Raw genomic sequence first — 72,089 nt, 5'->3', positions numbered from 1 at the left:
AAAGCGTGTGGAATGCAGGTCAAAGGGCAAGTTCATTCTGAGGGTGGGGTCCCCACTTGCTCGGCATGAACCGTGAAATGAGTGCCTGAGTACGCACTTCGTTCAGTCGGGGCGCTCGGCAAGACTGTTCTTCCTAGGCCGCTTAATTGATTATATGATTGAGATTAATATTTTTTTTGTAAACTGTAGAACGTGTTTACAAGTTATATGATCGGAATGAATGCATCTATTATTCGTGAAACATGTGTTTACTGCTGTGAATATTTTGATTATTGTTATACTCTGTGAGATTTTCTTGTTGAGCCTCAGCTCACAGGTGCTCTATGGTGCAGGTAAGGGAAATGAATAGTTGGACCAGCCATGAGTTGGAGGGCTTCAGGGACATTGTGTACATATGTGGCACGCTCAACCACCTCAGCCGAGATTTTGCCGCCTAGGCCAGCCCCTTGTACTTATTTTGTTTATGTATCAGTTTATAAAGTCATTTTGGGATCCTGTGTACAGAGTTATACCTTTTTAATAAAATGATTACTATTTGACCAAAAAATTTAATACCTAATCCTTGAGTTATTTTAATTACTCATTTTTAAGTCTAAATGACTCGTTTAGCGAGTTAAACACTATTTTAAAATACACAGTGTGATGGTGTTGGATTAGTAGGGTGTTACACTAACCCTAACAGATAGAATAATGACGATAAAAAGTAGACAAGGGATCAAGAACTTACAAGAGTTGATGAATCACTATAAAATCTTGAAAACAACGACTGGAAGTGATCGATTCAAGAAATTCAGTGTTTTGGGTTTCGTTTTCATCTAGCACACTGGAGAAATGAAAGGAAAAGGTGTTCTGACCATTTGCCAACATTTTATACTCCATTGACCCAATGGGCCTTCCACTGCTTAATAGACAAAGCTGAAGAGTCATATTTCTTACAAGCGCAACAGTTGGAAATTTAACAAGGCCCAAGAGTCATGCGACCAGTAAGCCGGTGAGGACAAGTCATGTGACCAAATATCAGGCATATGTCACCAAGGCAAGCCAACCTTATATACTCACATAAAGGTTGACTTAGGGGAAAAATTTATACCTAATTTTTGGATTTAATGGCGTGGTAGATGACATGGACCAAATATGCTAAGGAGACCATTCATGAAGCTCAAATTGGAAAATTGCCCATGAGGTCGCCTAAAGCTGGAACATTGGTGTTATTTTTCCCGATCGACTTATTCGAGCAGTGTTGATATCGTTTGAACTTTATGTTTCCACATCATACAGTTGAATTTTAGGGATAACAATTCTACATTACATTTTCTAATAATATATAATATTGTTTAATGATTTATAAGCTACATAAACAATATATTTTTATTTTATTAATTAAAAATATTTCTTCATTAAAAATTGATTATCTTATTTTTCTTATTTATTTAATTTTTTCACTTACTTTTTTTCAATCATTTTGTATTTATTGCAATTATTATTAGTAATACCTTGATTGTATTTATGATTTTTTTATTGTGTTCAATTATTTCCCTCTCTTCTTCACTTTTATGTATAATTTATTTTTGTAAATTCTATAATATATCTTGGAAAAAGTATAAAGTGTTATATCGAAATTATACATTTTAATTAGTGTAGGAGTCTTTAACTTTTTGTGGTATATATTTTTATATAATTTAAATTTGTAAATTCTATATTAAAAAAATGATAATATATATAGTATAACAAAAGGGTATATACATTATATCACATAATTTTAAATAAGTCATTGTTGACCCAGATTTTGGACAACTGACACGGAGTCAAATGCGTTGAAAAGAATCGAATGACAAAAATAATAAGAACACGACGTTTTATAGTGGTTCGGCCCCAGGATCTGGTAATAACCTACGTCCACTTAGATTGTTATTGATGTGAGAATCAAAGGAGTGATCAAAGAACTAGGGTTCAATGAGTTTCACTAACCTCTGAAGAACAATACAATATTTCGGGTAGAATTACTCTAATCTCCAATAATTCGAAAGCCAAAAGTCCCTTCCTTGAGCTATCTTCCTCTATTTATAGGTTCAAGGGGGATTACACGAGATTGTTACAGATATTCTCTCCTGAATAATCAGATACTCAGGAGATTGTGTGAGTTAATTTCGGGATTTACAAAGATTTTTTATTGTAACATTATGTTGTATGCGAAACCATTGACCAGACTGATCGCAGGAAAGACTGGGCCGCCTCCTGCTTATAATGTACCTTCTGGTCGATACACTAGCAGAGTTCCTCTAGATGTCAGCCACGTGTCCAGGGATCACTTGCCATGTCATCAATGCCAATTTTTTGGATAACATCTGCCCCCCAAGTTTATTTATTACGAGCAATAAATAAACTTTTGAGCGAACGACCCTTCGGTGACCCCGCCATACGTGTCAGAACCCTTCGTGTGTTCTTGGAAAAAACAACCTACTCCTGTCTAATCATGACTTTTCGGTTCCCCAGTAATAATTCGACGGCTATCCCGCTTCCCCATACTTCGAAAAAGGGAAACTGATGATTACACCTTTTTAATGCCACAAACAAACTTATATAACATCTCTGAAGTTTTCTTTTTCTTTTTAGGCACGCTATTACTCATTTCAGAAACCCTAAAACCAGAGCTTCCATCTTCTCCTGGAGACCGCTCTTCTGTGCTTTCAAGACTCGGCCAGAGAGTTCCTCGATTTCCGAAGACCTTTTACCAATCTCCACGATCTTCTTTCTGGTAAGTTTTTGAATCCTTATGCTTCATATTTTCGTAATCCATGCTTCTGTATGTTAACTATTTGAGGTCATCTTCTTCTGGTTTGAGATGTTTGTCAATAGAATGTCTTGTAGGCGAAAAGGTTACGAGTTAGTTTGATAGTTGGGATCATACTTTTAGGACGTAAAACCGAAGTAAAAATTCGATTTTTAGGCCAGCCGAAAAATAGATTTTTCCCGCCCTAAGGGGAGTTGAAAAAGCTTTTATGAAAAAACTTTTTGCTTTCACCCTTTGATCCATTTCTCAAACTGTTCATGTGGAAAAATTTAACTTTTTGTTAGAATGCTGCTATATAACAGCTTGGCTTTTATACTCGACCAGCGTTATTCTAAAAAGCCTTTAAAAATTCTCTATCCTCACCTCCCCATTCTTCTGTTTGCAGACTTTGATGCCAGATTTGTGGGGAGGTGAACGGCCCATCAACGACGATCTTCTCACCCAGCTGCTCGAAGGCGAAGAACAACCGACCGACCGAATCCACGAGATTCCTTTTTCACGATCTTCCTCCCCACCTCGTCCTTCTCCTCCTTAAATGGCTCGTTCCAAATCCTTAGGCAAGAAAAGACCTAAATCCGACGATAGTCCAAACCCTCCTGCCCAGCCTGATTCACAGGCCAGGGTTCCTTCGACCAGTGGCCTAGAAAATCCTGCTCCTGACCCTAACATCCAAACTAGAGCCCGCCCTCGCCATCAGAATCTGCCTGATGTCGAGTGGTATTTCTCCTCGACCAGCCTAGTGACTCCTAGGATGCTTGCTAACTACCTTAGGAAGTATCCTCTCACAGGGGTTACTCTCAAAATTCCTGCTGCAGACCAAAGAGCTAACCTCCCCGGAGGTGTATATAGTTCTTGGTCTCGGTACCACATAGAGGCGGGGGCTATCCTCCCTCTTTATCCTTTTTATCAGGGGGTGGCCAATTATTTCGATGTCGCCCCCTTCCAAATTACTCCAAATGGATATAGAATGTTGGCCGCACTCTATATCCGGTACAAACTTAAAAAATGGCCAGAACCTACCCCCCATGAGGTCAATTATCTCTTCGACCTCAAGTCCAACCCTCAACAGTATGGGACGGGCTGATATTGACCCCAAAAAAGAAACGGTAGGTGCAGCTAGTCCGTGAACAGCTAACCATCGCACAGTAAAAATTGGATAGGTTCTATCTATAGTCATTTGTGCCTCCTAAAAAGATCTACTAAATTCATCGAGTTGTTCCAAAGAATCAAAGCGGCCCGTTATTAATGGAATTCCTTGTCGGCTCTCTGTAAAATACTCGTTTGGACGGGGACTTCCAAATACATCGTAAGCTAAACCCGTGCTTCTTCCATCTTTGTCACCAGGAGACAAACCGGACGTTCCTGAGTGACACCACGCACATATCCAACGTGGGGCAGTACAACAAGGAGTACTTCCTTACGCCAGACATAACCAGCAACAACTTGGCCTTCGCTCGAGGAGGTAAGTGCTGCTTTTACTGGTCGGTACTTTCCATTAGCGAATTTCCCTTCATTTTTCTTAAAGTACATTTTGTCTTTCAGGCCCATGGTTACGTCCGACCCCAACACCAGACATGGTGTTGAGGTCCAATGCACTGGCCAGGATGACAGACGCAGAAAAAAGTGTCAAGTCCCTGGTCACTGATGAAAATCTGAGGCTAGCTGGCCTCCTGGCTCCTCGCCATGAAACAAGAGGACCCGTGGTAGCCGATGCCACTGACGAGGGGGTTCCCGAGCAGCAACCTCCTGCGTTCCCTCCAAGAAGGAGGCCGACGGGGGTTACAATCAGGGAACCCACGGGCAATCCTTCTGCAGAAGAGCCTTCTGCTCCCCAAGGCAAGGGGAAACAAAAGGCAAAAGAGCCGATTGTGGACTTGGGGGAATCCTCCGATGAAAACGGTACAGTAATTTTGCTTTTAAGTAGCTTGCCAATTCCCTGTCACTTGTTTGACGGGGAGGGCAACTTTACATATACTCCAAATCTAGGGCCAGACTTCTTCATGCCAGATAGTGAGTGTATGACTAATAGAGTCAATAGTGTAGCGACCAGTAGTTGTAGCTCGGGTATTAACTTTGTGACCTCTTTTCTGTTTGATAAAGAGATTTTATCTGCTTTTATCTTATCATTTTCCTGTGTTTACTCGTATGCAGATATGGCCACTCCCAACGTCTTCAACTTATACCAAGCTGAGGAGGAAGTAGAAGTTCCTCTGGTTCGGAGAAAGTCGTCTAGGAGACACAATGGCGAAACAAGCCAAGGGCCTCCTGCTAAGAAGGGTCGAACAGAAGATCCTCCCAAGGACACGCCAACTGGGCAAACTTTTACTCAGCCTTCGGCTCCTGCTGAAAAGGAAACTCTGCCTGCGACGACGACCCCTCAACCTGCAGCTGCCAAGGAACAGACCCAGCGGGATGAAGCTCTCGAGGCCAAACTCTCGAGCCGCGCTCTGTGAGCGGCCAAGGACCGCCTTGCACACATCGTGAAGTACGATCGTTGTAAGGATGCGATGGCTGAGGCAGAGAAAATGGGGGTCGACCAAATTCTGAACAGGGCCCTTAATGAAATGGCCAGCGTAAGTGCTTCTTATTTCTTTGGCCTTAATCTTTTATTCTTTGCAACAGGTTCTAACTTTTATCCTTTGTCTACAGGCCTTGCTGACCGCAACTGCTGCTAGTACCCGTGCCCAAGCTACCATCAACCAGGCTCGGGCACAGGCCATCGAGAGGTACCAGGTGAAAGCAGCCGAGGACCTTTCGGCTACAGAGGCCAGGCATGCGAAGGAGTTGGAGGCGGTCGTTCAGCAGAGGGATGCTGCAGTGACAAAGCTATCGGAGGCTGAGGCTTCGAAGGCAGCTATAAGGAAGCAGAGGGAGGAGTATCAGGAATCCAGCTGAGTCCAATATCGCGAATGCAAGAGACTGGGCGAGGAGCTCAAGTCCAAGGACGAGGCCATCACTACTCTTGAGAGCCAAGTAGAGCAGCTGAAGCTTGACAACTCCAAGAATCTGGAAAGGTATAAGAACGCGACGCTCCGGTGTTTTTACAACTTCTGGAAAAACAATCAGGGCGCCAACTTCGGTTATCTTTCAGAAGATGTTAGGAATGCTGAGCTGGCCCACTGCACTGCTCAACTGGCTGAAGAGGAGGCAAGAGCAAGGATCCCTACTTCCCCAAGCATCGCTGGCGCAGAGGAAGAAGGAGTCGCCGAGGATGCGACCAACCAGAACGCTGATAAAGACCCTCCTGCTCCTAATGTCTCTTGAGCTTTTATTATTATTTTTTTTCTTTTGATTACACGATCCATGGGTCGTGATGTAAAGACAATATCTTTTTTGAATTTGCTGCATGGGCAGCAAACTTTTCCTTTTATTTGAACAGTTACATCCAAGTAGTGATGCTTGCGGTGTAAAAGATTGCTTTATAATGTTATAATATTTTCATCTACTATAACATCTGTCCGCATGACCGAACTTAGCATAGTACTTTGGCTTGATTTAACAAAATATAAATTTTGAAAAATACTCTAAGTACCTTAGCATGCTTTCACTCATTTTGTTCATGTGTTTACATACCTCATGGTACACTTTGCTATCGATGTGCCTTATATGCCCCCCAAGTGATCGAGGAGCTTTAGGTCCTTGGTCACTTGCCTTGACCATGACCTGTTCGAACATTTCTGCTCGGGTGAAAAAGTAATACTTGTAATATAGCAAAACAACATACGTAATGAACAAATACTTGTAAATATAAATTTACAAAGGTTGGCAAGAATGACTGGCTGCGCACAGTCCCTTATAATCTCGTATTAAAAATGGACTAAACATGTCTTTACGAGAGATTCTAAAATAGAATCTTTCATGTACGAGCGATCAGCCATACAACGTGGCTAACCCTCTATGCAAAACTTGTAAAAAGTAAAATTTAATACAAGCCAGTCCTTTAAAAAGGACTGTTCACTGATAATACTTGCACAGGTGTTCTCCATTCCAATAACGTGGAACGAGATCTCCGTGTAGGCGTGCAAGTTTGTAGGTGCCCGGATGAAGGACTTCTTCAATCTGGTAAGGTCCTTCCCAATTAGGTCCGAGTACTCCAGCAGTGGGGTCGCGGGTATTTAAGAAAACTCATCGTAGCACCAAGTCACCGACGTTGAATTTTCTTTCTTTAACTTTGGAGTTAAAGTACCGGGCGACTTTTTGCTGGTACGCAGCAACTCGGAGTTGGGCCTTCTCCCGTATCTCGTCAATTGAATCTAGGGACTCCATCATTAGTTGGCTGTTCTGGTCCTGGTCGTATGTTAGGCGGCGATGTGAGGGGGGATCTAATTCGACAGGTAACATAGCCTCATATCCGTAAGCTAAGGAAAATGGGGTATGACCTGTCGTTGTTCGGTGAGACGTTCTATACGACCAGAGGACTTCAGGCAGCTGCTCCGGCCATACTCCTTTAGTATCTTCAAGCCTCTTCTTCAGGGTATCTTTAAGAGTTTTATTCACGGCTTCGAGCTGCCCGTTTGCTTGGGGATGCACAACTAAAGAAAAGCTTTTAATAATTCCATGCCTTTCGCAGAAGTCGGTGAATAAGTCGCTGTCAAACTGGGTTCCGTTGTCTAAAACGATCTTTCGAGGCAAACCATACCGGCAAACAATGTTCTTGATGACAAAGTCAAGAACTTTCTTGGTCGTTATGGTAGCGAGTGGTTCAGCTTCGGCCCATTTGGTGAAGTAATCAACTGCCACGACTGCGTACTTTACTCCGCCTTTTCCCGTTGGCAGGGATCCAATCAAATCTATCCCCCAAATCGCAAAAGGCCACGGACTCTGCATCTGTTTTAATTCATTTGGAGCTGCTCGTGGAATCTTGGAGAACCTTTGACATTTATCGCATCTTCGTACAAATTCCATCAAATCCTCGTTCATAGTTGGCCAGAAGTAGCCTTGCCTTAGAATTTTCTTTGCCAAACTTTGCCCCCCAGCGTGATCCCCGCAGAAGCCTTCATGCACCTCTTTCATGAGTTCCTTAGCTTTTTCAGGTGTAACACATCTGAGTAGCGGCATTGAATACCCTCTTCGGTACATAACACCATCGACCAGTATGTATCTAGCAACCTGTCTTTGTAGAGTTTTGGCTTTATTTCTATCTGTTGGTAGTACACCGTTCATCAAATATTCCAAGTAAGGTGCCATCCATGTATCCTCCATTCGAATCTCCAAATTGGTCTCACCGCTTGTATGCTTGGCTCACTCAGTCTTTCTACTGGCACAATGTTCAAAGTGTCAGCATCCTTCGCGCTCACGAGTTTGGCTAAGGCGTCTACGTTTGAATTCTGATCCCATGGTATTTGCTGGAGGGTGTACTCTGTGAATTGGGCTAGCAGGTCTTTTGTTTTATTCAAGTAGGCCACCATTTTTAAGCCTCGCGCTTGATATTCTCCCAGAAGTTGATTCACCACCAGCTGTGAATCACTGTAAATATCAAGCGTCTTTATGCTCATGTCTTTCGCCATTCTCAATCCAGCGAGGCGTGCTTCGTATTCGGCTTCATTATTTGACGCGGTGAAGTCGAACCTAATGGCGCAGTGAAATCGATGCCCTTCCGGCGTTATCAATATCACTCCCGCCCCTGCGTGGGATTCGTTGGACGACCCATCCGTGAATAACTTCCACGAAGGAGCTTTCTCTTGAGGCTCAAGCGCACTAGGCTGTTCGCTCTATTCGCTGTCTGGGAGTTCAGTGAACTCTGCAATAAGATTGGCCAAGACTTGTCCTTTTACTGCTGCTCGCGATGAATAAGTAATATCGAACTGCCCTAGTTCGACTGCCCATTTTAGCAACCGTCCAGCCGCCTCTGATTTTTGGAGGACTTGCCGAAGGGGCTGGTCAGTTAAAACTGTGATAGGATGGGCTTGAAAGTAAAGGCGCAGCTTCCTAGAGGCCAGGATTAAGCAGTATGCTAACCTCTCAATTGGTGGATATCTCAGTTCTGCTCCAATCAGTCTTTTGCTTACATAGTAGACCGCTTTTTGTATGCCTTCTTCCTTTCGCACTAGTACCGCGCTAGCAGCAACTTCAGTAATCGCCAGGTAAATAAACAAAGTTTCTCCTTCGATTGGCTTTGATAAGATGGGAGGTTGTTCCATATGGGCTTTTAAGGCCTGGAATGCCTGCTCGCAGTCTCCTGTCCATTCAAATTTCTTATTGCCTCTGAGCAGATTGAAAAAAGGGACACACTTGTCTGTTGACTTTGAAATAAATCTTCTTAGGGCTGCAATTCTCCCGGTTAAACTTTGTACATCTTTGATTCTTTCTGGCGATTTCATGTCGATCAGGGCCTTTATTTTGTCGGGGTTGGCCTCGATTCCTCTTGAATTTACAATGAACCCCAAAAACTTCCCTGATCCAACTCCGAAGGAACATTTGAGGGGATTTAGCTTCATTTGGTATTCGTTCAATACATTAAAGCATTCTTATAAATCCTTCACATGTCCTTCTGCCTTCTTAGACTTTACCAGCATGTCGTCCACGTATACCTCCATGTTTACTCCGATCAGCTCCTTAAACATGTGGTTGACTAGCCGTTGGTAAGTCGCACCTGCGTTTTTCAGTCCGAAGGGCATTACTTTATAACAGTATAAGCCCGTATCGGTCCGAAAGCTGGTGTGATCCTCATCAGGGGGATGCATGCTGATCTGGTTGTAGCCCGAATATGCATCCATGAATGAGAGGATCTCGTGTCCTGCAGTAGCATCGACCAGCTGGTCGATTCTCGGGAGCGGGAAACAATCCTTTGGGCAGGCTTTATTGAGGTCTGTAAAATCCACGCAGGTTCTCCATTTGCCGTTAGGCTTGGGAACTAGCACTGGATTGGAGACCCACGATGGATAAAATGCCACCCTGGTGAACCCATTCTCCTTTAATCTTTCAACTTCTTCTTTCAAGACTCTCGATCTATCCTTATCGAGCAGCCTTCCTTTTTGTTGCACGGGTGGAAAAGTCTTATCTATATTTAGGACATGGCTGATAACTGCAGGGTCTATCCCAGCCATGTCTTTGTGCGACCAGGCAAAAACCTCCTGGTTCTTCGGCAAAAATTCCACCAGCGCGTGTTTCGTGGTGGGCTCAAGGTTTTTCCCGACCCTTAGAACTCTGGTCGGGTCTTTTTCGTCGAGTTGGACCTCTTCCAGGTCCTCAACGGGTCCAACGTTCTCTTCAAAATCCCCAAAGCGAGGATCTAAGTCTCTATCCTCACTTTGGGCAACACCCTATTTGGTGACTTCATCACCGGATTGGGCTTGTGTATCAACCGCCATCTGCAACCTATCTGAGGTAGTGCCCTTTGGCGTTCCCTTTCTCGCCTTTCCCTTTCTCGCCTTTGTGATCGAGGCGTTATAGCACTCCCTGGCTTCCCTCTGGTTCCCCAACACGCGTCCTACCCCTGCGTCCGTTGGGAACTTCATGGCTAAGTGCCACATAGAGATGACAGCCCGTAGATCAACCAGTATAGGCCTCCCAAAGACGGCATTGTACGTCGAAGGACAATCGACTACCACAAAAGTAGCGACTAATGTCCTGGTAGCAGGCGCTGTACCTGTCGTCACTGGTAGTCTGATCAATCCGGCGGGGGCGAGTCCTTCTCCAGAGAAGCCGTATATCATTTGGTTGCAAGGCTCCAGGTCCTTAACGGACAACTTCATACGTTCCAGCGAAGACTTATACAGGATATTCACCGAACTTCCTGTATCGACCAGCACTCTCTTTACCATCATGTTAGCCATCTGGATATCCACGACCAGCGGATCGGAATGTGGGAATCGGACGTGTTGGGCATCGCCATCAGAGAAGGTTATTTCGCCCTCTTCTGATCGAGCCTTTTTTGGCACGCGGTCCTCCACAGTCATCATCTCGATGTCCTGGTCGTGGCGCAGGGTCCGAGCATATCGTTCCCTGGCCTTTCTGCTATTTCCCGCGAGGTGCGGGCCTTCACAAATGGTCAATAATGTGCCAGTCACGGGGGCAGGCTGTAAGGGTGGCGAGCGTTGGCTCGTGGGTGCCTGCTCATTGCTACCCGGAGCTTCTCGTTGGGAATTTCCCGAGGCCCGTACGTATCTTCTCAAGTGTCCTTGTCTAATAAGGAACTCGATTTTGTCTTTCAGCTGGTTGCATTCGTTGGTGTCATGTCCATAGTCGTTATGATAATGACAGAACATGGTGGTGTCTCTCTTCAAAATATCCTTTCGAATGAGGCCAGGATTTTTATAAGGCACACTAGAACTTGTGGCCTGATAAACCTCTCCCCGAGACTCGACGAGGGCAGTGTAGTTAGTGAACCAAGGTTCGTAACGGTTACCCTTGGCTCGTTTATTGTCGGAGGTGGAAGGCTCATTGTGCGGCCGTTTTCCACCATTCTTGCCATTGCCGCTGCCATTTCCATTGCCTTTGCTGTTGCCGTTAGGTTTGCACCCATTGGCGGCTTTGGCGGGCTCGGCAACCTTCTTATCCTTGCCTGAGGGCTTTCCATCGTCGGCAATGGCATCTTCGAGCTTGATGTAACGATCAGCCGGTCCAAGAATTCCTGGGTAGTTCTAACTCCATCCTTGCGGAGACTCTTCCAGAGGGGGGAACGGCGCTTAACTCCTGCGGTTATGGCCATCATTTTTCCTTCGTCCCCCACTGTTTTTGCTCCAGCTGCTGCTCGCATAAAACGCTGGATGTAATCCTTCAGCAAATCTCCATCCTGCTGGCAAATTTCAACCAGTTGGTTTGCTTCGGTCGGATGCACATGACCTGCATAGAACTGTCCGTAGAACTCCCTTATGAACATTTCCCAGGAAACTATGCTTGCGGGAGGGAACTTAAAAAACCACTCCTGCGCGGCCTCAGAAAGTGTTGCAGGGAAGATCCTGCACCGAGCGTCTTCGGACACTTTCTGAATATCCATCTGTATCTCAAACTTATTAACGTGAGATACCGGGTCACCATACCCATCAAAATTCGGTAGCGTAGGCATTTTAAACTTGCTAGGAGTCTCTGCCATAGCTATCCTCTCGACGAAAGGAGTGCCTTTCCTCCTATTGTGGTCGATGTAAGATGTTCTTCCCCCGACCAGCTGTTGCACCGCCTAGTTGAGGGCATCTATCTGGGCCTGTACAGCGACAGGAATCGCTGTGGCCTCTGTTGCTGGGGGGACATTCTCGCCATGCTGCTCACGGCAATCATTGAGTACGTCTCGCAAACCCTCATCTCTTCTCCGTTGCTCGCTACCCCCGAGCCGGTTGAAGACATTATTCTGCCTGAGCTGCCCCCCAGCATCCCGTCCATTGGGTTGGTCATCTCGGGGTATCTGGCTCTCGCCTCTACCTCTTTCTTCATTCCTCTGACCAGCGTTTCCTTTGCCTGAGTCAGCCTCATTATATCCATGGCCATCTCTGAACCTCGATTGGCTATGGTGGGATCGACTGTTCCCTCGATTTCCATCCCTGGCTGAAACGTCCCAAGCGTTAGAGGGTGGCCTGCGCTGGTCGTTGTGTCCCCGTGCATTATCATGTCGTGGGGGACCCCGGACCGCAGAGCCTAACTCTGAGTTCCTCCTGTTACCAGGCGGATACTGACCTCTGTTCGGTAGATTTGGCTCATCGCCCCTACGGCGTCTAGGACTGCGAGGCTGATGCTCGGTCCTATTCTGCCTCTACTGCGGGGGATTACCATGACCAGCTTGGGATGGTGGCTGTGCCTCAGGGTCCAGTGGGACATCGTCGTGAGGCACCTAAGGCTGCTCGGACCTTTGTGGACTTGAGGGCTGGATTGGTGGGCTAGGATTAGGACCTCTTTGGGGTGGCCCATTTGCTGGTTGATCAGGCTGCGAGGCAGGTGCAGCCTTATTCCTAGCCAACTGCAAGGCTGCTTCGAGGGCTGCCATGGCTTCGCTCTGGCGACGGTCCATCTCCGCCTGCCTTTCGCTTAGCTCCGCGTGCTGCCGTTCAATCTCCTGCTGCTGCCGCGCCACGATTTCAGCAGCACTTTCTTGGCTGGCTCTCAGATTGGCCAGCTCTTCATGCAACGCCCCCAGAGTACTTTTCAGCGTCGCATCATCCATTTCTTCCTCCTCAAAGTCTAAATGTGGCTCATCCTCAGCCACGCTTGCAGGAGGAGGAGGAGGTGGTGGGTTTGACGGTGCAGCGGCGGCCGCCTGTCTAGTTTTCCTTGCAGTTTTCGCCATTGATTTTTTCAACGGTGATATGTCAAGCTCTCAATGAAAGCACCAGAATGTTGACCCAGATTTTGGACAACTGACACGGAGTCAAAATATTCTTGATGTGAATGAATGCGTTGAAAAGAATCGAATGACAAAAATAATAAGAACACGACGTTTTATAGTGGTTCGGCCCCAGGATCTGGTAATAACCTACATCCACTTAGATTGTTATTGATGTGAGAATCAAAGGAGTGATCAAAGAACTAGGGTTCAATGAGTTTCACTAACCTCTGAAGAACAATACAATATTTCGGGTAGAATTACTCTAATCTCCAATAATTCGAAAGCCAAAAGTCCCTTCCTTGAGCTATCTTCCTCTATTTATAGGTTCAAGGGGGATTACACGAGATTGTTACAGATATTCTCTCCTGAATAATCGGATACTCAGGGGATTGTGTGAGTTAATTTCGGGATTTACAAAGATTTTTATTGTAACATTATGTTGTATGCGGAACCATCGACCAGACTAGTCGCAGGAAAGACTGGGCCGCCTCCTGCTTATAATGTACCTTCTGGTCGATACACTAGCAGAGTTCCTCCAGATGTCAGCCACGTGTCCAGGGATCACTTGCCACGTCATCAATGCCAATTTTTTGGATAACAGTCATGTTCTCGATCTTTGGAGAGACATATAAGAGATTATATAGTGTGAGTGATATTGAGTTTGTTAAATATATATATATAAAGAAGTTTTGACAGGTCAATAAGTTTAAGATAATTGTTATCCCCAAAATTTCAGTTCAATGACGTGGCAATCAGAAGTGACAAATGGCAATGCATGGTCAGTAAATGGCACATTAATGGTCAATAAATGTATTGACTCTTTGGAGTTGTGATAAAGTGATCTGACCGACCTGATAGAATTTATGTCCGACCGATAAAGATTTTTGACTGACCAGTTAGGAGTTTGGCCGACCAGTCAGTCGTTTTGACCGACCAGTCATCTGTTTTGGCCGACCAGTCATTTATTTTGCCCGACCAGTAAAGTGTTTTGCTAGACCAGAGATGTGTCATGCTAGACCAGAGGTGTGCTAGAGGAGTGCTTTGCCTATACCGACCAGAGGTGTGCTAGAGGTATGCTTTGCCGACGAGAGGTGCTTGCCTGTGTTCTCAGTAACAGCTTCAACCCGAATCATTCTCAACTACCGCGGGAATCTCTCAGATATCCCAGAATAATAGCTATATTATTGTAATTTAAATTCATTTATATTTTATTAATTAAAGTCTGTTGAGAACCAAGGACCCGGTCAAAGGAATATATCTGATGTACGATCCATGAGCCTATAAATAGAGGGCTCATGGCATCATTTATGGGGATCAGATCTTTTTAGACTGAGAAAAACTCTCTAGTTTTGAAACTTTGGGATTGTTACTTGAGGCATTTTCTAAGAGCTTAGAGAGATAAAGCTTGTATTCTCTAGAGAGAGAAACTCTGTATTTTTCTACTTACACTTAAGAGACTCAGTTGGCTCAAGTTTATCTGATCTTAAGTGTAGGATCTATATATCACAACTCCAAGTGGATTAGGCTATTACCAATAAATTGGGGCTGAATCACTATAAAAGTATCAGTGTCGTATTTTCTCTTGAAGGTTTATTGTAGTTTTGACGTCTACTCGTCGTTGGCCAAAATCGTGGTCAACAATAATCAAGAAAATTAAGACCATATATTATTGATTTATTTTCGTTGTGTTGCGATTTATTTTTTTGTGCTAATCGAATAAGATAAAAGAGAGAAAAAAATTTGATACTACATATTGTTCCTCATATTATTCATCAAAAGATTTTAAAAAAAATTATTAGGCATGAAATTTAATAGAATTTTATTATTTCATCATTATTAAAAAAACATAAATTTCTCTAAAATATAATTTGAAATTTATATAAAGACCGCGCAAAGTGCGAGCGTATTTTCTAGTATAGATCTTATTTTCAAAGTGAAAAGTTTATGATAGTTAACATCAATTTTTTTTCAATATTTCTTTTAAAAAAAAATTGGTATTAATTATGATTATTAAAACATGGGGATATTTGTGGTGAAAGTACCCAATTTATTATGTTTGTAGCACTTAAATACCCAAGTTATTTTTTTAGCAGCGAAAGTTCTTTCCTTCCATGTTTTGGTGCAGTTTAGTACAACCGTCAATTCTCACCGTTAAGTTCGATTGTAACATGTAGGCAAAAGTACCCAATTAAATGGATATTTGCGGCGAAAGTACCTAATTAAATGGATATTTGTGGTGAAAGTACCCAATTTATGAGATATTTGCGGTGAAAGTACCAAAGTTATAAGTAAATTTCACCCCATGGTGGCAAACTTAACGACGAGACAAAGAGATGCACTAAACTGCACCAAAACATGGACGAAAGATACTTTCACCGCCAAAAAAATAACTTAGCACTAGTACAAAAAATGCATGGGAGGTCGGTTTAAAACCGACCTATAAACGTTCATAGGTCGGTTCAGAACCGACCTCCCATGCAATGTCAAAACATGGTAGGTCGATTGACGGCTAACCGACCTATGGTGTAACACACGGTAGGTCGGTTCGATAACTGACTATTGGTGTAACACACCTTAGGTCGGTTGTACAACCGACCTATATTGTAACACATGGTAGGTCGGTTATAACCGACCTATGATGTTTTGTATCATAAGTAGGTTGTACAACCGAGTTGTGGTATTATTATTATTTTATATACATATTATATGCATATTTATCCCGTAATAAATCTTGTTTTTATACAAAAACGTCCAGAACATTGTTAATTACAATAATATGACTAAACTTGAACTAATTATCCAAAATAATAAGTCTCATGCATATTTCAATTAGTTACCCAAAATATGAATATACTTATCATGTAGTATTTAAAAACTCCATGACGTATTGTGCCCATTTTTCACGTACGTCATTGATATATTCCTTTGTGTAAGAGTTCTTCCCGCCACACTAAAACAAAAATTATTGCATTATGAGAATATTGAGATAATGTTAGAACTTTAATAATAAATATTATATTAACTTACATTACTAGTTCGTCATTTCATTGGAGCCTCATTCATGACAAAGTCTTTTATCATCCTTATAACATAGAATCCACATTGAACTGATTTTACTGGCTGAAGAGGACACTTAACACTTATCCACACAACTTTCTTAGTTTTCGCATTATTTGTGCGCAAACATTGAAAGACACTATGCAATATAAATACATAAACATTTAGATACAGTTAAGTTTTAAATAAATTCAAGAGTATAAAGTTAATAGGTTGGATTATTACCTAGAAATGAGGGATTTAATTTCTTCTGGTGGGAAATTGCCAAGGGAATTCAAATAATAGCATAATTGATTATCATAATCAATTATTACAAGCCTCCAATGCTCGCTAAGACAAACACAAAAATTAAGTTATTGAAATAATATATAATCACAATAACTTAATGACAAAAGTACAAAACTTACCTCAAATGGTATGGCAGTAACCACATTTGACCCGGATTTGAATCTATGATGTGATTTGATACCCATTCAACTTGTTCCTCTTTAGTAGAGCCAATATTTGATAGGCAAAGTGGCTCAACGAAATGAAAAAAGTGATTTATCTCTCTTTTGACCAATTGAAAGTATAGAAACCTACATAAAAAATATAATAACCTTGTTAAATTCATAAAATAAGTGTTTACAAACTTTTATCTATTTTAAATCTTTCATACCTGATATATAATGATATACATGATGCTCCAATCATCTCTAATAAGCCAAAGTGGACTATGTCTTCTTGTGAAATATATAAAATGTGTTGATGGCCTAATATCCCAAAATCCATTTGAACTTTGATCATGCTCCACATACTTTACCGTAGTTAATAGACACTTGAGAGAGCGAGGAACCCTGACATTAGGAATATTGAAGAGCATCGGGGCACTATTTTTACTTAACACTCTATCATTTTGAGTAGGAAGTCGCTGGGAAGGATGAGGCTTCTCTTGTGTCACTGGGGCAATATGTATTGGTGAAGTAGTCCTTTTTTGCTTCTTTGTCTTCTTAGGTGGCTTCAACATGAAAGTAAATGGCATTAGTCTAAAAATGGATTTAAATGCTATACATAATTGTAACTCTATATCTTACCGAATTTAAATTGTAAGGATGATCAAACGAGATGGCCACTCAACATAGCTGCCAAAAGCATGACGTACTAAAACTAGCTCTTCCCCCAACTGTAAAAATTAGTTTAGCATCGCCATTGCAACACTCATCTACCATCACATGGTAGTTACCTTCTCTTAAGTCTACACGATGAACTTTTCCCGTTGTTGCAATTATTCGTCAAATAGCAACAACAACACCACTTTCTGCCAATAATTTAGACTTCTGATTAACCTGGAATCTCAAGATGAGGAAAAAATAATAGTTATGTCATAATACATATTTTCTTCAATAATAATATGAATAGTCGAAAAATAAATTACCTTTGAAGAAATCAAAGGCTCATTTACCACCTCCATCGGCATAGGGGTCTCGCATGTTGGAGAAACTATCATAGGTGAATCCACTCCACTTGTTTTTAATGATGAAATTTGTGCTGCTAATTTAGTGAACTTGGCCAAAAATAACTCGCGTTCTCGTTCTCGTTCTTCTCTTTCTCATTTTTGTCTTGCTTCAAATTGTTCAGCTTAATTACTTAGTTTTTGCTCAAAGGATTGCTCTAGCTTTTTAAAGTCCGCTAAGTATTGTTGTGAATGGTGGGGTTGATATTCAAACTGTTTTTGTTGAAGTCCACTAAAACCATTTATTGGCTTTAGAATGTAGTCTCTTTGAGAAACACCTCGACTTTGGCCTCTTACTTGACCAGGATGCTCAACTTTTCCTAATACTTGTTTCAATATATCGCTCGTCCCAAATTCTACAAGTGTCCCCTCTTTTCTCTTTTCTAGGAGGTCATCCTGCAATCAATGATTTTATAAATTTAACATTGAAATATAAATTAGGATAAAAAGAATCTTATATCATAATAGTATATAAAGTACAATGTTATCCCCTCTTCTGATATGCTATATCATTTAGGAGGCACGTCTAAAGCAGTAGGATTTGCTTCCGATAACGTTGGGTTGTCAATGAAAGGAGATATGAATCTTCTAGTCAAATATGTTTTGAATGCCCTCCACTTGACGCATAGTGAACTCATCATTTCCTTTTCATACCCTCGTGAAGATGAAAGGCTAACTACAAAGTTTAAATATACAAGTTAGTATAATTAATAACATACGTGTTTAAAAGTTTTAATTCAGTCTAAGAATCTTACATTTACATCTTTCCAAACGTTATCTAAAGTGGAAGCAGGAACATCATGCCAATTATCATGTTTAATTGGCACCATTGACTTTTCTTGCATTCCCAAATAACATTGTAATACTCTCTCTAGAGTTCCAATTGATTGCCCTCTCCTATTAAACCTTAAATGCATCTTAGTCCCTTTGATTTTGTCAGTAACTATTTTAGTCAATCGCACTACCCCTTTAGTCTGCCTAATTTTCTTATTCTTTGTTATAAGATCTTCAATACTTGCAGCCTCTTGTAAATCGATGTCGTCTCCTTCATTATCTTCAAATTCCTCTTCAAGAAACTCTTCTAGATGGTCCATGATCCTATTAAAAAGAAAAGTATAAAGATTAGTCTGTAAAATAAAATAAAAAAGATGACTATTTTAAATGTAAAATACCAACTTACAATGCACATATAACTCATTCAACTAACAACTTACAGTACAAATATAACTCACAACTTACAATGCAAGTATAACTAATTCAAATAATAACTTACAATCCAAATTTCTTCACAATCTTGCCGAACATATGGTCCAACTATTGATTTGATTCCCTCAAATTCATTGATATCTCCAATTTCCTTCTCAAAAAGTTTGAAGTTTGCCAATCTTGTAATCTTCATCATCATCATTTATGAAATTAGGTTGCGATGCAAGTAAAATTGACCATCTTGAATCCAATGGATCGTGAATGTAGAAAACTTGTTTTGCTTGACTTGCTAATGTACATGATTCTTCTTTATGGCCTATTCTATTGAGATCGACTAAAGTACATCCTAACTCATCTGATGTAACATACATGCCATCTACCCAATTGCATTTGAACATTCCTATCCTAAAATCACGATAATCAAGCTCCCATATTTCTTCAATAACTCCATAAAATTTCATATCTCCATAAAATGGTTTCTTATCACGGGCTAAAGCAAATTGAAGAGTTTGAGCAACAATACATACACCGCTATTTTGTGCCACTCTAACATTATCACGATATTTTGTACTAAACCTATAACTATTGACCACAAATCCATCATGCTTAATTGCCATTGTAGTGGTACCTATTGAAATCCATCTCAAGGTTTCAGATACTTTGTGAGACTCCTCACTCAATTCAGATTGAATCTGCAAATACAAAATAACTTAAATATTATGAAATAGTTTTCATTTACAACTAAAAATATCTTCAATAAAGTAATAAGAATAAACTACCCTATCACGAAACAAATATGAAAAGTTCAATGGTGAAAATCGTGGATCCACTTTCTTGATTTATTTCGATGTTCGCAATGAAGATATTCCAAGTGCTCTCTGAAATTAAGAATATTGTTATTATGATAATGAATCATGGATTATATCCTTTCACGTGACATTAATACTTACTTAATATAAGGTTGCACCTCAATTGTAAGCTCAAGAACATTTCGGTGAGCAACATCCAAGTCTTCTTTCCTTATTAAGGTAAGCCTTCCATTGTTAATGCCTCTTCCAATAACGTCTTCACTATATTCTTTCTGGGTATACCAATCACTTCTGCAGCCACAATGTACTCGGAGCAAAATTCAACTGCTTCTTCTGCTATGTAAGCTTCAACTATACAACTCTCTAGATGATTTCGATATCTAACATAACCTTTGTAAACTTTCATCAATCTTTCAAAAGGATACATCCAACGAAAACATACAAGCCCACATAGTTTTACTTCTCTAACAAGATGCATTGCCAAGTGAACCATGATATCAAAAAAAAGATGGTGGAAAATATTGTTCAAATAAGCACAAGGTCTTGGCAATTTCTATTTCAATCGTCTCCAACTTAGATACATCAACAACCTTATAGCATATGGCATTAAAAAACAAACGCATTCGTATTATAGCATTTCTAACATGTTGATCTAGTGATCCACAAATAGTAATTGGAAGTAATTGTTGTATCAATACATGACAATCATGAGATTTTAGACCGATTAGTCTACAATCTTTCAGAGATACTAAATTACGAATGTTTGATGAATATCCATCTGGAACCTTTACATTTGCCAAAGTTTGACAAAGTTTACGTTTCTCGTCTTTCTTTAGTGTGTAACAAGAAGGAGGTAAATATGTTCTGCTTTCACCTGTTTTAGGTGCCAAATCTTTTTTTGATTCAGACATTAGCACAAGGTCTTGATGAGCAGCGATACTGTCTTTAGTTTTTCCAGGAATATTAAGTAAAGTTCCGATCAAATTATCACATATGTTTTTCTCAATGTGCATGACATCAAGATTGTGCCTTACTAACAAATGTCTCTAATACTCCAATTGAAAGGAATTTGACTTCTTCTTCCAGCATGAATTATTCTTTGAATCTTCTGCTGATTGGCCTTTCTTAGTGTGCTTTCATTTGGTGTTTGTTTTGCATTTGCCTTTCTTTTTCCCCTTTGTCTCTACACTTTCATCGACCTTTTCTATAGGCTTACCAAACTTATTTTCCATCAAACGAATCTCTTCATAGACAGCTTCACCAAACATTGGTGTAGGTGCTTCATGCAACTCTTGCTCACCATTAAATGCTAATTTTTGCTTCCGATAATAATGTTTTTCTAGAAGAAACCTTCTATGACCCATATAACACTTCCTACAATGTTCTATTCTTATGGCGCTTGTTTGTTCACCGCATATCGGACATCCTTTGTATCCTTTCACAAAACATCCAGATAAATTTCCATAAGCAGGAAAATCATTGACTGTCCATAAGAGTACGCCTCTAAGTATAAAATTTTCTTTTTTAAAAGAATCATAACAATCAACTTCACTCCACAACACCTTCAAGTCATCTATCAAAGGTGCTAAATAGATATCTATGTCATTTCCAGGTTGCTTGGGGCCTAATATCAACAAAGTTAACATTGTGAATCTTCTCTTCATACACAACCAAGGAGGAAGATTGTAAATGCATAATATCACTGGCCAACAGCTGTAAGATGAGGTCATATTGCTAAATGGATTGATGCCATCAGCTGAAAGACCAAGTTGAACATTTCTAGGATCATCTCTGATTTGAGGCCTAGTTCATCCACTTTTTTCCAAGCAAGGGAATCAGCTCGATGGCCCAATTTGTCATCTTTGATCCTTCCATCCTCATGCCATCGCAGATTTTTGGCATGGTCAGAGTTACGAAACAAATGTATAAACCTAGGTATTGGTGGAAAATACCATAATACTTTTGTTGGAATCCATTGCTTATATTCTTTGTCATTCTTTTTTTTTTTCCATCTAGATGTTTTACATACGGGACACTCAGTTGCACTCTCAAATTGATTTCGATATAAAATACAATCATTTGGACAAGTGTGAATCTTCTCATACTCCATTCCCAATGTGCACAGTATATATATATATATATATTTTTCTTCATAAAGTGAGGACGGTATTTCATTGTCTTCTGGTAGAATTTCTTTGACTAACTTTAATAACTTTGTGAAACTTACGTCACGCCAACCACTACCAGCTTTCAAGTTGTATAGTTTTACTACAACAACTAATTTTGATAAAGTTGACCCCAAGAATATTGGTTTCTCTGCAACTTCTAAGATCCTCAAAAATTCTTCGAGCTTATCAACGAAACGTTCATCTGCATCTTTCACCATCTCTATAGGGTCATCAAATATTTCATCAAACTGGTTTCCTTCATAGTGAACACTCTTAGTAGAATTAGCTTCTTATCTGTGCCAAATCCACTTGACATATGTTTGGTCCATTCCGTTAAAGTATAGATGATTCTTTATCTCCATTATGCCAATTTTTTCAAATTTGAACCTTTTGTACAGGGACAGTGAACACTCCTAGGATCTATTGCATTTTCTAAGGCTAACTTAATAAAACCCTTAACTCCCTCTTCATAGTCTTTGGAAAGCCTGTCCTTTGATATCCAACTCTTGTCCATTCTATAGAAAAAAATTCGACAGAGGTTGGTAAAAAATCGGAGTAAAATTTTGACAAAGTTTCTCCTATATTACTAACCTAACCATCTGTGGATGTAATCAAACCAACTAAAGAAGCACATCACAAATTCAATAAAAGAAAATAACACATCATTCTAGATAAAATAAGACAGCAATTTCCTATAATAGTAAAATAATCATTCGTGAACAACAAATCAGACAATTCAAACAACACACAATAAGTTTCTTTCTTATATCTCAGTAGCACACAAACAAATTTCCCAGAACCTACTTCACTAAAACACAAGTTTTCAACCTTCTGTTTTCACTACAAAACACAATATTAATATCATAAATTACTTCACTACGGATGAATATGTAAGATATTCAAACTCCTCTAATATTTGTATAATAATATGAAGAAGAAAAAGAAAAACATACGTACCTCGTGCAATGAATAATACTCAAAACAAATTAATTGACTTTGTCGCGCTTCATATACTTCGACCCACAATCCTAAAACATATAAGATAATTTAACAAATATAATTACTAAGTAAAGCATACTAAAATAAAGCAAACTAAACTCCTAAATCTTATTTTTTTAGTTTGAATCCAAACAAGCAAAAAAAATGAGATTATTAATTTAGATTTTTTTTCCTTGTGAAAATCAAAGTTCCAAATATATAGTTCCACTTTTTTGAAAGTTCAAAGTATTCTCCTAGCCTAAGTTTATGAGAAAATGAGAAAATTTATCAAAGTTCAACTGTTCAATAATGTAAAAACAATATGAGACCAACTACGTATTCTCCTATGATTATTAATTAATGACTCTATCTTAGACTACTCTACCTCAGACCAGAGCCTAAGTTTATGAGGAAATAAAATTTAAAAGTGGGACTAATTGATTACTTTGAAAGATAAAAAATAATAACTCATAAATCCACATGTAATATGGCATCCAACAGAATATGTTTTAAGGATACAATGTAATTATGAAATCACTAGTAAAAGGATAAAATACAACCTATACAAATTCCAAAATCATCAATTGAATTCCAAGATTATATTTGATGTCACGCGTCAAGATGAAAAATTCAAGTAGGAAACAAATTGACATAACATATGAGGCTTATCCTAATAGTTAAGCACCACGTGTGCTAAGATAAAAAAAAACAATAGGAAACAAATTGATGTATAACAGTAATAGTATTTATAAGGGTGGAAATTGTTTTTACTAGTTTGTGAATGAGTTGACTCGAGCATTGGAAAATTGGGCTAATAAAAATAGAATATTCTAATGCAATCTCCGAAAGACAATTTGAAACGGAGCATAAACAAATATATGTAATCTCACATGTATATCAAATATTAGTTATCATTGGTATCTTCAAAGCAACATGAGTGTTTATTTAGAGAGTTTAACACATGATAATCCCTTGCATTTGAATCAAGGAATCACCAAGTGATAAAAATGTGTGCAATTACACGTGAAAGTTATATTAAATTACCATTATTTGCTAAGGTATTAGTCAACATATCATGTTATAAGTACAAACTATCAATTATATATTGTTAGTACGATTCTGAATCACCAAATGATCTATAGATCTATTCTATTTGTGTATTTTAAAAGAAAAAAAATGAAACAACCATGGTTTATTAAAAAAAATATTTTCCATAATAATATTCATTCTACAACATACTGAACAACTTTGCAAAATTATTATGAGTCTAGTATTTTGTTACACATTTTAGCAAACAATTGGAAGGCATTCATTCTTGTTGTAATGTAGAACACAATAACATCTAAAAAGTTCAAAACAAAACACATACCAATAGCCAAAAACAAATAATAGCATCTGGAACCAACAAATAAGGGTAAAAAAACAAAAAGTAAAAAATGAATGCATTGTTCAACGGTGAACTCAATGACACCACTGTAAATTTGTTTCTTCCAAACGTTTTTATGTCTCTCTGGATATTTTCATTTGACTTTAGCAGAAATAATCCAAATACCTATCAAATAAAGTATAACAAATTAGTAACAAAACCCCACTTTAAGCTGCTGCAAATATATATATATGAAACAACGTAAAATCATTAAAAACAAACCCAACATCTAGAAAAAGTAGAAACTCGTACCTAAAAAAACTGCATGAAAAATAAAAAGGAAAATTATATTTATAAAATTCAATACCTTAAAACTACACGATATTGAAGTTTTTATGTTGTGAAGCCTCACAACATGGTGAAGAAGAGGAACAAGTGAAAAGTTAGGTCATGGAGCTTTGGGATACTGTAGCTAGAATGCCCTATGCGCCTTTTCTTCTTTTTTTAATCACATTTTTTAATAATGTCCAAATTCAGTGGTATAAATGTAGTTTCTTTGTTGTAGTGTAGATATGTAGGGATTGTAGAAATAAATTTTAATTTTATTCATTTATTTATTAAAATTAAAAAAATCTAATGTAAAATTTTTTTTTTTAAATATAATTTAATGTAAATATTAATAAATTATAAAAATACACATTTATTTTACACACAAATAAATTATATATATTTATTATTAAAATAATTTTATTTGAAATAATTATTAAAATAATTTATATATGTTAAAATATATAATTAAGTAAATAATATGATAGGTCGGTGTCCAATTGACTTACTAAGTAGCATGGGAGGTCGGTTGTACAACTGACCTACCATGTCATTTAGAAAATTAATATTGAAAATAGAGATATAATTTTCTTAAGTTTTTTTTTAATTATTCGAATTGTATATATTATATACGTTTTATTAAATTCTTTTCATTTTTATTAAATATAAACATAAAATATATATTTTTTATACTTATATTTATTCATATATTTATTAAACTTAAAAAAATTACAATGTAATATTTTTTTTAAAAGGATTACAATATAATATCTATTATCCCCAAAAATTGGAGATCGATGATGTGGCAATAAAAATAACAAGTGGCAAGGAATGATGGGGTGATCTGGCTTAGCAGTAGCCCAATACATCAGTGAAGAGTTTGGACTGCTTGAGAGATGTCATGACCAAGCCAAGTGCACCCGAGGAGAGTACTTGGGCTAGGGTGTGCCTGGTCGGACTTTGGTCCGAGGAGCACTCCAAGGAGGTTTGGTCGGACCTTGGCCCGAGGAGTAGCCCCAAGAGGTCCGGTCGGACCTTGGTCCGAGGAGAGCCCAATGGTGTGGTCGGACTTTGGTCCAAGAAGTAGTCCAAGATGTGGTCGAACTCTGGTCCGAAGAGAGGAGAGTGCCATGTTAGAGTAGAGATATGGCATGCTAGAGGAGAGTGCCATGTTAGAGGAGAGATATGGCATGCTAGAGGAGAGTGCCATGTTAGGCGAGAGGAGTGCATGTCCTACCAGCATGCACATGTCCTGCCACCATGCACATGTCCGACCAGCAAGTGCATGTCCTACCAGCAAGTGTATGTCCTACCAGCACTTGCATATGTCCAGCATGCATGTGTCTGACCAGCACTTGCATGAGTGGTCAGTAGGAGATATGGGTCGACCAGATAGAGGAGGACTAAGTCAAGATTCCCATAAACAGCTTCAACAAGAACCGGTCTTGGCACGCGCGGGAATCTCTCATTCTTCCCACAAATTGGGGGTTTTTGTTACATTTTGAATGTTTTTGTAATTTAAATGTAATAAATATAATAAAATATCCCGATTCTAGGGGATATCAGATGTATGATCCTAAGCCTATAAATATATGGCTTATGGGATTAGAAAAGGGTCTTCTCCTTCTTTTTACACTTTTTGGGAAATTTTGGGTCTGAGTTTTCTAGAGAGAGAAAGTGCTTGTATCTAGAAAAATTCTTGTATTCTTGTAATCTGTACTAAAGAAACTCAGTTGGCTCAGTTCATCTAATCTTGAGTACAGATCTATAAATCACAACTCTAAGTGGATTAAGCTATTACCAACATATTGGGGATGAACCACTATAAAAATTATTGTGTTATTTACTTTCTATTCAAAAATTGTCTGTGTCGTTTTATTTCTCTTGAAGGTTTGTCGTTTTTGACGTTCTCACGTCGTTGGCCAAAAACGCGGTCAACAATATCATATTTAAAAAAATACAATATAAGGTAATTAATAAATAATAATTAGTATGCTTTAAAAAAACATATTAAGGAAATAGCATGGTAGGTCGGTTCTAAAACCAATCTACTAAGTTGCATAATAGGTCGGTTCTACAACCAACCTGCCATGTCATTTAGAAAATTAATATTGAAATATAGATCTTATTAATTTTTCTTAACATTTTTTTATTATTCTAATTGTAAATATTATATACATTTTATTAAATTATTTTCATTTTTATTAAATATAAACATAAAATATATATATTTTTTAAACTTATTTTTATTCATATATTTATTAAACTTAAAAAAAAGATTACAATGTATTATATTTTTTTTTTGTAAGGATTACAATGTAATATTATATTTTTTAAAAGTTACAATACAAGGTAATTAATAAATAATAATTAGTATATTGTAAAAAAAAATCATATCAAGAAAATAGCATGGTAGGTTGGTTCTACAATGATCTACCATGTCATATAGAAAATTAATATTGAAATATAGATCGCATTAATTTTTCTTAAGTTTTTTTTTTCAAATTGTAAATAATATTATATACCTTTTATTAAATTCTTTTCATTTTAATTAAATATAAACATAATATATATATTAAACTTATTTTTATTCATATATTTATTAAACATGTATTTTTTTAAAATATTGATAAGGTAATAATAAATAATTAATATACTTTACAAATATTATAAAGTAAATAGCATGGTAGGTCAGTTCTATGTATACCGACCTACCATGCTTATCTTTGACTTACATGGAAGATCGGTTCTGTGTACACTGACCTAGCATGTCTTCGACAAGCATGGTAGGTCGGTTCTTTAAAAACCGACCTGACCTGCTTCTCTTTTACTAACATGATAGGTCGGTTCCCTGAGTACCGACTTATGAACATATGTTAAGTCGGTTTCTGCAGAACCGACTTACCATAACCGATGTCTGATGTCCAGATTGTAGTAGTGTAGGAACTTAAGTGCTACAAACACAATAATTTATGTGCTATCGCTGCAAATATCCTTAAAACATATTGTGTGTTTTTTTTTCTAATATTAAAGTTTTATTATCTAATTTTTTGAGGGTATTTCTATCTCATGTTTATCGGAACAATAATAAATAAGTTTATTGATTAGCTAAGCATGTTCTTAAACTAGATGATGAGTTTATTTGGAAGGAAGAAATCAATGCAATAATAATAAAGCGACTTGTGATTTAACTAAGCATCCCTTTATGTTAGATAGTGAGCTTATATGAACGGAAGAAATTCCTCATCAATCTGTAATGGTTTCTCTTTGCAATCATAATTATAATTAAAAAAAGGGAATTTACTCATTTAGTACCCTATATTTTTGCAAAGTATCATTTTGGTACCCTCTGTTTTCAATAATGCTCATATGGTACCCTGTATTTTAAAATTATACATATTTGATACCCTAGACTCAGATTTGATAGATAAAATTTTGTCAATATGATCAAACTGTCATCAGTTATATGTAATTAAGTAATTAAATTTAAATTTGGAACTTACATAATTGACAACAGTTTGATTAAATTGGTAAAATTTTATTAATTAAATTTGAATTTAAGGTACCAAATATGTATGATTTTAAAATACAGGGTACCATATGAACATTATTGAAAATAGAAGGTACCAAAATGATACTTTGCAAAAACACAGGGTACCAAATGGTTACCTACCCTTAAAAAAAAAAAAGGGATTTGTCATGACATCGTGCAGAACCTTTTAGACGAAACTCTACTTAATATGAAAATGTTGTTTTGGTCCCTTTTGTTTTAACTAAGCATATTTGATTATTGTGTCTTTTGTTTTATAAAATCTACTAAAACTAACTTTCTACTTGATTTTGATTGAATTTTTTTTTTCTTTTTCAGTAGGACATTTTTATGATTGATTATTTTTAAGTTATATAATATTTTTAAAAGTCTCTTATGACACTTTTTATAAGATTTTTATTATTATTATTATTTTATTTTTACTTTTAAAATATATATATTAAACTTTTACATAATATTAATCGTCATAAAACAAAAGTAAAAATGTTTTATTAATAAATTTTTTCTAGAGTGACCCTTTTTCTGGTTTTCATTATTATTATTTTACTTTTAGTTTCAAAAATTAAATTATAATAAATTATATATAATAAAACAAGGATAGAAATATATTTTGCCATTTTTTATTATAATTAATAAAATTTTAGTTATATGTTAATTATCATTTATTCATTTTTATCCACTTTTTATTTATTTAGTTATTATATTTTAATTTAATATTAAAAATAACATTGTAATAAATTAATTAAATTATATCAATTGTAATAAAATAAGAACAAAAACGTCATATTTAAAACAAATTTGACTAAAATCAATGCATAGTTAATTTAGATGTATTTTATAAAACAGAGGATCATCATTAGAATTTTTTAAAATAGAGAGTTAAGTTTGATATTTAGCTAAAACATGTAGTGATCCGAATTTTATTTTTATTTTATTATTTTCATTGTTTTATTTTAATTGTTTGATTATTAGAAAATATTTGAATTATTGTTTGGTGTGAATTAGGATTTAATTGATTATTTGGAATGATTGTGTAATGTTTGTTTTATTATTAGTGTTATATTTTTTTATTTGGTGTGATAATATTATGTGATTAGAATATGTTGCATTATTTTTATTTGTGTATGTGTCGAGTGTGTAGTGTGTGTGAATGAGATTTGTTTTATTTTATTTAAATTAAGAAAAGAAATAGAAAGAAAATTTGGTTGTCAACTATTTGGTAATATGATGACAAATACTTACAATTTTAGTTATGTTCACATTGAGATAGGGTATAGGTGAGGTGTAAGGAAAGGAAAGTGTGGGATTTAGGCTTATTTGGTGGGACAGGATTTGAGCATTCACACTTGGTTTTTTTTCTTAGGGTTAGGTCACTAAGATATTATAAATAGAAGAAAATGTGAGTCATGGAGACCAATTTTGTAATGCCCTGGTAAGACCAAGACCGTCACACTGCGTACATTAAATAGTGCTTAACTCGCTAAATGAGTCCTTAGGTTGTAAACGTGCATCTAGGTATTATTAACAGGCCAGTGTGAAAATCTCGGTCAAAATGAATAGATATATTTTATTAAAAACATTAAACTGTACATGGGGTCCCATAAAAGTGTTTACAAAGTTATTTACAATCCAAAATGGCCATTACAGTATAAAAATTACAACCCACCGACCTCAGCGGAAAAAATAGGGTTAAACCCTAGTTCCCCTGAGAAACACCTTGGTCGTGGTGGTCAAGCGGCCGCATATGTACTGTAACGCCCTGGATAGCCAAGACCGCTACACTGTGTATTTATAAAGGTTCAGGACTTGCTAATCAAATCATTTAATTAAAGACGTGTTACTGAAACCATCAACGAGCTAGGGTTAAAATGTTTTGGTCTCTAAAAACATATTTTATATAATTAAACATTTTACACATTGGATCCCAAAAGAAACACCGTTTAAAAGTCGGTTTACAAAGCTAACAGTGTACAGACAACCGCTAGCCATCCTAAAGGAAAAACAGATGTTTATGGTTCTCCTGTCCCTGTCTCCTCTCAACCGTGGCGGCTGAGCAGCTGTTCATGTACATTCTGCTCCCAGAGCTCTCTAAGTCAGGGCTGATCAAGCTTGCCCTTGCCTTTACCTACACCACGAAGCACCCGTGAGCCAAGGCCCAGCAAGAAAACATAACATCATATAACGAGCAATGAATAACACTTTAAGCATGATCATATACTTAACATATCACATTAATCACATAGCACGTAGATACAATCAAAGATTCAGCCAATGAACACTCAACTATATAGTACGACTAATTCACCAACCAATAACAATAATCAAATCACATATTATACAGGGTCGACACCTTAGGTCGCACCCTCGATTTACCCCACTGACTCCGGCCTGCTTAAACCAAGCTCAGTGCATAATAAGCTGTCCTCAGCTACCAGTGGCTGAGCCGCGCCCAGTGCGCTAATGTAAACCTCGGCACTCTTAGGCCCTTGAAACCCATGCCGTGGCCCACCCCTAAAACAGAGGCTAGGCTTCTTTGAAAACAGACACGCACAACGGCCCTGCCCTATGGCCCCGCGGCGCTTCCCCACTGCAGAGCCTCCTTGGCTCTTCTTCGCTTCGCAGGGCCGCGACACTCTAGAACAGAGTCATGGCCCAGCCCTTCGTGCCTAGAAAATCCACCATTCCTAACATCCTAACCTTGCTCAAAACCACCCCAAAGCACCCTAATTCCAAAACCCATTAATCACAAGACTTCTAACATGATTCTAGCAACATAATCCAACAAAACCCTAGCTTTAAAACTCATTAAAATCTCATTTCAATTTCTGAAACTCACATACTCAAGACCACAAGAACCAGTCATGCAAACTCAGAATTTGAACTCTAAATTACGAATTGAAGGTTACATTCTTTGATGAACCACTTCCTTAACAATTTCTGAGCTAAAACCCAAGCTTTCAAGCCTCAATTCTGCCCTTCAACACCAAAGTTCATAAACACTTCAAAACCCATCTATAACCTAAAATTTTAATCACTATGCTCCAAGCTTATGGCTTACCTTAGTTCCTGACTGAATCCTTAGCTGAACACTGAACTAATCCTTCCAAACTCCAGCCCAATCCATTGAATTCCCAACTAAAATCCTCAAGTTCTAGCAGTTTTCTTGAGAGAATTAAGAGAAGGAAGAAAGGAGCAAAAAGGGTCGGTTTGGGTTTTTGTTCTACTGTTTTCTATTTTACTTACTCTATCCTTATTTGATTAAGTCAATCCCGAGGCTCGGGGTACCGGAAACGTCCCCGAGGGCAAAATGGTAAATTTCCCCAATATTCCCGCCTAAGCTTCCTAACCTCAAATATATCTCCAATTATTTATTTCCATAACCTACCCAAATAATCATCTAATACCTGAAAATACCCCTTGACTTGCTCCAAGTCAAGTATTAAGCCCCGTTGTGACTTTCCCGCTAACTAGCTTCCTAGGATCGCCTCAAGTCGCATGCTGCAAATTTACCCACATAATAATGTGGTTCTCACAAATATAATATGTAATCACATTCACATTCATATAACCATACAAGCATGCTTATCATATAATCACGCGTTAAATTAATAAATTCACACATAAACCAATTATGCCCTCCCGACACACTAATCAAGGCCCTTAAGTCTTATTAGCGATTTTGGTCGTTACATGTACACATCGCCACCTAAGCTCAGCAAGAGAAACTTATTACTGCATGTATACAAATAATATTAAATGATTATGGGTCTTATAGCCCTAATCATATGGTGACTAATAAGTCTTTCTCCGGTAGATGACTAATAAGTCTTTATGGGGCCCTGCGCCCTAAGCCATGTGACGTTTCAGTCACCTAAGCCTTTTTTTGGCCCTGACTCTGAGTTTCTAGCTTTAGACTAGCCAAGCACTTTAGTTTTCTTCGACCAATAGGTCGGTCAAGCATTTATTGCTCATATTGATTAGATCTAATCATTTCTTCCTGCGTTAAATACGCTAATGTCGTTCTTTACTCATAAGCCAATACCATACGACCAGCTCTCAGTACTATTTTTGATCATGACTGATAAGTCAGAGCTTCGTGGCTAGTACTAAACACCATTGTCGTTTTTGACTAATAAGTCAGTGCCATGCACAAGTAAGCAAAGCTGCCAGACATTTACAATGCAATCAATGTCCATGTATAGAGCACTCAACATGCCTCATCAATAACCATGCATGTCACATACTGGGTGCAGTTTTCTTACCTCTGGTTCGAGCATGAAATAATGAAAGAACGACCCTTGAGAACGATCTGTCCTTAGGCCCCTTAGCGATCACCTAATCATAACCAAATATGAAATTTTATCAATAAAATAAGTAATAAAAAGGTTCATGGACTAAAACCATGCTCTCGGGACCTCGAATCTTACTAAAACAGTTAGTAGATTCGAACCCAAGCCAAAAAAATCGAAAACCCGTGCTTAAAACTCGCTAAAACTCATCCTGGCACAAAAGGGACAGGCGAGCCATGACCTGCCCCCAAGGGTCGTGACACACCCCCAAGATAGAGAGCCCCCTTTTTGGGGTGCCAAGGGCGGGCCGCGACTTGACCCCACGAACCCAGCTCCCCTGCATTTTCTCCAATCTAAACTCAGCCAAATCTTATTCAAACCAATCCCAATATCACAATTAATTATCACCACAACATTACCACCATTCAAACAACAAAACCCAAGCCTAGAAACACTTAAAACATCAACAAATATCCACTTCTAAGATCAAAATCTCAATCTTAAACATAACCTTAAAAACAGAGCAAACACCTTAAAAATTCAAGCTGAAAACCTTACCTCAATCCCAGAATTGAACCCCTTCAGTTGTTGAACACGACCCTAAACTTTCAATCCTTAATTCCTCAAGTTAATCCTCTAGCATAGCTTTAAAACTCCAGATCGAGAAAGAGAGAGAGAGAGATGAGAATAGAGAACTTTGTTTTTGCCTTAACCTTCTGCAGCCATCCCACTTAAGTCTATTTAATAGCCAAAATGATAGAAATGCCTCTAAGACATATTAATCCTTCAAAGCCACCCCAAGGGTATAACTGTCATTTCTCACCTATCCCGTTAATCATAATTAACGTCCTCCAATTTTCGTTACTCCCAAAATCCTCAAATAATTATTAAATCATATCCCATTACCCTCTCATTCTCGGTAATGTACTAAGCATCAAATTACCCCCAGGCTCACCCTGAGCCCGGTAATTAACCTCGTTATGACCAAACCACTAACTTGCATCCTACGATCTTCTCATGTCGAATAGCTCAAATATATCCACATAATAATGTGGTCTCACCCATAACTCACAAACATGCACATAAATATACAAATATGCTCTCAATGGCCAAAATTATGAAAATGGCCTTCTAATAAGAAGTGGGCCCACATGCATGCAATTATCATCATATAATAATACAATTCACATAATCATGCATATAATCACATAATTGCATATTAAATCAATTATGGACATCATGGCCCCTTAATCTAGGCATTAAGCCACGTTAGGAAATTTGGGACGTTACAAATTTGGTGGCTATCGAAGCTTTTGGAGAAAGAGGGAGAGGAGAGCACAAAAAATAGAAAGAAAAAGAGAGAGAAAGAGAGAAAGAAGGATAAGAGGGAGGTGTTCCAAGATCACTAGGTATGTGTTCTTGTCTTGATTTTGGTTTTGGTTTTTGATCCTCTTAAGATTAGATTCCTTCTTCTAATTTCTAAGAAAATTGTTTCTCTTTTTCTTTGGTGGTATATTTTGAAATCCCTAGGTGCCTAAGAATTGATTTGCCTTATGTTCTAGAATACTACCAAGGAGGTAATGGGATTTTCTACCCTAATGTTAGTTTGATTCTGGTTTATGGTCATGGATTAGTATTTGATGTATTAAAAAAAATATGTCTAAGTCTAATCATATGGTTTGATGAATATATGTATGGTGATGATCTCTTGATTAGAAGCATAATTAGGTTTAATTAAAAAATTTGGAAACAAGAATACATACTTATGTAGGCTTCGGCCTAGCATCATGGTATGATTTAAATTATTTTCTTTTGAGTTTTGATCTCATGTTTCTTGATTAAGGAATATGGTGTAAGATTTTAACATAAAGAATATGAGCATGATAAAATATGATGTATAAATATTGTTATGTATTGTAGAAAAAGCATGCTAGTATGGTGTTGTTGTGTGTCTCGAGAATATATGCGGACGCATGTTTAAAGGAAACACGATTTAGTTGCATTTCTTTATGTTGATAGTGTTTTCGAACAAGACTTTGTTTTTGGGGTTTCATATTTTTAAATAAACTAATACTTTGATGCATGATAATTTTATTATTTAGAATGCATGAAAATGTAGAAAAATGTTAGATTTAATAATTTAACATGAACATGGACATTTTTAAATAAAATATTACTTGCTGATTTTAGGATTATATTTTATGGTAAATTATCAATGGTTTAAAGGAGCATATTTTATGTCCTAAAAATTCACATTTTATAATATACATAAGTAAAAGGTGATTTTTACATTTTAATAATGCATTTTTCTTCAATAAAATACATGAAGATTTTTATGGTTTAAAAATTGAGAAAAAAGATTTTTAAAAGATGCTTAGAAATGAGTTCAATAAAATGGGAGAATTATTGTCTTTTTACCAAATTTTAGGTCCTTAGAGATATTTTTAAAGAAATTTGTTTCAAACATGTTATGAGTTTTAAGTCATTTGAAACATGAGTTTTATCAAAAAAAAATTGTAAAACAAAGTGTCACATTTTTGCACATTTAGGTCAAGTCTAGAATTTCAAAGCTGGGGTTGCTTAAAAATTTTATGAGATTTAATCAATGATTTTATGTATAAATGATAGCATGATAAGTGGGATTTCATGTATTATGAGTTTTGTGAAAGTCTTGTGACCTATAGGTTTCGTCATAGGCACTTAGAAAGTATACAAGTTCATGCAAAGTTTTGTGATATGCTTGTATGAGTATAATTGTGATTGAGACCAAATTGTACTTGCTATGTTTAGGTTTTTGAGGAAGTGGTAATGTGCTATTTGGGTTTATGCTTGGACCTAAGGTAAGGAAGTTAGATAATATTTATTCTTGAATTGCTATAATGTTACTAATATTTTTTGATAAGGTATATGTTGTATGACTGATGTTAAGACTGCAGCAAATAGGGTGTCACAAAAGTTGACCAAAAAGGGTGTTATGAATGTAAGAAAGTTTGCTAGATTTTCTGTTATGTTCCTGAATGAACTCTTGTTATGAGATGTGTATGGATGTGTTTGTGTTTGCTTAACCTAGTGTTGCAGCATTATTAAAGGCAGATGTGCCTAAGATTATAGCCAAAAGGGTGCCAGGTGAATTATGGCCAAAAGGGTGTCATGGAAGTGACCAAAATGGGAGTCACATGTGATCATTGGACAATAGGGGAGTCGTGATCTTATGTTGTATGCTTATGATCTTACGTTGTATGTTTATGCTCATGATGCAAATAATCTTATGGTTATGATTACGATCTTATGATGTACGATTATGTTTATGTCGCAAATAGTCTCATGTTTATGATTATGACTTATGTTGATATTGATTTCTATAAGAAAAGTATGTTATAAGAAAAGTATGTTAAGAATGTATGAGATATGTCGCTTATGCTTATATGTCTTGTTTGTACTTCCTTACTGGGCTTTTAGTTCACCTCCTTACTTTCCCCCTTGCAGATAAACACTAAATAGACTTGTTTGGCACGCATGGTGAGTTAAGTCAGTTTTTCATATGTATGTATGTTGCGGGAGCCATTGAACGAGAAAACGATCCGGAACGCCATATGCCTTAAAGTCTTTCATTATTTTAATTTATTAGTGGGATGTTCTTATTTATTTTTAAGGCTGCATCAAATTCTCTTTTGTTTTGAACATTGAATTCAAACTCTGCATCTATTTTAAATAAAGAACCGCTGTATTTTCAATCAGATTATGAAATCTATGAAGTCATTATTAAAATTAGTATTTATAATAGAGATAGGCAACTAGGAGCATTATAAAATACGTGAAATTAAAATAATATTTTCTATTTGTAATCTCTAAATTTGGTAAATTAATCTCTAATGTTTCTAGAAAATATGTTTTGTTGAATTAAAAAGACAGAATGCCATTTTTTTTCTTTAGCCTTTTCAACTATATTTAATAAATTTTTTACCAAATTAAATTTTTTTTTTAAGCAATGATAATTTCATTGATAAAGAAAAAACATTATATCATACAACTTAAAAATTATAATATTCCAAACAAAATGAGGGATATTTCAAACAAAACAAGTTATCCATCCATCATAAAAATAAATTGAATATTTAAAAGTATTATTTGTTCATAAAATTGACCTTTAGACGTTAATTTATCTAAAGCATAGTTTTATAGAGAAACATGTGGTATATATATCCAATGTCTAGTTTTTGTTTTGTAATTTTTTTAAGTTGTTGTTTTTATTTGATTCTTAAGAAATGGCCAAAGAGATCAATTACAATTAAAAGTATGTTTGGAAAGAAATTTTATAATTAAAATTTAGCGTGTTTGTTTAATCAAATAATTACATAGTAATTATATAATTAAAGGTAATTAAGGTGTCTCAATAATACTCTCTTTTTTTATCATGTACACTATTATTCTTATAGCCCCTTTAAAAATGGGTGAAATTACATAAATATAAAATATATATTTTATTTTTCTTGAAATGTTAATATTTTCTTTAAAAAAATATTTATATTTTCTATAATATTCTAGATTTTTTGACAAGCGTATTTTCTTTTATTCAACATTGTTATTTTTCTATGATATTTATATATTATTTAATATTTTCATAGATTTTTCAGGCTAGAGTAATTATAAAATATTAAAGGAGATTATAATTTCTTTATTAAATTTAATATCTTTTCAATTTTTTTTAACCAAAAACATAATTTTAAACAAAGAACAAAACAAAAAATCAGCATCAATATTGTTGATTGTCTTTTTCGCAATTAACTAATTAAAAAAGAACTTAAAGAAATGTAGGAAAGAGACATGAGTTTTACGTGGTTCAGGTTATAAAACAACCCTAGTCCACGAGGCATTAGTATTAGTGTTCTTGAAGCTTGAGATGTCAAGCTCCAATGGAGGTTTCTTGAGCAGCATATATATTGCTCTGAGTACAAAGATTGGGATAAAAAAAGTCCGAGAGTCAAAAGTCATTTACAATGGAAGCCCTAGCTCTATTTATAGTGGTTGATAACAATTAATTCCTTTAATGGGAATTTATTACTAACATTCCTGATCATTTGGGAGTTTAATGCTAATTAACACCTTCGAGTGCTTTAATTATGGTGGTGGGCTCAGGCGTATCACACGGGGCCCAATTCGTAGGTTGCAGCCCACCACTTTATAGGACACGCGTTGCTGAAATTGTCAGTACGCAGTTGGACGTTTTCCCATGTCAGACAGCGCATTGAGACATGCCAATTATTGAGTGCACGGGCTCCACACCACTACTCGAGGCACCAAAAGCTGTCAGACAGTCGCTTGTCGTCCAAAGTTGTTGTGAATGACACCTGGCATTCCCTAAAGGCCTCAAGGAAAAACTCCTAGACCTGGAGGACTAACTGACCAAGAAGACAGGATGACCACAATGGAGGTATGAGGAGTTCTAGGCGAGCTCCATAGGACTTCATTAGCTCCCGAGGAGCCTAACTACTTCTCTAATGAATGCCACGTGTCCAATGATGAAATCACGAACAACATTTTCCCCCAAAGTCTTCACTTGTCCTCGTGGAGACTTAATCTAAGAAGAGTAATTTCAAAGGTCTTCCGGGGTGGCGATTTGGCTCTTCGTGACGTCACACTCCAAAAAGGTAACACCACATGTCGACTCCCCATTGTTGGGCCCACCATTCGGTGAAATTAATGAGGAGTCTATTCCACACCCGAGACGTCCAATCCATACCCGAAGTGTCATTTCGCCCTGTACCCAAGCCGTCATTTTCCCATGCTAATGATCGTGATCCATGCGTTGATAATCATGATCGTTGGATCACGTTTGAGTGCCTACCCCATAGGTAATCAATGGTCGGGGTGGACTTGCTTCCTCCCTAAGACCTTAGAGTATAAAACGTGAGAATTGTCTTTCTCTTGTTCACTTTTATTATTTGAAATTTTTAGAAATACTAGAGCTTTCCAAACTCTCTCAAAATCCATTTATTACTCCCAAACCCCAATCTTCACCAATTCTTGCACTCTGGTGACCTGGACAGCTAGAGAGAATCTTTATACTTCTGGGTGAACGAGACGAAATACTTCTGTGTTCGCACGCAGCACAACATTTGCAGGTGCTACATCTCGAGTAAGTATGCTATCTCCTTTTCTGTTTTGAGCTTTTAGGTTGAAAATAGTTGCATGTGTTAGGCGTTGGTGATTTATGGCATTTATAGGTCATTTTGACCTCTTTTTAGTCTTTTTGGGTCCATTTTGACATTAAAAACAGTCCAAGAGGACTATTTTAGGCCTTCTTGCGCTTTTCGTACTTCTGGGCATTCGACCGAAATCTGAAAATTTCTCAGATTCTGGCGAGGTTCATGAACTCCAGTGGTGTTCTCTGGCCCTAATTCTTTAGTTCCGAGGACACCCCAATCCCTTAAAATTCATTTTCTCCTCCACTCCTCGAGCAGTTGTCTAAGGGGTTCTACTTTTTTCCTATCTTTCTTCTGGTCAAGGCGCTAATTGCTTGATTTTTTTGTTTCAGATATCCAAAGAGTTACACCACCTCCACCAGCAAGGATTCTAGGGCTTTGACTAAGAAATACTGGAGATGGCCTGAGAAGCAGGACAACTTCCCGAGGAGAGCAGGCAAGCAGCCTCGGAGCAGAGTAGGGCCCTCGTGGTGAGGGAAGATCCTCCGAGGGTGGAGAATCCCCTGTAGATTGGTGCCTCGGAGGAGGAGGTAAACATGGGTCCCATGTATGGGTCCAACAAATACAAATCGAATGGCTTCAAAGCAGAGCAGCTCCCTAACAAGTTGAGACATCAGGGAAAACTAAACAAAACACTCACCCACTACGGAGTGGGATGTCGGAACATCTTGAAGCGTCTGTCTCAAGAGAATGAAAGGGTGTACGAGAGCATCCACGACCTCGGGGCCCGGAGTGCATCTCTTCTTCAGGCGGGAGCGGCCCTGCCGCTACACCAGTACTATGTCGACTTCCTAAATTTTTTCGGCATAGCCCCCTTCCAGCTATCCCCAAATGGATATCGGGTGCTAGCTGAGCTATACGCTATGTACAAGAGGAAAAATTGGCCCATCCCTTCTCCAGCTGAAATTCTATACATTTACAGCTTTCGGGCTCCTCCTAAGAAGGGGAAGCTTGATAGGTACTATACTTTAATGAAGAATATGTACCAGGGCATGTTTTACAAGGCTCTATGCCAAAACGAGAGCCACGCGCAGGACTACAAAGACCAGTTCTTCTGGACAAGTGGCTTTCCCATGCAAACCAACACAACTCTACTCCGGGATTTCGCCAGGGTTGGTAAGTGTTCTAATCTTTAAACCCCTCATTTGGTTGTCCTCCGCATATAGTTGGTTCTTAGGAATTTCCTTTTGTAGGTCCCTACCGCCCCACACCATTCATCATGGCCTACGATGACTGGGTTCAGAACATGAGTGCCTTTCCCGAAGAGGAGATGAATCTCAGCCTCCTCGTGACAGAGGAGAACTTACGCCAGTACAACCGTCTTCTAGAGGACCAGAACCTAGGGTCAGTGGACCTCTCCCAGTTCAGGAACTCCAAGAAGTCCTTGGAGGAGGCCAAGCTCAACACGGAGTACGTAGCTGGGCAAGCCCTCCTCCAGTTCAACCAACGGATGTCGGAGGAGCATGTGGAGACCGTGTTCGCCATCCAAGCTGTAACGCCCTACTACCCAAGGATCGTTACGTTGTGCATTTTATACAGTGCTAAACTCGTTAACCGAGTCATTTGGCCATAATCATGTAACTAAATGTGATTAATGGTTTAGGGTTAAAAATTTTGGTCAAAGATACAACGTTTCACTAAAATGATTACTGTGTACATTGGGATCCCAAAATACATTTTAAAGGTTAATTACAATAAAAGAGTTACAATCAGCCGACCTAAGCAGCAAAATAGGGTTTAACCCTATATCCTCTTTTAAACCCTCGGCCGTGGTGGTTGAGCAGCCGCATATGTGCACATCGTCATTTAAGCTCTCCAACTCAAGGATGGTCCAACTTTCTTTTACCTTTACCTACACCACATAGCACCCGTGAGCTGAGGCTCAGCAAGAAAACTCAAACACATGCTCATAAACAGACAATAACATGTCACCAAATCATAATAAGCATGTGTAGCAGTAATAACCCTATTTATGCATGCGGGCAAGTACAAATAAATGTTTATGGAGTCCTGCGCCCTGAGTAGATGATTAATAAATATCTCTGGGGACCTGCACCCTGAATAGATGACTAATAAGTCTCTCTGGGGTCCTACGCCCTGAATAGATGACTAATAAGTCTCTCTGGGGTCCTGCGCCCTGAATAGATGACTAATAACTCTCTCTGGGGTCATGCACCCTAAGTAGATGATTAATAAGTCTCTCTGGGGTCCTGCACCCTGAACATATGACTAATAAGTCTCTCTGGGGACCTACGCTCTGAACAGATGACTAATAAGTCTCTTTGGGGACCTGCGCCCTAAACAGATGACTAATAAGTCTCTTTGGGGACCTGCGCCCTGAATAAATGACTAATAAGTCTCTCTGGGGTTCTGTGCCCTGAACAGATGACAAATAAGTCTCTCTGGGGTCCTACGCCCTAAGCCATGTGACATTCCAGTCACCTGAGCCTTTTCGCCCTGGCTCTGAGTAACTAGCCTTAGGTTAGCCAAGCACTTTAGTTTTCTTCGACCAATAGGTCGGTCAAGCATTTAATGCTCATGTTTATTAGATCTAATCATTTCGGCTTGCGTTAAAAATGCTAATGCCACTATTGACTCATAAGTCAATTCCATACAACCAGCGCTCAGTACTATTGCTGATCATGACTGATAAGTCAAAGCTTCACAACCAGTACTAAACACCATTGTCGTTTCTTAACTAATAAGTCAGTGCTTCCTTAATGAGGTAATGCGAACAGACATATATCATATGTCAAATATCCGGATATAAGGCATTCAGCATGTTTAATCAATAATCAAAAGCATAATCATAATCATACACAATTACAGAGACTCAAGCTCCGATAAATTCCATATTCAACATTCATGTCATGCCATAACCACATGTATCACATGCATCACATACTGGGTGCAGTTTTCTTACCTTTGGTCCAAGCACAGGTTACAGATAAATGACCCTTAAGCACGATCCTGTTTCCAAACCCCTAGCGATCACCTAGTCACAACCATAATATAAAATCCCATAAAAATGAGTGAATAAATACTTCCGGACCTAGTCCTAGCCTCCGAGACGTCGAATCCTACCCAACTGGGTAGTAGGATCGATCCTAAGCCCTTAGAGTTAAGTTTCCACGACTAAAATCCAAATCTGGCCAAAAATGCACAGGCGGGTCGCGAATTGCCTCCCTGACAGAGAGCCCTATACCTGGGCTTCAGGGTGCGGGCCGCGACTTGGCCCTCTAGAGTCGCAACGCGCCCCCCAGGTAGACTCCTCCTGGTTCTGGGTTCACTCAGGTCACAACTTCCTAGAACAATGTCGCGACTTGACCACGAACCCAGCCATTTTCTCTGTTTTCTCCCATTTAAAACCTTCCAAAAACCTATCCAAACATATCCAAATCCCAAAATCAAAGTTCCCAAATGTCCCAATGATCCAAAACCATCAAAACCCAAATCTCAAAACATCCAAAAACTCATCAAAACATAAAATCCAATCAAATCTTGAAAACTTAAAACTTAAAACTCGAATTACCTCTGATTGAGTCGTTTCCCAACTAAATCCTCTGGCTAAGCTTCTAATCTTCCCTAGAATCGCTATGCCTCAACCATTGCCTGAATCCGAGTCCTAAAACTTGAGTTTCCTTCGAAAATGTGATCGGTGTCAAAAAGGGAACGGGAGAGAGAGAAAGAACGTTCTGAACGTTCTTTTTATTTCTGACAGGTTACTTCGAGCTTAAGTAACCTCAAGCAAATCCTAATGCTCGGGGTCCCAAAAATGCCCCCAGGTAAAATAGTCAAAATTCCCAGAATTCCCTCATGGTCTCACTAACTCCCAATATATCATCGAATAATCATTCCCATTACCCAATATCCCGATAATGTGCTAAATACCCAAAATACCCCTTGACTCACTCTGAGTCAAGTATGGGTCCCGTTGTAACTTTCCCACTAGGTTGCTCCTTAGGATCATCTCGTGCTGAGTAACCCAAACATACTCACATAATAATGTGGTCTCACACACACATATATGCCAAATATTCTCAAAACGGGGCAAATTATGAAAATTTCTCAATTAAACAAAATTGGGCCCACATGCATATTTAATACACCTAAACATACATATCAAGTCATATTATAATATAACTCACATAATCACATAATGATGAACATAAATATCACATAATTCCATAATTTTCCATCCTGGCCCCCTAATCAAGGCCCTAAACCTTATTAGGAAATTTGGGACGTTACAACTATCCCCTCCTTACAAAAATTTCATCCTTGAAATGTTATCTGAGTAGCCCGGAATATCAACCCCGCATATCTGGTTCCAGTTCCCATGTCACTCCTTTGACCTTACTATTTTGTATAATACATTAACCAAAGGTACAACTTTGTTTCTCAAAACCTTGTTCTTTTTGTCTCATATCTGAGCTGGCTATTCCTCACAGGATAACTAAGCCTCTAATTCCAAATTCTCATAACTCAACACATGAGTCTCATCTAACACATGTTTCCACCACATGGAAATATGAAATACACTGTATACGGCCGACAATGCCAAAGCTAAGGCCAATCCGTAGGCAACCTGACCGATCCTATCCAGAATTTCCAACGGTCCTACTAATCTAGGGCTCAACTTGCCCTTATCTCCTCACCCCTTTCCATGGTGAGACTCTAAGGAAGATACAGTCTTCCACTTGGAACTTCACATTCCTTCACTTCAAATTAACATAACTTTCTCATTTACTCTGAGAAGCGAGCATCTGAGCTTTAATATTTTCAATAGCCTCAACGATCCTCTAAACCACCACAGGATCCAAATATAACCTCTTACTCATCTTATCACAGTGAGTGGGCGATATACATTTCTTACCACACAGCATCTCATAAGGTGCCCTTACAATAACTGGATAACTCATTCTAATTCACCATCAATATGAGGATGATAAGTTGTACTAAACTCCAACTATATACTCATTTCCTTCTACAACCTTCCCCAAAACTTGGAAGTAAAAACAGAGTCCTCATCTAATAAGATAGACCTCGAATTCCATGAAGGCGTACTATCCCTTTCACATAGAGACCTGTAAACTGACCAACTGTATTATTCATCCTTACTGATAAAAGTGAGCTGACTTTGTATACTTGTCCATAATGACCCGAACCGAATCATGCTGGCCCACTATCCTGGGCAGCCCCACCGCGAAATCCATCGTGATGTTTCTTTACTTCTAATATGGAATACACAAAGGCTGTAATGGTCCTACTAGTTTCTAATACTCTATCTTGACCTGCTAACAGGTTAGGAACTTTGCCATGTATTCAGTCACGTCCCTCTCCATCCCAGACCACCAATATAAAGCTTTCAGATCCTAGTACATCTTCATGATGCCTGGATGAAGAGAATAAGAGGCAGTATGAGATTCATCCATAATCCTCCGTTTAATCCCAGTGTCCACCAAATCTCAAGTTTGATCCCTGTACCTCAATAAACTCATACCTGACACTGCATAATCCTTAGCTAATCTAGCTAAGACATTCCACTCAATTCTTTCCATTTGTGGTTCTCTCAACTATTTTCCTTTGATCCTCTCCACAAGAGTAAACTTAAGCATAATGTTGGCCACCTGGCCCACGAGTAACTCTGCTCTAGTTCTGGTCATATCCTTCAACTAACATGTTGCTTAGGCAATCACCTTTTCTGTCAATGATATATCATAATAATCAGTAAGTTGATTCTGATCTGTAGGAAGACTCGGAACTCTTCCCCAAACCACATGTAATATCTTGCCCGTCCAAGGAAACTCCTGTCCTCTGAGGTGTTCCTTGACCTCGACAAATCTCCAACTGAGAGTATACAACAATACCATCGATCAAGATGATCACAAATTCAATTCAGATAATATTTGAATACTCTGTTCATCTAATCCATCAAAACAACTCAGCATTAATCAAATCCACAAAACATAACTCAGTACTCCTAGTGCTCATATCTATTATAAAAAATAGTATTTTTCATATCCTTCTCCTTGTTCTTCAGTTGTTAATAATCAGATCAAAGATCCACCTTAAAGAATATTGTCTTACTCAATAACTGAACCTTTAGTTCTTACAGCTCTGTTGAAGCCGTTCAATACGGTGTCCTAGACCTGGTTCTGTCCCTGGCACCAACATAATCACCATTCTATCTCTTTGTGTAAAGGTAACCCTGGCAAATCCTATGGAAAATATCCAGAAATTCACAGACTAATCCAGTCTGTCCTGGTCCCACTGGCATGACCTAAGTGGTATTCATCACACTAGGTAAGAGTCCTATGCATCCTACTGCAATAGGTCTTTAGCTCTAAATACAGATGTCATAAACATACAAGGTCCATGCATAGTGCCAAAAAATACAAGGGTTTCTCACTCTCAAACCCAAGGGTTACCATCCTTTCCTTGTAATCTATCATTGCCCCATACTTGGTTAACCAATCCATATCCAGGATCATATCGAAGTCAGTCATAACCAACTCTATCAAACCAACTGATGAGTTCCTCTTACCATAACCTAACCCATCTCTTAAAATTACCAATAGAGTATCACATTCTCATCACAACATAACCATGTAATCTGCATATCAAGTCTATACCTCTCTAGATGTAACAAGCAAAGAACAACATGGCACCAAAACTAGTCAGCATAATACAAAAATAAAAACTAGGAAGCTAACCTGCCACTACTGAGGAACCAACCTCAGTCTCAGTCTCTGACTGTGACTGCGTCAGAGCGAACACTTGAGCTGGAGTCGAGCTGTCCGCCCCTTTTTGCTCATCTATCCTCAGTCCTAGGCAATCCTTAATGAGGTGCCCAACCATTCTACAAAAGAAACATGCCCTTGCTCAGCATTCCTTCATATGATGCCTCTTGCACCGAGTGCATTTCGAGTAAAATTTCCAATTTTCTTCCTTGCCTTGATGGCGTACCGCAGCACTTCGGAACCCCTTTCCTAAACTAGAGGTACCAAATACATTGATAACTCTTCTTTCCTAATCACTAGGATCTCTGCCCTTACCCGATCCAACCAATGGAGGTATCACTACTTGAGCACTACGCTCTCTAGCACTCTCCTTCACAATCTCATTTCATGTGCTCTCAATAGCAAGAGCCTTCCCTACCACCTGAGCATAGGTAGAGATTTCATGTACTGGGGTGACTCTAACGCCCTAAGCTATTCTGGGATTCAATCCCTGGATAAACCTTTCCTTCCGAGCTACATCTGTGGGTACCATATCAAAAGAAAACTTGGCTAACCCATCGAATCTATTAACATACTCGATTACTATTGCATTTCCATGAACCAGGTTCAGAAACTCATTTCTCTTAGCAGTCTTAACTGTAACACAGTAATATCTTTCATTAAACAGCTGCCTAAATTCTTTCCAGTCCATCGCAGTTGTATCTCGTGTTTGGGATACCACTTCCCACCACGTCTGGGCATCTTCCTGCAACACATATGTCGCACAGATCACCCTTTCGTGACCTACCACCCCCATACTATCTAGGATGGAACTGATCATGCCCATCCATTGCTCAGCTCTGAATGGATCTAGGCCTCCCTCAAAAACTGGAGGGTAATATTCCTGGAATCTACCACAAAGAAATTCCAACTTGTTCTCAACCCTAGGCTGAGCCAATGGTTTAGGGTTAAAAAATTTGGTTCACAATCGAGTCATTTGGACATAATCGTGTAACTAAATGTGATTAATGGTTTAGGGTTAAAAAATTTGGCCAAAGATACAACGTTTCACTAAAATGTTTACTATATACATTTAGATCCCAAAATACATTTTAAAGGTTAAGTACAATAAAACAGTTACAACCAGCCGACCTAAGCGGCAAAATAGGGTTTAACCCTAGTTCTTCTTTTAAACCCTTGACCGTGGTGGTCGAGCAGCCACATATGTGCACATCGTCACCTAAGCTCTCCAACTCAAGGATGGTCCAACTTTCTTTTACCTTTATTTGCACCACATAGCACCCGTGAGTCAAGGCTCAACAAGAAAACTCAAACACATGCTCATAAGAAAACAAATAACATGTCACCAAATCATAATAAGCATGCCTAGCAGTAATAACCCTATTCATGCATGCAGGTAAGTACAAATAAATGTTTATGGAGTCCTGCGCCCTGAGTAGATGACAAATAAGTCTCTCCGGGGATCTGCGCTCTGAACAGATGACTAATAAGTCTCTCTGGGGACCTGCGCTCTGAATAGATGACTATTAAGTCTCTATGGGGTCCTGCGCCCTAAATAGATGACTAATAAGTCTCTTTGGAGTCTTGCGCCCTGAATAGATGACTAATAAGTCTCTCTGGGGTCCTACGCTCTGAACAGATGACTAATAAGTCTCTCTACTAATAAGTCTCTCTGGGGTCCTGCGCCTTGAATAGATGACTAATAAGTTTCTCTGGGGTCCTGCGCCCTATGCCATGGGACATTCTAGTCACCTGAGCCTTTTAGCCCTGACTCTGAGTAACTAGCCTTAGGCTAGCCGAGCACTTTAGTTTTCTTTGACCAATAGGTCGGTCAAGCATTTAATGCTCATGTTGATTAGATCTAATCATTTTGGCCTGCGTTAAAAACGCTAATGTCGCTCTTGACTCATAAGTCAATTTCATACGACCACCGCTCAGTACTATTGCCGATCATAACTGATAATTCAGAGCTTCACGACCAGTTCTAAACACCATTGTCGTTTCTAAACTAATAAGTCAGTGCTTCCTCAATGAGGTAATGTGAACAACATATATCATATGTCAAATATCCATAAGTAAGGCATTCAGCATGCTTAATCATTAATCCCAAGCATAATCACAATCATAACCATACACAATTATAGAGACTCAAGCTCTGATCAATTCCATATTCAGCATTCATGCCATGCCATAACCACATGTATCACATGCATCACACACTAGGTGCGGTATCTTACCTTTGGTCCAAGCACAGGTTACCAATAAACGACCCTCAAGCATGATCCTATTTCCAAGCCCCTAGCGATCACCTAGTCACAACCATAATATAAAATCCCATAAAAAATGAGTAAATAAATACTTCCGGACCGAGTCCTATCCTCCGAGACGTCAAATCCTACCTAACTAGGTAGTAGGATCGTTCCAAGCCCTTAGAGTTAAGTTCCCATGACTAAAAACCAAATCTAGCCAAAAATGCACAGGCAGATCGCGACTTGCCTCCCTGATAGAGAGCCCTCTGCCTGGGCTTTAGGGTGCAGGCCACGACTTGACCCTTTAATGTCGCGGCGCCCCCCCCCAGGAAGACTCCTCTTGGTTCTGGGTTCACTCAGGTCACAACTTCCTAGAACAAGGTCGTGACTTGACCACGAACCTAGCCATTTTCTCTGTTTTCTTCCATTTAAAACCTTCCAAAAACCTATCCAAACATATCCAAATCCCAAAATCAAAGCTCCCAAACGCCTCAATGATCCAAAACCATCAAAACCCAAATCTCAAACCATCCAAAAACTCATCAAAACATAAAATCCAATCCAAGCTTGAAAACTTAAAACTCGGATTACCTCTGATTGAGTCGTTTCCCAACTAAATTCTCCGGCTAATAAGCTTATAATATTCCTTAGAATCGTTATGCCTCAACCCTTGCCTGAATCTGAGTCCTTAAACTCGAGTTTCCTTCTAAAATGTGATCGGTATCAAAAAGGGAACGGGAGAGAGAGAAAGAACATTATGAACGTTCTTTTTATTCTGACAGGTTACTTCGAGCTTAAGTAACCTCAAGAAAATCCTAACGCTCGGGGTCCTAAAAACGCCCCCGGGGTAAAATAGTCAAAATTCACAGAATTCCCTCCTGATCTCACTAACTTCCAATATATCATCGAATAATCATTCCCATTACCCAATATCCCGGTAATGTGCTAAATACCCAAAATACCCCTTGACTCACTCTGAGTCAAGTATGGGTCCCATTGTGACTTTCCCACTAGCTTGCTCCTTAGGATCGTCTCGTGCCTAGTAACCCAAACATACTCACATAATAATGTTGTCTCACACACACATATATGCCAAATATTCCCAAAATGGGCCAAATTATGAAAATTACCCAATTAAACAAAATTGGGTCCACATGCATATTTAATACACCTAAACATGCATATCAAGTCATATTATAATATTACTCACATAATCACATAATGATGCACATAAATATCACATAATCACATAATCACATAATTCCATAATTTTCCATCTTGGTCCCCTAATCAATGCCCTAAGCATTATTAGGAAATTTGGGACGTTACACAGGTCGTTGTTGAGGCTCTCGAAGACTAGGAGCTCGAGGAGGAGCTCCAGGCGGGGATAGAATCATCGTCTATAGACAAAGGGAAATACCCTATTATCATATATCATGCTAAGCATGTAGGAGAGGGAGCTTGTCCCAAACATGTGTGGGTCTCGCCATTGCTTCTCGAGTGCAGGAAAATCTTGGGATGTCATTGGATTGCGTAGGAGTTCCAAGACTACCAAGACCTAATTGATGTCTTCCTCCTCCACCCGAAGAGAAGGGTCGACCCCCAGGGGTTCGTACCACTAGACGAGATGACGTCCATGCACGCGAGGTGGTTCTGCCAATACGAGATGAACACCACCCGGGATATGGGCAGACTCATGCAAGAGTTTGCCCATTCCATTCTTCACCCGGATGAGCTATCTAGTGGTGGGTCTCTCAAGGAGTTTCCATGCATACTTAGAATATTTAGCTTGTGTTTTTATTTTGTCTTTGTTTCATTCCCTCCAGAGACTAACAATTATTTGTCGCTTTGCATGCCACTTGGGTTTTTCTGAATCTATTCGAGCCAAATGTCAGAGGGTGTCTAAACCCTCTCAAATCCAAGTCCTGGCTGCACCAGTCATGGTACCTCCACCCCCAGCGGTTGTTCCTCCAACCCCAGTGGTCCCTACAGCTTCAACAGCTGTCCCATTGGTCCCCCCCCCCCCCCCGAGACCGGTGGCAACTAGAGAGGTCATAGACCTTTTATGGGGGGTCCTCGGTCCATGAGGAAAAGACCTCCCATCCTCCGAGGTGCTTGACAATCCTCCAGCTAGAACACCTGCCTTGTCATCTTCCTTGAGCAATTTGAAGGAAGGAACCAGCGAGAGGTTGGGTACTTCAACGCCCACCTAGAGGAGGGAAATTGTAACATCCCAAATTACCTAATAATGATTAGGGCCTTGATTAGGGGGCCAGGATGGCAAGTTATGGAAATTATGTAATTATGTGATATATACATGTATCAATGTGTGATTATGTGAGTTATATTATAATAGGACTTGATATGCATGTTTTGGTGTATTAAATATGCATGTGGGCCCATTTCTGATTAAAATGGAAATTTTCGTAATTTGGCCCATTATGAGTATATTTGGCATATATGTGATATTTGTGTGGGACCACATTATTATGTGGATATATTTGGGTTACTCGGCACGAGACGATCCTAGAGAGCAAGCTAGTGGGAAAATCACAACAGGACCCATATTTGACTCTGTGTGAGTCAAAGGGTATATTGGGTATTTAGTACATTACTAAGTTATTGGGTAATGAGAATGATTATTTGATGATATATTGGGAGTTAGTGAGATCAGAAGGGAATTCTTGGGATTTTGACTATTTGGCCCCTGGGGACCTTTTTGGGTACCCCGAGCATTGGGATTTGCTTAAGGTTACTTAAGCTTGAAGTAACCTGACAGAATAAAAAGAACGTTTAGTCGCGTTCTCTCTCTCTCCCGTTCTATTTTTTGCGTTCGTGAGCATTTTCGAAGGAAACTCGAGTTTTAGGACTCGAATTCAAGCTAGGTTAGAGTCATAACGATTCTAGGAAAGATTAGAAGCTTGTTAGGCAGAGGATTTAACTAGGAAACGACTCAATCAAAGGTAATCCAAGCTTTAAGTTTTGAATTTTCAAGTTTTTAAGCTTTGATTAGATTTCATGTTTTGAGGAGTTTTTGAATGATTTGGGACTTGGGTTTTGATGGTTTTGGGCCATTGAGATTTTTGGGAACTTTTTTTTTGGGATTTGGATATGTTTGGGTAGGTTTTTGGAGGATTTTGAGATGGGAAAAGCAGAGAAAATGGCTGGGTTCGAGGTTGGGTCGCGACCTTGTTCTTGGGCATCGCGACCTGTGTGAGCCCAAGACTAGGAGGGGTTCTGCCTGGGGGGCACGCCATGACTCTAAGGGGCAAGTCTTGGCCTGCGTCCTGAAGCCCAGGTAGAGGGTGGTCTATCTGGGAGGCACGCCGCGACCCCCAGGGTCAAGTTGCAGCTCGCTTGAGCATTTTGGCTAGGTTGGGTTTTTAATGACTGGATTTCAAACCTAAGGGCTCGGGATCAATCCTACTACCTGGTTTGGTAGGATTCAACATCCCGAAGGCTAGGACTCGGTCCAGAAGCCTTTATTTACTCATTTTTAATGGGATTCTATATTGTGGATATGACTAGGTTATCGCTAGGGGTTTCGAATCAGGATCGTGCTCGAGGGTCATTTATTGGTAACCTGTGCTTTGACCAAAGGTAAGAAAACTGCACCCATTATGTGACATACATGATTATTGATGAAGCATGTTGAGTGCTCTATATATGGATATGTGTTGTATAATGAATTCGTGTTTGCATTACTTACTTAAGAAAAGCATTGACTTATTAGTCAAGGTCGACAATGGCACCGAGCGCTGGTCGAAAAGCATTGACATATCAATCAAGGACAACAATAGCATTGAGTGCTGGTCGTAAAGCATTAACTTATTAGTCAAGGATGAAAATAGCATACTAAGTGCTGGTCTTATTGATTAGTCTAACCAGAAGCATCAGGTACGCTTATACAGAGGAAATGGCTAAGGGACCCGAGGTGACTTAAGAGTCACATATCCTAGCATTGACTTATTAGTCAAGAACGACCTTAGCATGGTGAGTGCTGGTCAGCGCCAGGTACACTTATACAGAGGATATGGCAAAGGGACTTGAGCTGACTTAATAGTCACATATCCTAGTATTGACTTATTAGTCAAGAACAACCTTAGCACATTGAGTGTTGGTCAGCACCAGGTATGCTTATACAGAGGATAGGGCTAAGGGACCTGTGGTGACTTATTAGTCCCACATCCTAGCATTGACTTATTAGTCAAGGACAGCATTAACATGGTGAGTGTTGGTCGTAAAGCATTGACTTATTACTCAAGGGCAACAGCAGTAGCACGACGAGTGCTGGTCGTAAAGCATTGACTTATTAGTCAAAGATAGCATTAACACACTGAATTTTGGTCGTAAGGCATTGACTTATTAGTCAAGCAGAGCGATAGTGTGCTAAGCGCTGGTCCATATGATCTAGCCTAACTAGGAGTGCATCATACGCTTAACTGATCTACTGGTCGAAGAAAACTTAGCGTCGAGTACGCTAGATCAGCTCCAAAGCAGGTAATACAGAGGACAGGTCAGAAGGCCCCAGGGTGACTCATTAGTCCCATATCCTAGGGAATTGAGCCAGAATGATTCCATAATCATTTATTTGAACTTGCCTGCCTACATGAGTAGGGTTATTACTGCTAGACATGCTTATTATGATTCGATAACATGTTATTAACTGCTTATGAGCATGTTTAAGTTTTCTTGCTAAGCCTTGGCTCACAGGTGCTATGTGGTGTAGGTAAAGGGAAAAGAAAGTTGAACCATCCTTGAGTTGGAGAGCTTAGGTGACGATGTGTACATATGAGGCTGTTCGACCACCACGGCCGAGGGTTTAAAGAGGAACTAGGGTTAAACCCTATTTCGCCACTTAGGTCGACTGGTTATAACTCTCTTTTATTGTAATTATCTTTTTAAATGTATTTTAGGACCTCATGTATACAGTAAACATTTTAGTGAAATGTTTGTATCTTTGACCAAAAATTTTAACCCTAAACCGTTAATTACGTTTAGCTACACGATTATGGCCAAATGACTCGTTTAGCGAGTTTAGCACTATTTAAAATACATAGTGTAACGGTCCCTGGGTAGTAAGGAGATACATAAATGAGGACTTCAAAGTCCTCACAGAGTTCCTTCGCGAGGACAAGCCGAAGACCTCAATGTCGTCTCCCAGCCGCGAATAGCTAGAGCCTCTATTCGTGAGGAGGGTTGGAGAAAGGACAGCTCCACTGGCGACAGATTTCCTTCCAGGATTGACAGGATCCCTCTGCAAGATGCCTTCTCGCAATTACACCCATTACGGAGGAGATAGCGAGATATCCCTCCTCGTAACCTGCTGCTACGCCACATTACAGGTAAGCACTATTCTGAATTTTCAAAACTTTTCTTCTTATAGCTAAGTGTTATCTTGAATCTAACTTTCTATTATTGTTCAGCCCATGGCTCTTTGTCGGTGGCTTGGGGACATTGTCACGATGAGGTCCTTCAAGCTTGACAAGATAAGGGAGACTTTTGTCTCACTAGAGGAGCACTCAAGGCTCTAGAAGGCACTGGAGGATGAGAAGGCTCGTGCCTCTGATTTAGAGAGCCGTCTAGCGACGGAGCAGTCGAGACTCCAGACACTCGAGGACACTTCCTCGAGGTTAGTGGAGGAAGCCATGGGATGCTCAAAGGCCACTGAGGAGGTTGTCCATAAGGTCATGGAAGACTTTTAGGTGGCATGGGAGGAGACCCGTCTTGCCTGGGAGGAGGCGACCAAGCATGCAGGGGAGACTACTCAAGGTCATGCTCTGCAAGTGGTTACCCTGCGAGGTGACCCAACTATGCCCCTGGAGTGATCGGAGACTAGTCCCCGTTCACTTGTCCAGGCCAGCGAGCGGGTGCTCCTCGAGTAGTAAAGTTAACATTCAAATTTAACAAATTAAAAGAACTACAAGAAAATTTTCTTAATTTTATCTACCGTGTTTTACACAAATGATTTCCATTAATTGTGCTCAGAGGCTACAAAATGATTAAAAAATTTAGAAAATACATTGCCCATACTGCTGATAATACCGGCGAAGATGCTCGTCATTCCAGGCGTGGGCACTAACTCCCCATTCAGTCAAACCAATTTGTATGTCCTTTGACACACGATGCTCTTGACTTGGTATGAGACTTCCCAGTTAGGGCCTAACACCCCAACACCAGGGTCTCGGGTGGCTAAGAAAACTCTTCGCAACACTAGGTCTCCAACCCAAACTTCCTATCCTTCACTTTGGAGTTGAAATATATGGCCACCTTTTGTTGGTAGGATGCTACATGTAGCTGTGAAAATTCTCGGAGCTCCTCCACAAGGTCTAGAGATTCTCGAAGTAAAGCATGGTTTGTGGTTGGATCATATGTTTCTCTTTGGTGCGTGAAGATTGCTGCCTCAATTGGTAGCATGGCTTCATACTCGTAGGCCATGGAGAATGGCGAATGGCCAGTAGAGGTCCTAGCAGTGGTGCGGTAGCTCCATAATGCCTCAGACAACTCTTCAGGCCAGGCACCTTTCGCTTGCTCAAGCCTATTCTTCAAAGTGGCTTTAAGCACTTTGTTGACAGCTTCCACTTTCCCATTTTCTTGCATATGAGCTACGAAGGAGAAACTCTTCATAACTCTGTGCATTTGACAAAAGTCTGTAAACAACTCGCTGTCAAATTGCAAGTCGTTGTCAGAGACTATCTTCCTCGAGAGCCCGTAGCGACAAACGATGTTTTTGATGAAAAAGTCCCACGCCTTCTTGGAAGTGATTGTAGCGAGAGGTTCTACCTCAACCCACTTTGTGAAGTAGTCCACTGACAAAATAGCGTACTTCACTCCTCCCTTTCCCGAGGGCAAGGACATGATAAGGTCAATGCCCCAGACTGCGAAGGGCCAGATACTTGTCATCTGCATGAGCTCATTTTGAGGAGCTCGATGTATGTTGGCGTAGCGTTAGCATTTGTCGCACTTCTTGACGTAGTCCATTGCGTCACCATTCATTGTAGGGCAAAAGTACCCTTGTCTTAGGATTTTCTTGGCGAGGCTCTGTCCCCCAGTGTGGTCCTCGCAAAATCCCTCGTGCACTTGTCGGAGGATGAGGCTGGCCTCTTTCTTGGACACACACCAGAGAAGGGACAATGAATATCCTTGCATGTACAGCTTACTGTCCATGATCACGTACCGAGGCACCTAGTAAAGCTGTTTTCTTGTCCTGTGGTAACTCTTCAAAGTCTAGGTACTTCAGAATAGACTCCATCCAACCGTCCTGGGGATGGACTGCTTCTACCTCCTTGGAATTTGAGATGCTTGGAGCACCCAAGTAGTCTACTGGGACCACATTGATCAACTTAGCATCCTTAGTGGTAGAAAGCTTGACTAGGGCATCAACATTCGAATTATGTTCCCCTGGCACCTATTGGATGGTAAATTTCTTGAAGCTATGCAGCATTTCCTGGGACTTTGCTAGATAGGCGGCCATATTTATCCCCCGGGCCTGGTATTCTCCAAGGACCTGATTCACCATGAGCTGAGAATCATTGAAGATTTCGAGGCCTTCAACTTTAAGTTCTAGGGCTACTCAATGTCTAGCAATGAGTGCCTTGTACTCAGCTTCATTGTTTGAGGTGTCGAATCCAAACCTCAAAGCACTGTGAACCCTGTGCCTTTCAGGGGATATCAACATAAGGCCTGCTCCAACTTTATTCTCATTGGAGGACCTATATACATACAGCTTCCACGTGAGCCAAACTATTGGGGCTTCCCTGGGTCGATCGTGCATTCCCGTGCACTCGGAAATAAAATATGCCATTTTTTGTCCCTAAATGGCAGTCCTCGGATGGTAAGTGGTGTCGAGCTGGCTCATTTCGACCACCCACTTGAGGAGTCTCTCGGAGGACTCTAGTTTCTGGAGGACTTGCTGCAAGGGCTGGTTCATGAGGACCCTGATGGGATGCGCCTGAAAGTAGGGCATTAGCTTTTGAGAAGCTACCTTCAGAAAAAATGTCAGCTTTTCCATGAGTGGATATTTGGAATCCACTCTGAGGAGTCTTTTACTCACATAGTAGACGGGATGTTGGACCCAGCCTTCCTTGCGGACCAGGGCAACACTAATGGCATTCTAGGAAACAACCATGTAGACGAGCAAGAGCTTTCCATCTACGAGTTTAGACAAAATTGGAGGGTTATCCATGTGCGCCTTTAGCTACTAGAATGCATGCTCATATTCCTCTGTCCACTCAAATCTTTGACCTCCTCGGAGGGTGTTGAAGAAAGGGATGCACTTATCAGTCGCCTTCGAGACAAAACGACTCAGGGTTGCTATCCTTCTCGTCAGGCCTTGCACCTCCTTATGCTTCCTGGGGGATGGCATTTATGTCAATGCTATGATATTCTCGAGGTTTGTTTCTATTCCTCAGGCGCTGACTATGAAGCCCAAGAACTTCCCAGAGGCAACTCCAAAAGTGCACTTCTAGGGATTCAACTTCATCACAAACCTGCGAAGGACCGAGAATACTTCCGCCAGATCTTTCACGTGGTCGAGGGTTGTCCTAGACTTCACCAGCATGTCGTCCACGTAAACCTCCATGTTCCTACCGAGCTAGTTTTTGAACATCTGGTTCACTAATCTTTGATATGTGGGACCAGCGTTTTTAAGACCAAAGGGAATCACTTTATAACAGTAGACACCTTTGTTTGTCCAAAAGATGGTGTGTTCTTGGTCGGCGACATGCATGGAAATCTGGTTGTACCCCGAGTACACATCCATAAATGACAAGAGCTCATACCTGGTCTGATCAATCTTAGGCAAAGGGAAACAATCCTTTGGGTAGGCCTTATTAAGGTCGGAGAAGTCTATGAAGGTCCTCCTGGTGCCATCAAGCTTGGGCACCAAGATCGGGTTTGACAACCACTTTGGATAGTGGGCTTCTCGGATAAAATCGTTCGTGAAAAGCTTGTTGACTTCCGCCTTTAAGGCCAGCTGTAATGCCCTAAACTCCAGGGACCGTTACGGTGTGCCTTATAAACAGTGCTAAACTTGCTAATCGATTCATTTGGCCAAAATCATGTAACTAAATATGATTAGCGGTTTAGGGATTAAAAATTTTGGTTAAGATATAACGTTTCATTAGAACGTTTACTGTATACATTGGGATCCAAAAAATATAATTTAAAAGTCTATTACAAGAAAATATTTACAACTGGCCAATCTAAGCGGAAAAACATGGTTTAACCCTAGTACCTCTTTCAACCCTCGATCGTGGCGGTCGAACAACCACATATGTACACATCGTCACCTAAGCTCTCCAACTCAAGGATGGTCCAGCTTTCTTTTGCCTTTATCTGCACCACATAGCACCCGTGAGCCGAAGCCCAGTAAGAAAACTCAATATGCTCATGATCAATAATAACATGTCAACAAGTCATAAGGCACACGCCTAGCAAATATAGCCCTATTCAAGCAGGAAAACAAATCCACATAATGATGGGTATCCAGGATAAGGAATCCTACCCTCCTGAGTGGATGACTATCAAGTCAATCCAAATCAGATAAATGATTTAACACTGGTGGTTCCAATAACCATACCAGGCTTATAGCCCTAAATAGAAGCGTGACAGTTGTATTAGTCACTAAGGTGGGTTCCGTTCCCTTTAGCCATGTGACGATAAGGTCACCGGGGCTTTATAGATAAGTGATCATTTCACTAGCTTGAACAAGATAGGTACTCGATGAACTAATCACCAATATAACCTATCGCATGACCATAGAGTCACAACCATGGGATTCCGCTCCCTAGCCATGTGACAAACTGTCACCTAGGCCTTTGGCCCTGGCTCTGAGTAACTAGTCCTAGACTAGTCAAGCGCTTATAATTTTCATTGACCTTAGGGTCGGTCCAGCATTAATGCTCCTAGAGTCATTCAACGCTGATATCGATTAGATCTAATCTTTTATCAGCCCTACATTCATGACGCTTATGCTATTCTCGGCTCTTAGGTCTGTAATACGCGACCAGTGCTGACCCTGACTAGTCAGTGCCATACACAAGTAAGCAATGCTACCAAACATATATCATATGTCAAATATCCAAATACAGGGCATTCGGCATGCTTACTTAACAATTGCTAGCACAATAGGATCATGCATAAACAAAGAGGCTCATGCTCTGACCAATCTCATATTCAATATTCACGGGATGCCCTAATCACATGTTTCTCGTGCATTACATGCATCACATTTAGACATCCAACATCCATCAAGAATAACCATGCATGTCACATATACACAAGGTGCAATTTTCTTACCTCTGTTTCGAGCGAGAATTAGAACAAGAACGACCCTTGAGAACAATCGATCCTTTAATCCCTTAGTGGTCACCTAGTCATAACCAAATACAATCTCCGATTAATGAAAATCAACAATAATAGGGTTTTGATCTAAACCCCACTCTTGGGACCCCGAAATGTACCCACACGGTGAGTAGATTTGATCCTGGGCCTTAAGGATTGAAACCCCGAGCCAAAAACCCTTAAAAACACTCAAAAAGGGGTTCTGAAGAAACAGGGTAGCGCTACCCTCCTAGTGCCCCAGTGCTCTTCACAGAACCAAAACCGCCCCATAACTTCTTCAGGTAGCGTTGTAGCGCCCCCTAGTGGGCGCTGTAGCGCTACCTCCAGCCTGAGAATGCCCCAAAACTTCTCCCTTCAATTCCACCATTTCTAATCCAAACCAAAAGCTTCCAAACATCAAATTAAGTCTCAAATGAACCCAAAAACCATCTCCACATGTCCTAGGCACCACAACCCCAAGAACCCTAGCCAAAACTCCAATCAATTCCCAACTTTCCAACTAAAAAACCAGCTGAAACTCAACTAGGAAAATAGAGCAAAAACAAGAGTTCTAATGGCTAAAAACTCACCTCAATCTTAGCAACACACCCTCTTCAATGGTAGAGCATAACCCTAGCTTATCACAGCTTGGTTCCTTGGCTTGGTTCCTCAAAAAGAGCTTGAAAATTCAAAGAGAAATGGGGAAGAAAAACCATCGGGAGAGAAGGGAAGTGAGACTCTGTTTTTGGTAAACTTCTACAGCCTTAATGGCTGATATAAATCCTTAAGGGTGAAAAGACCTAAATGCCCTCAAGTCTAAAATAAACCTTAACAGCCACCAAGGGTAAAATTGTCCTTTCACACCTATTTTGTTAATCATAATTAACGCCCCCAATTCCCGCTATTCTCAAAATTCTTAAACACCAATAATCCATATCCCATTACCCTTTAACTCCCGGCAACGCTCTAATCATTAAAATCACCCCGAGCCTCACCCTGAGCCCCGAACTTAATCCCGTTATGACCAGATCGAACACTTGCATTTCATGATCGTCTCATGCCGAAAGGCTCAAACAAATCCACATATAATGTGGTAACATTCATAACTCACCCACATGCACGAAAATACACAATTACGCCCTTAACGGGCCAAATTACCAAAATGTCCTTATAATTAAAAAATACACCCATATGCATGCATTTATCATCATATTATAATATAATTCACATAAACATGCATATAATCATTTAATAACATAATAAATCAATTATGGCCCTCCCGGCCTCCTAATCAAGGTCCTAAACCTTATTAGGGATTTTGGGGCATTACACCAGCGCCCGGGTTGGGTCAATAGTCGTCCGCTTCTGTTGCACCAAGGCAACATCAAGGTCAATATTCAAGGCATGACATATGATGTTTGGGTCAATACCCATCATGTCAAAGTGATACTAGGCGAAGACATCCTAATTCTTCTTGAGAAAGACCACCATGGCCTCTCAGACTTCCGACTTGAGATTTTTCTTGACCTTGGTTTTCCTGTCTGGATTGGAGGCGTAAAGGGTGACCTCCTCGGCCTCCTCCATGGGTTCAATATCCCTTTCTTCCTAAACTCTAGGGTCCAACTCATTGGAGTCATTTTCCTCTTGAACACCCTGGACCTCCATCTCCTTAGGAGGAGGCTGCTCAGGGGCTACAGACTCAATCACCATTATTGGATGTTTGAGGGATACATTGTAGCACTGGCGGGCCTCCTTTTGGTCTCCACGGATTGTGCATATTCTTGCCACAGTGGGGAACTTCATGCACAAGTGGCGTATTGACATGACGAATCTAAACTCCACTAAAGGTGGATGTCCCAGAATGGCGTTGTAAGTAGAGAAGCAGTCTACGACCACAAATGTGCAGTACTTGAAGATCTAGCGAGGAACTTCTCCAAGTGTCACTGGTAGCTTGATATGCCCCATCAGAATGAGACCTTCCCCCGAGAACCCATAAAGAGTGGAGGTGCAAGGGGACTGGTCACTAGCAGTCAGCTCAATCTTCTCGAAGGCTAACTTGAACAAGATGTTCACAGAATTCCCGTTATCCACCAGGATCTGAGCCACCATTTTGTTGGAAATTTGGCTCTTGACCCTAAAGGGTCGTGGTGGGGAAAATGCACCCTCCGAGCATCATCTTTAGAGAATGTGATGACTCGATCCGTCATTCAGGGCATTAGTGCTTGCAGTTCAGCTACCGCTAACACTTCATCATCACGGGGTCCTCCAATGTGCATAGCCCCCCGATGTGCCCCCCAAGTGGGGTCCTCCAGAGATAGTCCCTACTCTCCCGTTTACCAGGGTAGTTCCAAGGGCTACCTACTTCTGTGAGGTCGCAGGCACTTGACCCGAAGCCTGAGGAACCACCTGTTGTGGAGGCAATTCTATGGTTGGAGCCTAGGTTGGGCGTGCTCCGACCCTAGCATACTGGTGGAGGTGCCCAGTTTGATGATATTCTCAATTTCATCTCTAAGTTACATGGATTCGTTGGTGGGGTGCCCCACATCATTGTGGAACTGAAAAAACTTAGTGGAATCTCTTCTCTCTTGATCCCTCAAGATAGGATGCGGTTTCTAATAGTGGACCTGTTGTTCCCTGGCCACCAAGTCTATGTACTCTGAGTATTGTGAAGTGTACTTCTCGTCAGGAGATGCTCCAGTTCACTTAAGCTTTTTGCCCTTGCCCTTTCCCCCGCATTTTCTTCCGATGGGGACCTTTCTGGGTGTCGCGGACTGGGCTGGATCTGCAGTTCTAGCACTGAATGCAGACTAAAAAAGCACTGTATCCAGTGGGAGCTGCTCTGTAGCCTGCCGGGTGACACTAAAACCATTATTTGGAATGGCGTTGAAGCCAGCTGGTTGAACACTTTGACTGAACTGTGGAGCGCTCATAACACTCATTTGGGCTGGAGTGTATGGAGAGTACTGGGTTCCCGGAGCCACGAAGTTTGGAATCAACGGAACGGGGAAATAGACTGGTCCCCTAAACGCTCCAATCTGGGCATCCTCCTAGTTGATATACTCTTGGGCTTGACGTATGAAGTCGTCGAGCCTATGGCATCCTCTCCGCTGGAGGTCTTCCCATAGTGGGGAACCTGCTCGAATTCCAGCTTGTATCGCCATCAACTGTTGGCCATCATCGACCCTCTTGGTCTTAGCTGCTTCTTCCTTAAAGTGTTTGATGTAGGCTTTAAGGGTCTCAAGTGCTCCTTGTTTTTTGTTGGCCAAATAATTAACCTCAAAGTTCACCTTCCGATCAGTTATGAATTGTCTTCAGAAGGAGGAAGAGAGTTGGTGCCAGGAGTGAATGGATCTTGGCTTGTGATTCTTGAACCACTCATCTGTTGGTCCCTTCAAACTCGACGGGAAGACGTGGCACTTGGCATCCTCAGAGACCCGATGGACCGACACCAGTCTATTGAACTTTGAGAGATGGTCGGTGGGATTCGTTCCTTCGCTGTACGGCGTGATGTCTAACATTTTGAAGCCTTAAGGTAACGGGGCTTCCACAATGTGAGGAGCACAAGACTCCCCATCTTCATCCTCCAAGTCGGAGGCGTGGCCATGTCTCCGGGCCACTCAAAGCATTATTCTCTTCAAACTCTTCAACTCTGCTAGGAGAGGGTCGCGGTCTTGGTTGGCACTCTGTGCTGGGTGTTCTCTCCTCTGAGCATTAAGGTCTTCTCAGAGGCATGGTTGATTTCTTCTCCCGAGATTTTCCTCGAGAGCTGCTCTGTCCTTGTGATAACTCTATTAAAATGAAGTTATTTAGCTCTTTTTGCGTATAAAAATGGTTTTTTTCCTCAAGCATTTCTAATTTATTTTAGTGTCTGTAAATTAGTATTAATTAGTGTAAAATAAATATTAACTTTAGTATTTTTTTAGATAAGTTTTAGTCATTTTTATTAATTTTGAATTAATTTTATTTAGTTTCTCATAATTAATTAATTAAAATTCCTCATTTATTTTTGTTTTTGTTTTTATACGGGTTTAAATGCAAAATTTTGAAGAAAAATGGGATCAAAAGATTAGAAGAAATGTGTTGGAATATGAAATTAAAAGGCAAAGATCTAGTGCTTCGCGTTACATTGGAATTATTATGCATCCATTCTATTAGCCGATCAAAGCTTGCTACATCATTGTCTTCTTCCGTTCCATTATGCAACCAATACATGTCTACCATGTGTGCAATTACTTTTGATATGTTCAATAAATTAAAGAAAGAACAAAAAGAAAAAGAAATGAAAAAAAACTAGGGCCACGTGTGGAAATTTGAGGACAAGAGAAATATACGTATCTGACATATATACATAAGAAGAGGCAGCTGGGTTTTTTGAGAGACTACGCCGACAGCAAGAAAGGAAAAGAAAGAAAAAAATGAGAAAAGAAAAAGAAAAAAATACACTATTTTGTTAGTTTTAGTTTTAAGTATTTTATTTAGCGATTTTATTTAGCAATTGGGAAAAAAACCAAGAGGAAGAAGAAGATGATTTTAGAGGGGGGCTTGGAGTCTTGTGACAAACTCCAGAAGGTTTTTCTTTCTATCTTTATCTACTTTGTAATTTTGTAATTTTTTCACATTCTATTATGATGAGTTAATTTTCTCTTTTGCTACTATTATTTTGTTGAGTTGAAATTGTGACTTTTGGTGCTTTGTTGCAAGTGTGTTTTGGCAAATTTGTTTGTTCAATCAGGTGGTTATATTGTTGAATGCTTGCTTTTGTTTGGCCATCATTAGTGGGTAATTGAATTAATATTAATTCTGGAAAAGTTAATATTAATTAACACAAACTTGATTAATGCAAGTTCTTAATTTTTTAGATTTGGATTTGTGATGGTATAGAAATGTATTATCATCTTGTATAACTTAGAGGAATTGTGCCTAAATTGGTGTTCTTGAAACTAATTGAGCATATGATTATGTTAATTAATTAGAGAATCAAACCATAAATATTTTGGAAAAAATATAATGACATTTAAATTCCTAGTCAACTCTGCCCAGTTTGCTGCAACATTTTTATGCAGCATTGTTACCATAATTGCATTTTTAGGATAATTTTATAATTCTAGCTTGTTTCTTCTCTTAGTATTTTTGTTTGTTAATTTTATTTGCTTTTCATTAATTTAGTTTTATCTCATTGTTTTACTTGCATTGAAACCAATTTGTGAGTAATTAGTTTTGTGAATTAATTTTCAATTTTCAATCCTTGTCGAGACGATATTTGATTTATCACTTTATTACTTGTTTGACAACTGTGTATTCTTGCACACACTAACTAATTTCACAACACCCTGCGAGCATTCAAGTCATCTCGCAGGTCAGGTTGTGCTTGGTGGCGACCACCGTCCTTAGAGTATCCTACTTCTGTTTCCCCCTCGAAGTCAACGCACTCGTTATTGACCGAGACACTGATTCCTTGTCCTCGGTTGGCAGAGACATTTCTCCTATTGGCCCATTGGCCAGGGTGTCTTGGAGGCCTGCGAGGTGCTTGCAACACACCACCTCCAGCCCTAACACATTCTGTCGCAACGCACCTGGGCGAAACGCCCTGGGCTCCATGGACACTAGCGGCCTGGCAGTGTCCTCGGGCCCCACGCCCTTTGTCATCATTGGCCTATCTCGAGACCTGAATAGGCTCGGAAGCCAGACGAGTTCTCTTCCGCCACTGCGCGGGATCTTCATCAACTTTTCCTTTACCACAATATTGTGGTGTAGGCAGGGTTCTAGCGCCAACGGGGTGCGCAGGTGGCACGTCAGCTGGCGGTTCTTGCGCCATGTCAGTGGGGTGCTTGGGAGGCACACCCACTCGTTCAACAGGTATCACTTCAACTGGGTGCGCAGGTGGCACACCGGGTGGCCGCCTAGGCGGTATCTCGTCATGAGGGTCCACTCGCAACCATTGGGCCGCCAGCGTAACCCTCATGGCGTTAACCATCTCCTGTAGGGCGGCGATATTCCCCTCCTGGGCATCGATTTTCTGCTGCTGGGTGGTGACTTGGCCTCTGAGAGCCACCTCTTCTGGCGGTTCCTCTACGTCCATGGGCTGAGGATAATCATCCTCATAAAACTCGTCTTCGCCGTTGTACTCGGCTTTCTCGTCGTAATCCTCCTGGGCCACCTCTGAGTATTCTGGCAGAGGTGGTCGGCTGAGTTCTCCTCCCTTAGCCCCGGTGGGAGGAGGAACGCCGTCTGGAGCATTTCTTCTGGTGGTCACCATGACTAAATCTTCGAAGATTTCTTCAAGCTCTCAATAAAAGCACCAAAATGTGTGAGTGCATTTTTTGCTATCAACTAATTAAATAAGAACTTAAAGAAATGTTGGAAAGAGACACGGGTTTTACGTGGTTCAGGTTATAAAACAACCCTAGTCCACAAGGCTTTAGTATTAGTGTTTTTGAAGCTTGAGATGTCAAGCTCCAATGAAAGTTCCTCAGGCAGCGTATATATTGTTCTGAGTACAAAGATTGGGGTAAGAAAGTCTCAAAGTCAAAAGTCATTTACAATGAAAGCCCTAACCCTATTTGTAGTGGCTGAGGACAATTAATTCCCTTAATGAGGATTTATTACAAACATTCCTGATCATTTGGGAGTTTAATGCTAATTAACACCTCCAGGTGCATTATTTATGGTGGTGGGCTCAAGCGTATTGCACGGGGCCCAATTTGTAGGTTGCAGCCCACCACTTTACGGGAGATGTAACACCCCAAGTTGCTAATAAGGTTTAGGACCTTGATTAGCGTGCCTGGAGGGCAATAAGTGAATTAATATGATAATATATGAATTTAAATGAATATGTGATTAGAATACATGTTTAGGTGGTATAAATATGCATGTGGGCCCCGTTTGCCTGATAGGGGTAAATTGATAATTTTAGCCCGTTGAGGGCATAAATATGATAATTGTATTATGTGGTTTGTACCACGTGGGTGTGGCGATATTAATGTGATGCACGTGCCGAGACGGTCCTAGAGAGCTAGATAACTCAAAAGTCACAACGAGATTTTATACCCGGCTCAAGAGGAGCCTAGGGGTACTTTGGGGAATTTTGTGAGTTGAGTTGAAGATTTATGGTTAATGGTTATTGGTGATTGAGTAACCTGGGTAACCATTAGTAACTGCTGGGAGTAACAAGTTTAGGTGGAAGAAATAGTAGAATTGTAATATAGGGGAAAGGACAAGAGTGCCCTTGAGGTTTAATTAGGCGATGATAACTATGGGAGGATAGGATAGTAATTTGGCAAGGTAAAGAACCTTCAGCTGAGGGAAAAGAGTCATCCACGTTTTACACTTAGGCATTATCTTGTTCTTGCTGAAATTGAAAGGAAACCTAGAGGAGGAAAGGGAAAACTAAGGGCAAACCTCTTGGGATCAAGAAGAGAACTTAAGCTAAGGGAACATGGAGGATTACTCAGTGAATTGAGGTAAGTAAAATTCTGTGTATGTGTTGTGGGATTCAGCTAAGAGTATCATGGAATTGGAACTGAGTTATGTGCTTTGCTTGGAACTTTTGGGATAAATTGAGGTTAGGTTCAGCAGGAGGTTGTGGTTTGAGCTTGGGACTTGATTGGGAAGAGCAGCTCAAAGTTGAACTCTTGATTGAGGTAAGGATTTTAAATATGTTTGAATTTTCATATCTAATAAGGTTTAGGAATTTGGAGGTCTGATTTACATCCTACTCGAATTCTGGTTTGAGTTTGTAGAGCTAATGTTAAATTTCTGAAATCTTAAACTCAAGTGTGGATTTTGAGTGTAAGTGAGTAATTGAGCTTGTTGTTGAGGTTTATAGTTTGTTAAATGGTTTGTGTGGGGTTTTAAACTGATTTTGGGGTTTGGGTATGTGTTGGGAGTGTTTTGGCTCGGGGAAAATGCAGGGGAAAACCCAGATTTCTGGGTTCGCGAAGGAGCGCCGCGGCGCGAGGTTGCTTCTGGGCAGGGGAATGCTCTCTGACTTGCCGGGCGCCGCGGCGCTAGGCTATTTTCAGAACATGGAAATTTTGCAATTTTGAGCTTTTGCTCCGGGGGTTCGGGGGATTTTTCCGATGCATTGTTTTAAGAATTTGGGGATTCCGAGAGTGTGGGATTGGCCCCGAAAAGTGGTTTTGGATTGGTTAGCATTAAAGGGTGTTTTATATGTGTTGTGACTAGGTCTTTGGAGAGGCTCGGGTTAGAGGACCGTGCTCGCGGCCTTGGTGCATCGGAAAGCTCGGGATACAGGTAAGAAAACTGTAGCACCCGTAGAGCAGGGCTTGGGCCCATAGTTTTGTTGCAGGGCGCGGCCCTATATTGTATTATTGCTAGGATGTAGCCTTAAATGAATGATTATATATTTGATTGTTATTTGAGAATGCTAAATGTGGTAATAGCAGGGTGAACGGCAAAGGGGCCAAGAATGGCGAAGGCCGAGAACAACAGTGGGGCCGGGGATACCACTTAGCACATGGAGTGCTTGTGGTTAGGGTGAGACCCCAATGGATACATGGGATATCCTTACGGTGTAGACCGAGTTTCCAGGCTTTAGTAACGCTTCTGGGACGGCATGGCCGTATATGTGTTTAAATCTTATGTACTGTCTGGTTAGATATGGGTTATCTGCTATAGTGGTTGTATGATATGCATATGTTATGTGCTGTGTGAGTTTTCTTGCTGGGCTTCGGCTCACGGGTGCTCTGTGTTGCAGGTAAGGGCAAAGAGAAAGTCAACCAGCCATGAGCACGGAGAGCGTGGGGGCGGCGCGTACATGTTTGGCCTACCCGACTGCTTTGGTTGGGGGCATTTTGAGAAATGGCTGTACTAAACTCTGTTTTTGATAATTAGTCAGCTGTAAATCTATTTTGAGTTGTAAATATTTTACAAACCTCGTTTTGGGATCCCAAATGTTAAACTCTTGGAACTTTTAGTGAAATGGAGTACTTTTAAAGATTACAGCCTTGTCTTTTTGTTTAATCACACTTTTGTTCTAAAAACCTCGCTGAGCGAGTTAATCGCACATTTTAAACTCATTTAGTAACGGCTCTAAGGTAGTAGGGCATTACAGGAGACGCACCCCTGACACTGCCAGAACACAGATGCACGCTTTCCCATGTCAGGTAGCACATTGGGACATGGCAATTGTCGAGTGTACGGGCTCGACACCACTACTCGAGGCACCAAAAGTTGTCAGACGGTCGCTTGTGGTCCAAAGTCACTGTGATTGACACTTGACATTCCCTTCAAGTCCCGAGGACAAACTCCTAGACCTGGAGGACTAACTGACCAAGAAGGCAAGATGACCACAATGGAGGTCCTCGGGACGTGACCTAACTTGAAGACATCTAAGCCTGGAAATGGATCATAACGCATTGGGAGGAGCTTACGCTCCTAAGAGCTCTAGGTGAGCTCCACGTGACTTCATTAACTCTCGATGAGCCTAACTACTTGTCTAATGAATGTCACGTCTCCAACATTGAAATCACGAAGAACAAATGTCAATATGTATGTTTATTGAATTTTATTTAGGAGCTTACACTCCTAAGAGCTCTAGGTGAGCTCCACGTGACTTCATTAACTCCTGATGAGCCTAACTACTTCTCTAATGAATGTCACGTCTCCAACAATGAAATCACGAAGAACAAATGTCAATATGTATGTTTATTGATTTTTATTTAGGTTTTTTTTTTGTCGAGTTCATTTTTGTATTGTTATATATTTGAATGATAAAATGTTATATGCTTGAATTTTTAATTGTCATAGAAATAAAAGATAATTAAACATATAAATTCATTTTAAATAATTTATGTACATAAAATTTATTTTAATTTTTTTATCTAAACATTATTAATTATCACACAATATTTATTTTACACTATAATTCCGGTCAGTCTTACAAAACATGATAAAGAATGTAATTACTACTTGACATTAACAACCAATATTTTTTAAAATACTATGATATTGTAATTAGTAGCCTGATAATTACATAGTCACATCTTAAATCTTAAAGAACTTTCTTTTCAAGCATTACTACAGTGTTGCCTTTCCCCAAAACAATTATAAAGATAATCTTGTAACTTCTATGGAAAAGATTAATAGAGTTACGGATACCAGAAGAACATGACCCTTTCACTATAGCTTTTGTAATTTTGGCTTAAAAGATTAATTTCGCTTAGAACAATTGAAGAATCCATTTTACAACAATTGTGATTGTAGCTTTGACTATACACCATGTTGTAAAATTGTCTTCCATTTGGAGAAGGCCAGCTGCTTATTAGACACAAAGAACAAACTGCATAATTCACAGGACAGAACTCCAAGGCTTGTAATAGAGCTCAACTGCTTCAAGTTAAACATTATATGCGAGATAGAAATGAAGATTGAAGATGACTCAGTAAGGAATCGGCACACGAACAGATGAAGGCCCGAATTTCATGTCCTCGATGATAAGATTCAAGAGAGCCTGTGTAACTGAACCTTCTGCGCCTATAACAAAAGCAAAAGTTTTATGTTGTTCGTATATCAACTTTGATATTACTTGCAAGCAAATTAATCTCAACTTGACAGTTCATGAAAGTGTAATATAATGCATGGAAAGAAAGTCAAATCAATATCATTGCAGCTTATATCATTCTCTCTTCTTTCCTAGCATAAAAAGGAACATGGTGATAAGCCTTTAGTTTACTGCATAATGATCGATGTAATACAAGAGAAATATAAAGTATACATAACAAACAAGTTATCAGCATGTTTTGAATGCACAGGAGTTCTTACCATCACCAATGATCTGATCATCCCACTGTATCACAGGCAGAACAAGTATTCCACTGCCAAGAAGCATCATTTCTGTTGCATTTTTCCCCTCTTCTACAGTCACATTGCCTACTCTTACTCCCTGAAGCTTTCCCTCGCTCACTAGCTGTTCAGCCAGAGCCAAAACTCTATTAGCAGTGCAACCGCTTAAAATTTTATCGAATTGAGGCATCAAAAGTTCATTCTCTTTCATGACAAAAGCCACATTCATATTAGGCCCTTCAGCAATGAACCCTTCATTGTCCAACCAAATCCCTGCAAATGCACCTTGTTCTTCAGCTTCCATCTTTGAAAGAACATTTGGGAGGTAGTTTACGCTCTTTGTTGTTGCAAATTGTGAAGGCTTTATTGGAACTGACGATGTTATTACCTTGATTCCCTTTGAATAAGAAGGAGATTGATCTTGAAACACAACAGCATAAAATGTTGGTTGGTTGCAACCAGATGGAGACAACTGGAAATCGCCAGGTCCCACTGAGAGCCAGTATTTTATAGATCCATTTCTGCACTTTGAGGCACTCGCTGTTTGGATGAGTATTCTTCTTAATGTTTCCTTATCAAATGCAGGGTTGATTTTGGCCATGCTTGCTGATCTCAGGATACGGTTAACATGTTGGTCCAACTCATATAGATATCTGCCATGTAAAAAGGCACACATAATGAAATCGTTGAAATTTTGTACCTAACAAAAACATTGAACAATTTAGCTTTAAAAGGGAAATGGTTTTTCTTAAATAGACTTGGTATTTTGAAATACAAACGCAGTACAGGTGACAAACTAATAAAGTGCCACAGTCACATAGTATTTTTCTTTTACAACTCAAAGAGTAAAAACTACAGCCAAACTATGTGTTCTAGTCTAGTTGAATAGGAAAAGAAATTTATGTCTTTGTCAGACCACTCCACAACAACTAACCCGTCCATTATGGTAGCAGTGTCAAAAACACCGTGCCCTCTGTGTACCATGTGATCATCAATAGGGATGACCATAGCCGCAGGATCTGTTGTAATTCCACCAAAAATGCTGGAGTACATGGCCAAGAATTGTTGCTTCCCTTGATGGTTTTCCCGGTTGGCTTTCAACCTTTCAATTGCCTAAACACGCATTTTCAGAGAAATAACATTAGTTAAACTATAAAAGCGCACATATTTTCTTTGTCTCTCTCCAAAAAGTATCAAGCCCAAAATGACTTTTTATGATTAAGTTTCTATAAAACACACACACATACATATGTATGTATCAAAGCTAATACTTCCTTGAGACATATAAGTAAGGTTCAGAAAATTACATCTGAGCTAGTCAGTAGTGGAATATCAAATGTTTGAATACCTGAACCTGCTACAACAGTTGTCTTCTTGTGAGATACTACAATGAAAAAAAAAAAAAATACTTACTATGTTTTCATTTTCGAATTATTTTCAACAAATAATGATGAGCTAGAAGCAGAAATAACATGAACCAAACTTACTTACCAATCAAGGCTTCATTTTGAATGGAACTTGTAACAATCCTCATCTCTCTCCACGACCCACGTTGAAAAACCCTGAACCCAAATGCCAAAGAGGACAAACCATGCGGAATCACCTTAGAACAATTCGAATGATTGGAGCTTCTTATGGATATTTTTGGGTTTTGGGAAATGGGTTTGATAAGAGATGAAACGGAAAAGGAAGCCATGAAAGAACCAAACGAAATCTCTGATTTGAGATCGTTACTATTAATGCGATTAATTAATAATCTGGATTGCGCTAGGAGATTCCTTAAGGCACTTGAACACTCGAGAGAAAAAAACAACCGGACAGACAAAAAACCTTCCTAGTATTTTAATATGCCAAAAGTAAAAAATGTGCAATTAATAAAAGGTTGTTGGTGCAAAGTGTAATCACTTTTTTAATATGTCATTTAGTAAAGAATATTCTTACTATTTTATTCTAAATATTTTAATATTATAATATAAGTATATTAGTTTTGTTTAATTAATTTTTATTTTAAAATTATTTTAATTTTTTTTTATGAGTTGTTGGTATATTCTTTTTTAGCTAGTGTACATATATTTTATGGGATGATATATCAAAGTTATAGGGTTAATATTATATATTTTGTTTTAACTATTATTAACACAGTATATGTAATATTTATGCTATAATATATCAAATTTTGTTATTGTGGTTTCATATTAGTTGATTTTTTTTAAAATTATGGTATATAAGTTTACTGGCATGATATATTAATTTGATATATCATAATACAACAAATAGATATATCATATTGTTAAACATATAAATCATATATATCATAGTAGTTTATATACCATAAGAAAAAAAAATTAATACACCATGATAATAAAATTATTTACATTATAAATTTTTTTGACAAAAATAAACGTGGTATATTATTACTTAAAAAATGTATATATTATGTTTAATGAATATATTATACTAATAAAATTATATATCATAATTACATATAACAAGATATAAACTAAATATCATCTAAAAAAATTATATATACTGAGTTGGAAAACAATATATACCAACACTTAAAAATTGAAAAAAAAAATATTAGTCAAAAAACATATGTAACATGGTAACAAAATTATATACCACCATTAAAATGTATATATAATGCTAACAAAATTATATACCACTATTTAATTGTATATACAATGCTAGCAAAATTATATACCACCATTATATATAAAAAAATAAAAACTAAATATTATCTAAAAAAATGATATACCATAGTACAAAAAATATATGAGTTGGAAAATAATATACCAACAACACTTAAATAACTATTACTAAAAAATGTATATACCATGCTAACAAAATTATATATCACCATTACATATAACTAGATATAACCTAAATATCATCTAAAAATGATGATATATCATACCACAAAATACATATACTGAGTTAAAAAATAATACTCAATAAAACTTACAAAATTATTACTCAAAGGTATATATAATATGCTAATAAAATTATATACTACCATTAAAATGTATATATCATGATACAAAATTATATACTACCATTATGTATAACAAGATAAAAACTAATATCATAAAAAAAAAATGATATATCATACCACAAAAATTATTATACTAGTTGGAAAATAATATATCAACAACTCATAAAAAACGGGAAAAAAAAACCAATATTGTTATAAAACTATTAAGATTATAGAAATATGAAGTATAAATAAATAAACAAAATAACATAGAGATGTAAAGAGAAAGTGAAACTCTTGTATCTATTATTACAATAGGGGAGGACCCCTATTTATACAGATAAATAAGCCTTAAGAAAATCGGATAACTACTCTGAATACAATCAAGAATTAATGATGATATTTTACTTTGGATAACCTAATTATTATTCATTATTATGGACATCTATTTATATAATATTTATAACACTCCCCCTTGGATGTCCATGAAAATTGCCTCATTAAAA

General features: G+C 39.1%; 2 protein-coding genes and 1 long non-coding RNA gene across 6 annotated transcripts; 1 reads left to right on the top strand and 2 right to left on the bottom strand.

The window, feature by feature from the left end:
* Positions 1-16,334: 16,334 nt before the first annotated feature.
* LOC133805086 (uncharacterized) lies at positions 16,335-17,191 on the bottom strand. The gene is made up of 2 exons (XM_062243188.1): positions 16,762-17,191; positions 16,335-16,681 (listed from the first exon to the last, which is right to left on the bottom strand). Exons 1-2 carry the CDS (start codon positions 17,122-17,124, stop codon positions 16,625-16,627), a joined length of 420 nt encoding a protein of 139 aa, XP_062099172.1. The 5' UTR covers positions 17,125-17,191; the 3' UTR covers positions 16,335-16,624.
* A 44,741-nt stretch (positions 17,192-61,932) lies between these two features.
* LOC133806998 (uncharacterized) lies at positions 61,933-68,593 on the top strand. Its single transcript, XR_009879103.1, has 2 exons — positions 61,933-62,375; positions 66,523-68,593. It is a non-coding gene; the product is annotated as an uncharacterized LOC133806998 (long non-coding RNA).
* LOC133806997 (D-amino-acid transaminase, chloroplastic-like) lies at positions 67,948-70,444 on the bottom strand. 4 transcript variants are annotated; one of them, XM_062245102.1, is made up of 5 exons: positions 70,101-70,444; positions 69,917-69,993; positions 69,544-69,722; positions 68,589-69,262; positions 67,948-68,294 (listed from the first exon to the last, which is right to left on the bottom strand). In XM_062245102.1, exons 1-5 carry the CDS (start codon positions 70,303-70,305, stop codon positions 68,206-68,208), a joined length of 1,224 nt encoding a protein of 407 aa, XP_062101086.1. In that variant the 5' UTR covers positions 70,306-70,444; the 3' UTR covers positions 67,948-68,205. The 4 variants fall into 4 exon arrangements, with proteins under 4 accessions (XP_062101086.1, XP_062101085.1, XP_062101087.1 ...); XM_062245101.1 differs by having other exon boundaries at positions 67,948-68,300; positions 70,101-70,443; XM_062245103.1 differs by having other exon boundaries at positions 67,948-68,300; positions 69,917-69,966; positions 70,101-70,443.
* Between the last annotated feature and the right edge of the window lie 1,645 nt (positions 70,445-72,089).

Source organism: Humulus lupulus, chromosome X (genome assembly GCF_963169125.1).
Source record: "Humulus lupulus chromosome X, drHumLupu1.1, whole genome shotgun sequence".
In the NCBI taxonomy this organism is placed as follows: domain Eukaryota; kingdom Viridiplantae; phylum Streptophyta; class Magnoliopsida; order Rosales; family Cannabaceae; genus Humulus; species Humulus lupulus.
The sequence above is the reverse complement of the archived record's forward strand: the minus strand, read 5'-3'. Positions and strand labels throughout refer to the sequence as shown.

What these genes read in the sequence shown, in the direction of transcription:
- LOC133805086 (XM_062243188.1), bottom strand. Translation starts at nt 17,124, where the DNA reads ATGCCATTTACTTTCATGTTGAAGCCACCTAAGAAGACAAAGAAGCAA. An exon ending in TGTATATCATTATATATCAG is followed by an intron (nt 16,682 to 16,761) that starts GTATGAAAGATT and finishes TTTTTTATGTAG; the next exon opens with GTTTCTATACTTTCAATTGG.
- LOC133806997 (XM_062245101.1), bottom strand. Translation starts at nt 70,305, where the DNA reads ATGGCTTCCTTTTCCGTTTCATCTCTTATCAAACCCATTTCCCAAAAC. An exon ending in CACTACTGACTAGCTCAGAT is followed by an intron (nt 69,723 to 69,916) that starts GTAATTTTCTGA and finishes ATGCGTGTTTAG; the next exon opens with GCAATTGAAAGGTTGAAAGC. An exon ending in TGATCAGATCATTGGTGATG is followed by an intron (nt 68,301 to 68,588) that starts GTAAGAACTCCT and finishes CTTTTGTTATAG; the next exon opens with GCGCAGAAGGTTCAGTTACA.